Here is a 67,984-nt window from a genome sequence, read left to right on the forward strand (position 1 = left end):
GAATCTTTGCTTGTACTTCACTTACTGAACAAGTTCAAGCAACCTACTTTCTGACATAAAGCAGTAACATGAAATACAACCTATTTTATTTCAGTTAACAAACTATACAGAAGATACTGACTCTTGTGTCCTGCAGCAATGGGAAATGAATTTCTCAAGGCATAGGAATTAGTAGAAAGTTCTATATGCAATGAATGTAAATTTCAAATTACAGCTGGTAGACACAAAGCAGCATTGACATTTATCTCTTTAGCTTCCAGCTAAATTTACTACAATGACTTCAGGTGGACCTTTGGCTTTAGTGACAATAATAGCCCACAAAAAATAGATGAACCAAAATACAACATTTCACTTTTTTCTTCTGAGGGTTTAGTCAAATAAAGGGAAAATAACCAAACTACACGACAACTAAAAATAACTGCATTGCTACAACGATTTTGCATTTAGTATTTGCAGAAAAAAACCCTTAAATTTAAGATAAGGAAAATGGTATTTATTAAAGTTGTATCAACAAGTAAGAATGGTCGAGCGTAAAGAACCTTCAGGTCAGGCTGGTTGTCTGTGGCGATTCACCATTCAGCACAAACCAAAACGCGTCTGCCCATCTTTTGAGACAACAGTGCTTCCTTGCCGGCTCACAGATCTTCGTACCAGTTTTAGGAATTCTTTCTTCCAAAATGAGCTGAAAATTAGAAAATAAACACAGAAATGTTTTGATCCCAGGAACTGTCAATAATTTGATTATCTCCTCATTGATTAAAACAGTCCTTCTCTGTTCTTTCCTGCTGACCCCAGATACTAACTTACAGATTAGCCAGCCTTATTTGATGTCAATTAACCCAACAAGAGGAGATACTACGTTGAGTTTCCTCATAGGATGCCAACGGTCTGACAGGAGGCCGCATCCACTTTTTAATACATCGTTCACATTTTGTATGTCTGCTGTAAGACCTATTCTTTTTCCAAACAAATAGTTTCAGCCTGTCTCTCCCCTGGTGGGGACTGCTTTTTCATGCTGAAATCCTGGCTTGCTTAAAATTAGTAGAAGCTTTGCCGCTGACTTTAAGCAGGGTCAAGATTTTACTGTCCTTTTTTTTTTATCATGTTAGTTACTTATTTCACTTGATCTCTCCGTCCTGGATTATGCAGACCACTCAGATGAATAGTTATCATTCCTTTAAGTGAAGTAGTTAACTGTGTTCTTATTTTTTCTCCTTTCTTTTTTTTTTCTCCTAAATCAAAGTGTTTGATTTGCTCTCTGCCAACAGAGCTACAAACAGTGTAACCTCAGTCTCTCTGTGCCCTGATTTTCAGTATATTGTTATGTTACAAAGGTGTGGAATTGGATTAAAAGCTACAGCATAGTAGCTCTGCAGATAAACCCACTGCAGGTGTGCAGTTTAATAGGGTTTTAATTTAGTAACAAGTGAACAAAGAGAGGAAGCCTGGAATGGGATTTTCTAGATGGGAAAAAAAGGCTGTTCGTGATGAGAGAAAGCTACTGCAAACTCTGTGATAAGGAATAAAGATTGGGCCAATGCTCTCTGAGCTGCACTTCTATAGATTACAGCTCACTCAGAGCATCTTCATTGCTGCCACCAGTTTTGACCATTCTTCACATGGCATGCATCTGTCTGTGTGGCATTTCAGCTGCCATGATGCCCATCAAGCCAGTGTCTTCACACCCTGCATTGCCTTACTCTCCGCCTGCTACATTTTGTCATACAAAAACAATGTTTTCCTCAAGAGAGATCACCAACTCGGCATGTATGCTGTTTTCAAGATTATTAACAATTATTTACATGCTTCAAATTATATGCATATAAAAAGGATACAGGAATGTGCTGTGCTGTTCAAAACAAATGAAAAAAAAATGGACTCTGCCGAGGAGCGTAATTTATATTCAGCATGAACTGGGAATCAAGGACTGAAAACAGATGGGGAAGGAAGAAGAAGAATGAAGGTGATAACTAAAAGATCATGAGGGGATCTGCTAAGCTACAGACACATATTGATGCTGCTGATATCAGGGCAAGGTTGGGAGATTCTTTTCTGATTTCTGTTACCAGCCCTCCCTCTTGTTTCTCCAGGGTTTTGTAGCAAAAGGGAGGTTTTAGTACTAATTTCAATGAGATGAGGGTGGAGGTGCGATGAACAGATTTTTTTTCTTAAGCGTAGCAGGCTGTAGAGAAGAATTAGAAATGCCTTGTGGGACAAGATGAAAAAGATACGGAGGTTGGTGTTGTTGGCAGAGGATGGAGTGAAGGCTGGAAACTGACGAAAGACACTGGGTCGCAGAACGCTGCAGAGGCTGCATGAGGTAAAGGAGTTAAAAGGAAGTAAACCACTGATGCTGGAGCAATATGTCAGGCAGCAGAAATGCATCCAAGAAACAGCAGTGTGGCTGGGGAATGCTGTGCTGCTAAGGATGCTGAGGGCTTAGATACTTGTGACTGAAGGGGGATTAGTCAGGAGCACAGACAGATGGTTGGCTGGGGGAATGATCATGATTTTTTGGTGATCAGAAGTTACAGATCACAAATCCTCATGCAATGGGAATCTATTCAGAGGATCTACAGAGATGGTGATACAAGTAAAGTGGTGGGTCATGGAGGTGCTTTTGACAGGTGTTTTTTAGCAACCTGTGGAATTAGTTTTGACGCTTCAGAGGAGCCTGCAATGGTTGAGGTGGGAGCTCCCACCCCTTTAAGAGATACAAGTAGGCTGAAGTGCTCACTCCCTCTGTCATAGCTCATGAAACAATTTTTAAGTTTTTCAGCTCCCTTGCAAACAGCAAACACTTGAAACACAGCATGGGCAGGCTCTTACTAGAATCTCTTTTTCATCCCACTGTTATCATCACGTTGTACACTGACTAGTAGAATCCATCAGGTATAGCAATCTTTAAGCTCTTTCTATACTGTCTCCTTCCCTCTCCCATAATTTACCTCAAGTTATCATATTCCCCATTCATGTTTTATACCCTTCTTCTCTTACTCTGACACCCCTCATCCCTCACTCTAATCAGCCTTGCTCTCTTCTTGAGATCATGTCCAAAACAGGGAAAACTGGTAGACATATTTATAGGCATATCTCTCAGACAACACCTGGGTCAAACCCTTCGCTGCTGATATCCAATATAAAAGCATTGCAGTGGGCATAGTGGGCCATACAAAAGCCCAGTGAAAGAGCATGGGAAGAAGGGCAAATACTGAATAAGATTTATACTGGTTTATTTCCCAATTTCTGACCACTGGTTTTTTAGAGATTCCTTGTTTGTAGTCTGCACCCAGTTCAGTTTGGGTTTTGACATCAGGTAGTATGCCAGGATAGGTCCTTATATTATATTTGAGGTGGTGGAGTCACCATCCCTGGAGGTGTTCAAGAGGATATTGGATGTGGCACTTGGTGCCATGGTCTAGTCATGAGGTCTGTGGAGACAGATTGGACTTGATGATCCTCGAGGTCTCTTCCAACCTTAGTTATACTGTGTGTGTGATTTGAAAAATAACAAAGGCTGTCCATTACATGTATACATCATTCTTGGTTTGCCCCCTTTGCACCTCCTTTCTCCACTCCAATTTTCATTCCTGTGCTAGTTTTAGCATATCTTCTATTTAAAAAATAAAGGTCCATCAAGGGTCTTTATAACTAATAAAGATGTTCATAAAATAGGCAATTTCTAGTCCTGGCCCTAATTTGTGGAAGTTTGATACATCTTCAGAGTAAAATAACTATAGCATTAAGGATCACCTCAAAACCTTTGGGGTTTTTTTTTGCATGACACTTGGTGCCATTAACATTTGCCCAGCACTATTTTCTGGAAAACACAGTGTTCTCTGTGATTTAAGACAAAGGCATGCAAGGGAAATCTGAAAACAGTTGAACGTCTAATTCGTCACATTTATTAAGCACAGAGGCTTGATCCATGTTCCTTTATGTCCTTATATTTATCCTCATATCCTAGTTAGAGTCCTTCATGTCTTCTACCTGTATGTCATCCCTTTAAGCTAGCAGGTTTGTGGACTGTGGACACTATGCAAGCAGTAGTGGACTGACTGCAAGAAAGTCTGGTGGAGCAAGAAGGTCTCAAGGACTTCATACCTCTGCATCTGTTGATAAAACTAACAGATAGGTAGAGGAAAGAGAGCCTCTCACTACTTCCAGCAGTGAGAAAAGACTACTCTTTAGATCAATAAATACGTACAGCCTGTTTGTCAGCTAGACAACAAACTCATCCTAACTCACCAGAACAGCACTGCTCTTGCTTAGACAACACTTGAGGAATCTGAAGGAGCGATGAAGGTCTGCTGAAAAGTTAAGGAACGGATCAGGGAGCTGCAGTAATAGGATTGTGAGGTGGGATGTGGAGGATGCTTTGTGGCGTGAGGTTTAGGTGACATTAGACAGTTCCGTGCAAACCTGAATTTCATTAGTTCCACTTTATACATAACAAAACACCCTAAACAACCACACCCTTCCCAATCCTTCCTGATTTACATAATTTCTAACTTTTGGTTGTTGCTGCTCATTAAAGTTAACATTTATTTCACCTTGCTGCCTGTGGCTGTGTGCGGTGAACAACTCAGAACTCTGGAAAAATGTTGCTTAATCCAAAGTTACTCTGGCTCTGCATCAAAGATATGACAGCTGTCTGTGAAGTATTGGTTTGAGAGTGCCCCTCAACAAAATAGTGCCAGATATGTCTGGGCTCATAAACCCACAGAACAGGGGACTCGTTTTGCTTTGTGATCTGGAAATTTTCGTCTTCCTCCTCCTCTATATAGGACAGGAATATGTGGGCCACGAAATCCACGAGTAGCAAATTAAGCACATGCCAGCATCCTAGGTTTAAAGAAAGAAAGAAAGAAAAAGTTAACCACCTCTTCATTTGCTAATCTTCACGATGTGTTCTTTTTTGAAGGGCTTCACTACAGTTATGGGTGAGACTAGCACTTGTCAAAATTATATACTTCCAAATATTACAGTCAAATAGACACCAATTGCAGATTTTAAATGTAAGCAAGAGCCTTTCCCCTTTATTAAGCTAGAGAGGAAAGGGTACTTGTGTTTTTTCATTTTCCTGTTCAAGTTCTTCCCTCACATATTCATTGCTACCACAAGGCTTATCAACAACCACATATCATCCCCATTTCTCCCATCAGACTGATATATCATTCCACCTCTTCCCAAGCAAACTCTCCTACAGATGTCTGCCTGTCTTGTATCTATAACATTAAATAGCCCACCCTGCAGCTTGGAGCATAACCACTAGAAGTCAAGAGAGACACGGAGGCCACTGACTTTTGAATCGCACCCTGGCTGAAAGCCCTTACAGTAACAGGTAGGTCTTCTTTCATGCCATAAATCTGTGCAGGAATTTATCAAGCTATTCATAATCTCTGCATCCCACAAACATCTTTACATGGACATCAACAAGGTGATACCACAATTTATATGAACAACCAAGGTTTACAGAGCTTTAAAAATGAAAAGTGCTGCCTTTTTGGATGCTCTATGGTCTGAGAAGCTGCTGCTTCTGCTCTTTGTCCTTTCATGCATCTTTAAATGACAGCAATGTAAGTGGAAGGACTTATTTATCTATGGGACAAGGAAAGGGATTTCTGTGCTTGGAGCTGAAACTATACAGCTGTGACACTAGTAATCCACGAGTGTTTCTAACAATCTTATTATTATTGATGCGTGGTTTATTTTGTGAGGAGGCAGCTCGTGTGACACTCATGGATTTGCCTAAGTAATTGCATTTCCTCAGTGTGGATACTACACCTTTTGACCTGCAGGCTGCCCTCTATTCCTACAAGAAATGCTGAGATTTAAGAAATTTCTGAAAAGCAAAGAGCCTGGGTACAGAACTTTTGCACCAGATGGTTTGGTAACATAATGGCTTCCTTAGCCTTGTCCACTAAAACTTGAAACCCTACCAGAATAGAAACATGAGGAAGAAGGGACATTGTTAGGCCATATAGCCTACCAGCTTAAAGAACCAGAGGTATCGAGAGAGAAGATAATGCCATTCAAATTAATTGGATCATCACAGAGAAAGATTAACATGTTTTTTTAACTCTCTCATATGCAAGAATAAATTAAATCTTAGGGCTACTGAAGTGTAACATAAAGACTGTCATGAGTGGAATGAAAATAGAATTTCTAACTACATTAAGGCAGGCTCAGCAGAGGAAGGGTGTGTCCCCAGCCACTGCCAACTGCAGAACAGGGAGGCAATTCATTAAACTCTTTATGTCCTGGGAAGAGGATCTCATAATTGTAAGGAATTTCAATAAATATTATGCTTCCATTGGTGTTCTTGGAATTTATTCCTAATTTCCTCATTGCCCAAAATATTGCATGTAACATTGGAGAGTTTTGTGCGGAACTCCCCTGGAGAAAGAGAGAAAGGAATGATTATTTTATTATCACTGTAATAGTGCAGCTGATGGACAAGGGATCTTACTGTGATGTGTTCCCTGCCGATACAGAACAAACTTGTGATCCTTCTCTAGAGAGTTTGCAATCTAAATACAAGGTAAAAGGTAGCAGCTACATGCAGAAAATGGGTGCATGCATAACTGCACAAACATCAGCATTAGTGGTGGAAGAATACAGAAGATTACAAAAGGCAACAACCTTAATGAACCTATTTGTTATGTCTTTGTAGGAAGCACATGAAAGCATGGTTTTGAAGGGGCATTTCAAAGAGAGTAATAAGATTTTCTTTGGCTATTTGTGTGAAGCCCCATCCAACAGAAGAGGAGAAAATATGGAGGTGCTCATTTGAAAATCTAAAAAGCCATTCATACCGTTTGGGATCAGTTGCTGCTCACAGGAGATGGTGCATCTCTGCAGAATAGAGAGAAAAGCTTCTGACAGGCTTTGCAAATTAAAGAAAGGCAGATAGAGATGGTGTAATATAGAAATGGAAGAGACTGAACTGATTCAAGATACGATGATGTATCACTTCAAACCACTTCAAGTGAACATGACTGCACAGTCCTCCTGCTTCTTCCGCCTTGCACTGGTGTGGGATGTGTTTGATGCTTGACAGCTCAGAGCCCTAAAACAGAGAGAACACTAACCCAGCTAAAGGCGTGATGAGCTTTCCATCAGTTTAACACCTTCAGCAGGCATGCTGCTGGCTAGGCAAGCACTTATGTCATTGTAAGGCATAAGGAAAAGAAGCATGTAGCTGTTGTCAGAGGAACTAACTGCCTTTTTGGCGAGTAGTTATCTCAGTGCCTGCTCTGACTATCTTACACAGAAAGAACCTGAAATACTAGGAGCTGTCACTTGAGAGATCTGGAGTTTCCATGGTTAAGCATACTGGTGGATCCAGCTCTCCATCACACACTTCTGCTGGGATTTGCAACTCTTGTAGGAAGGGAGTGCAGAGGCTCACACTTCAGGCTGCTGTTCACCGTATTTCCACAGACATGGTTTCTGCAGAAAGAGGGAGTGCCCTTCCCACCGTCTCCAGCTGTATGCTCATACTTTCCTCCATTCTGCTCATCTTAAATTTTGGCTCAGAAAACAAATCTAGATGAAAACTAACCATTTAATTTTCCTGATCTGGATAGTTACATCACCAGGCAAATGGTGCTGCTTGGTCCAAGGAAGGCAGTAAGAACTGATATCTCTACTGATTGCAGCATGAATTTATGTCTGTGTCTCAGGGCACAGAGGAGTGTATCCAGATGAGAGTCATAAAGATCCTACTTACCAAAACCATCTGCACAGTTGAGGGTCATAGCCTTGCTTACTGCACTCAGTAGGAAGTTCCATCGTAGCTGGAAATTCGATGCCAGTTTTCTAAACTCCTCTTTACTCCTGCTTGGCTGCAGGTAGAGGGAAAAAAGGCTTTATGATGAAGTTGGTTGAAATCATACATTATTGCATTGCAGACTATTTCCCTGTACAAAGTGCACACAAAGGTGGAGCAAGCAGGTTTTTTGTTAGAATCCTAAAATAACTTAGGTTGAAAACGACCTTTGGACATCATTTAATCCAACCTCCTGTCCAAAGCATGGCCAACTTAGTTCAGCCTTGTCCAGCCAAGTTCTGAATACCTCCAGGATGGAGATCCCATGGCATTTCTGGGTAACCTCTTCCTATGGTTACCTACTCTCATGGCATTTATTTCTTTATGTATTGGAAATTTTCTTTGCTGCAACTTTTGTCTACCACCTTATGCCCTGTAAGTGTGAACCCCCAGGCAAAGTCCTGCTCCATTGCCTCTACTATGCCATGAGTTAGCTGAAGGTTGTGAGATGAAGGCACCACAGAACTGCAACGTACTATTCTTAGTTGTTTGGGGGTTTTTGTTGGTTTTGGTTTGGTTTGTGTTGTTTTGGTTTGGTTTGTTTTTAAAGAAGAAGGAAATAATGAAGCTAAAGAAGTACAGTTTAGCTGACTTCTTCAGAAAGAGAAAACCAAACCCACCAGATCCAAGTTGGTCTGGCAATCAACCAAATCCAGCAGTACCATCAAGCTACAACTAATTTTGAATCAGTGATGGCAGAGGGGTGGTAGAATAAACCTCTGTACAGGTGTATGTGCAAGGATGATCATATTGGAACTTTTTTACAAGAGCTAGAGAAATTGTAACAGAAATCATAACTCTCATACCACCTGCTAGAAGTCAAGAGTTTCTTAAATAAACAATTGCAGGAATTGTGGTCTCTTCATTTTTTACTAACATTTTTCTTCTCCGTTTTTCTTGGGGATTGTTATAATATGCGTCTATGAAAGCAGAGCAGCTACTGAAACCACAAAAGTGGATATATGCACAGAACTACGTCTGTAGTTGCTTGCACAGATGGAATTCTTGTATGCCAATTAATCCCCCCCTTTTCTGCAGCACGCATAAATTGCATTTATGCAAATCTGCAGTCTGGTCAGGTTACTTATGTACAATGTAGCTCTCACAGCCTCCTTACAGCAAGCATTTAGCAGGACAAATGATGTGATCACCCTTTCTTGTCTGAAAGTATCCAATTAATTATGTACCTGAATGACAAAAGCCTGAAGATTTGAAGACAAACAGTTCAGGATAACACGAATATCTGTGGAAGGTGCCAGCAAAGGCATTAAGTCATTGAAACCTATGAAATATAGAAGGGAGATCATTACTTGAAGTGATTGGCTTGCTTTTTGGTTTGTTTATGCAACTTTTAGTTTTTGTTGGGTTTTTTTGGTTTGGTTTTTCTTTTTTTTTTAAAATCTTCATCTTAAAATAAGACATCTATTTATAGCATTTTGATTAATACAATTCTACTATTCCTTTAGTGAGGAACAGTACCCTACTTTGAAATCAGTCAGAATTCACCATATCTGAATGGACGTAGCCATCACAGCAAAGGGGGCAAGAATAAACACGTCCAATGTGAAAGCTGGGATTTAATTCTGTGCAATGCAAACTTACTTATCTGAGATTTTGTGTGGTTGAGAAACAAAAAAATCAATCTTGGTTTATCTGTTGGGAATGACAAAAGAGTTTTGAAACAGTAACAGAGAATATTCTGTAGACCAGTAGAAACTGCCTCGTATCAGTGCAGCTGTTCCCCCAAAAGAGTGGAACCTACCAACCAGTGCCAGAAGGTACATCACTATGGCACCTCTCTGAATTTATACCCTCCTAACTGAGACATCTTCTCTCAAGAAGGCCTATGGATAGGGGTTTTCTAAATAATGCTTATTATAAATAACATTTTGGGAAAGCAATGAAAGCAGATAATGCAATAAATTCATCTTGGAAAGAGTAAGCCCATCATTAACATAATGGGCAAATGTAACAAGAGCACTCTGTGCAGTGGTTTTGATTTTAAAATGTATACAAATATTATTTAAATTGTGCTCCTCATGGTTCTATAAAGAAGCCAAATGATTATTCCTGTGGTCATGGAAAGGATGTGGCACATCCTGTGTTGGTGTCTGAATTGGTGGTGGGCCAGGAACAAAGCACAGAATTTTTTTCCCTGTCAGATCTGTGCACATCATAGTCCAACTTGCCCATCTTTTGCTAATAAATTAAATGGCAGACCATTAATCTAAAAATTATCTTGCTATCACTTTCCACTAAGCTGGCAAATGCATGATGACATGGCTGCATACAAACTGTGTATTTTATTGCTTAAAGAGGCACATTGATTCCACAAGGCCACAAGGCCACAAAAGCTGAAAGGCAAATAGTCCTCTCTCCAGTCCAGCGCACAACATTTCAAACTCTGGACACAGTAAGTGTTGTTGTGTACTTGATTAACAACAGAGGACAATGAAAAAATGCAGCTCTTGGAAACTTCTTTTTTTGTTGAAGAAACAGCTAAAAAAATTATGTTGCTGTTTGTCGGTCTTCTAGAAGATACATTATTTAGTAATACAACCCCCCCCTCCTGCTGCCACAGAAAGCTTTAAGAGAAAGTCAGAATGGAAAGCTTTTCATTCTTAACCTTTAAAGTTAAAAGGATAATTTTACATCCTCCAGTCTTAGTTTTACTGGCTCTTTTTCAGTACTTCAGCTTATGGCAAGACTAATTCTCATTAAAGCAGATGCCATGAATAAACAAGAGGAAATGCTGGACTTCTAACAATGGCAAGCAAAGGCTTAAGTGGATAGACAAAATACAGAAAAAAAAATACATTACATTTCAGTTCTATATAACTCTGCAGCTCCTCCGGATTCCTAAACATCGTTTGAAAGAAGTATCCAGGCAGATCCAGAAATCCCTCACTGATGACAGCATGCAAGCTGGATCGCAAAACAAAGACATTGCTGTTGCTCTTCAAGATTGTTCTCATTGCCTATAAAGAAAATGGTTAATGACTTTCATTTTCTCAAACCCTTAACTCAGTCAAAAAGCTTCCCTTATTCAATACCAGACTTTACATAACCAGTCTCCAAAGTGGGAAAAGAAAACCATAAATCAAAGAGATGAAACTTAAATTGTCTTCAAGGTGCCCAGTCACCAGTGGCATCCCCCAGGGATCAGTGCTGGGCCCCATCCTCTTTAACATCTTCATTGATGATCTGGATGAGGGGGTTGAGTCAGTCATCAGCAAGTTTGCAGATGACACCAAGTTGGGAATGGATGTTGGTCACTTACAGGGTAGAAAGGCTCTGCAGAGGGACCTCAACCGACTGGACAGATGGGCAGAGTCCAATGGCATGGCATTTAACAAGTCCAAGTGCCAGGTGCTGCACTTTGGCCACAGCAACCCCATGCAGAGCTACAGGCTGGGGTCAGAGTGGCTGGAGAGCTGCCAAACAGAGAGGGACCTGGGGGTGCTGATTGACACCCGCCTAAACATGAGCCAGCAGTGTGCCCAGGTGGCCAAGAGGGCCAGTGGCATCCTGGCCTGTATTAGGAATAGTGTGGCCAGCAGGAGCAGGGAGGTCATTGTGCCCCTGGACTCTGCATTGGTTAGGCCACACCTTAAGTACTGTGTCCAGTTCTGGGCCCCTCAGTTTAGGAAGGACATCGAGACACTTGAATGTGTCCAGAGAAGGGCAACAAGGCTGGGGAGAGGCCTTGAGCACAGCCCTATGAGGAGAGGCTGAGGGAGCTGGGATTGTTTAGCCTGGAGAAGAGAAGGATCAGGGGTGACCTCATTGCCCCCTACAACTACCTAAAAGGTGGTTGTAGACAGGAAGGGGTTGGTCTCTTCTTCCAGGCAACCAGCACCAGAACAAGAGGACACAGTCTCAAGCTGTGCCAGGGGAGGTTTAGACTCGAGGTGAGGAGAAAGTTCTTCACTGAGCGAGTCATTCGTCATTGGAATGTGCTGCCCAGGGAGGTGGTGGAGTCACCATCCCTGGAGGTGTTCAAGGGGAGATTGGACGTGGCACTTGGTGCCATGGTCTAGTCGTGAGGTCTGTTGGGACAGGTTGGACTTGATGATCCTTGGGGTCTCTTCCAACCTTGGTTATACTGTGATACTGTGATACTGTTATTTTTTTTAGTTCTGGCAGACTTTCTTCTCAATGACACTCTGTGTAGCTGTCTGTAATGGAGCAGACAGGGCTAACATGCTTGAACAATCTGGGCAATCACGTGGGCAGCTGGTTTTGCCTAGAGTTATTTATTATAGCCACACCAAATAATGATATTTTGTCTACAAGTTAGAATGGTGCGTCAAGGCTGACTTGATGTTATGTATCCTTAGTACATGTTCCAATTAAATTCTAAGTCAAATCTTCTCTGGTTTCCCAAACCTTGAAGAATATACATAACAGAAAAAAAAGATGTGTTATTTAAAATCATATTCATTCAGATTTTACCCCATTTATCTGCTTATGAATAATTTGTAAATATATGTAGCTTCACATTTGTCCCAAAAAATATTACTAACATAGGTATCACAAACAGTTTTCAGTCTAACATTCAATCCTAATCTCTTCACTTAAAAATAATTAACAAAATAGTTGCTAATAGCAAACAGTATTCCTTCAGATTTGTGATTAAATCATGAAAACAGTGAAGAAAATTGAGCCTGAATCCATTGAATTTTGTTAATCCATATATTTAAACTTTCACTTCCTTACTGAAATCAGTAAGATCCTAAAGCCTTTGTTGATTTTTTTGCTTTTATGTGAATAAACCAGGTCCAGTTTGGCCTTTTCTTAATTCAGAAATACTTCAGGAGTCATAAACAGTTTAACCAATCCCATTCATCAGGTACTTACCACGACCATATAAACAGCAGCAAACGCAGCTGCCCATTTACCTGCAAACTACAGGCCTGTCAGCCTGACCTCAGTGCCAGGAAAAATTATAGAGCAGATCATCTTGGGGGCAGTCACTGCACACCTGAAGGATGGCCAAGGCATCAGGCCCAGCCAGCATGGATTTAGGAAGGGCAGGTCCTGCCTCTCCAACCTGATCTCCTTCTATGATCAGGTGACTGCCTGGTGGATGTGGGGAGGCCTGTGGATGTAGTCTACCAGGATTTCAGCAAGGCCTTTGACACCATCCCCCACAGCAAACTGCTGGCCAAACTGTCAGCTCATGGCTTGGACAGCAGCACTCTGCTGGGTTAGGAACTGGCTGGAGGGCCAAGGCCAGAGAGTGGTGGTGAATGGTGCCACATCCAGCTGGCAGCCAGTCACCAGTGGTGTCCCCCAGGGATCAGTGTTGGGCCCCATGCTCTTTAATATCTTTATTGATGATCTGGATGAAGGGATTGAATCCATCATCAGTAAGTTTGCAGATGACAACAAGCTGGGGGCAGGTCTTGATCTGTTAGAGGGTAGAAGGGCTCTCAAAGCGATCTTGACAGGCTGGACAGATGGGCAGAGTCCAACAGCATGAGATTTAACACATCCAAGTGCCGGGTGCTGCACTTTGGCCACAACAACCCCATGCAGAGCTACAGGCTGGGGTCAGAGTGGCTGGAGAGCAGTCAAGCAGAAAGGGACCCGGGGGTAGTGGTTGACAGCCAGCTGAACATGAGCCAGCAGTGTGCCCAGGTGCCCAAGAAGGCCAATGGCATCCTGGCCTGCATCAGGAACAATGTGGCCAGCAGGAGCAGGGAAGTCATTGTGCCCCTGTACTCAGCACTGGCTAGGCCACACCTTGAGTACTGTGTCCAGTTCTGGGCCCCTCAATTTAAGAAGGACATTGAGACTCTTGAACGTGTCCAGAGAAGGGCAACAAGGCTGGGGAGAGGCCTCAAGCACAAGCCCTGTGAGGGGAGGCTGAGGGAGCTGGGGTTGTTTAGCCTGGAGAAGAGGAGGCTCAGGGGAGACCTTTTTGCTCTCTACAACTACCTGAAAGGGAGGTTGTAGCCAGGTGGGGGTTGGTCTCTTCTCCCAGGCAACCACTAACAGAACAAGGGGACACAGTCTCAAGCTGTGCCAGTGGAAGTTTAGGCTTGAGGTGAGGAGAAAGTTCTTCACAGAAACTGTTGTTGGCCATTGGAATGTGCTGCCCAGGGAGGTGGTGGAGTCATCATCCCTGGAGGTGTTCAAGAGGGAATTGGACATGGCACTTGAAGCCATGGCTTAGTTAGTCATGAGGTGTTGGGTGATAGGTTGGACTCGATGATCTCTGGGGTCTTTTCCAACCTTATTGGTTCTATGATTCTATGATTTGTTTGCAAACATAATTCCCAATCTGGTAATTTCTCTTTTTCATCATTCTGCTAGCTTTACAGAGATACCAAAAGCACTCTGATTCTCATCCAATATTCCACTCCAGCTGAGTTAAAGACAAAGTCTTTTTCTGTGCTTTACTTGAAGTTTCTGGTGTCAGAAGAGCTGCTGCTTGCAACACGACACATGACTTGAATGCTGGGAACTACCAGGGGCAGTATTTTCAACATGCTGATAGCACCCAACTCCATGCCCCAGTGTTTTTGACTGATCCCTTTAGTTGTTGCACTTCACTGTACTAAATAAAATTCTCTAAATGACTGAGAGCCAGCTATGACAACACCTAAACACAGTTTACCAGTGTCAAGAATCAGCCCCAGAGAATGACAAGCATCATATTCACATTCCTTTCTTGTAGGGAATTCACACCCTTTTATGCTCTAATTACTTCTGCATGCCCAGGTAGTAGCAGCTGTCAGCTTGCTTTATCTACACATGATGGGAAAGTTACTTTTCTTTTATGTGAATCCTGACCCTGCCAAAAATTTTCCTATTTTCTCACCAGGTGGCTAAATTATTGCAAAGTACTCCATAAGGGGCAGTGTGGTTCCACCACTTAGAAGCTACAGCTGCACAGCTCCTCCACATTGCACTTCTCCTTAGGAGCACTCTCACCTGCTTTCACCCTCCCCATCTCACCTGCTTTCAGCCTCCAGTTGAAATTTCAGGTGTGTTTTAGACAGAGAAATATGAGAAGAATTATTAGCAATATAAAATTACTCCTGCATGAGAAGATGATATAAACTTCAGCTTTGCACAGAAATAACTGAGCAAGGATGTAATGGAGGTTTGCAGGGAGAATCGCATGAAGAATGACAGACATTTTAAAGCTAATAAAAGAAGGTACTTTTTCACACAGCAAATAGCCAAACCCTGGAACTCAATACCCCAAGATGCTGTGGATGCCAAAACCAAGCTATTAAATATGAAAATGTGGATACACTTTCATCTCAGATTACTAGAAGCCAGGAGAGTACAGTGGAGGAAGAGCAAGGTATCATTTGATCATATGAGCATCTAATGAAGGCCACCAGAGGAAAGTGAATCCACACAAGCCTAGGATTGGCTGCGTCTCTCTAAAACACTCAATGGTACTTTCTGAGAGACATCCCCATGAAACATTTGGATGTTTCTCATGAGCTGAAAATTTGAAATACCTGTGGTGTTCAGCTAACCATCATCTGAAGTGCTATGAACAGGGGGATGCACTTGCAGGACAATGTTTAGCTGGTACTTGTTTCCTACCCTGGAGCCTAGTATCCATGGTTTTGGCAGGATCTCTAACAGAAATTGTAATCAAGGCTATATGACCGCTGAAAGATGGTCATTTACAAGGTTTACATAACTTCACTTACTGAAACTTCTTCCTTTTTTTAATTGCCAGTGGGACTAATCATTAGGTACACTGGAACTCCTTTGCCCTTCCATTGTATTTTAAAGAGGCTCTGGAGAAGATGCAAACATCACTTACTTGTGAGAACAGTGCCAAGAGCTTGTTAACACAAACAAGAACCAGGCACAGAATGTGCTCAGCTGTAAGTGTAGATCTGGCCTCAATTCTCAGGTCTGCAAGGTTCACTTTGTGCTAGTTAAACAATGCAAAAGGGGTGCAGAGCAGCCAGAGGCTGCTGCTAGGGAATTCTCCCCAGCTAGGCTGCAGACCTCTTTCCTTAAGTTTTGAGGATGTAAATTCAGTGCAGACAGCTTTTACACACATTAGGAATAGGCAGAGAAGAATCAAAAAGCTACAACCAGCCTTTTGACATTATGACTCAAGCACAAGAAGGGTGATGTAAATTTGGGTATGCAAATCAGGTGTAAACAACTGAGATACAGTTGGTACTTGCACTCTTGCTGGACCATATTCTTCAATGCTTAAGAAGCATTCATCAGAAGCACGTGAAGCTCAGCTTCCCAAGTATTTAGTATCTCCAAGGGACACCCAGCCTTTTGTTGCAGAGATTCTGGAACATACCTTGGCCACATTAGAAAGGTCTGTCTTTCTCCTGAGTCTTTTTATAAACACTGTAACTTCTGTTAAAGAAGAAGAGGCAGATGTTTCATAGCATTAATATTTTACAGTCTAAAAGACATTAATGAAGACAGATCTTTTAAGTTAGAAAGTAGGTCCCTATGGGAGCTACAGAGGGCAACAGAAGAGAGCACAGTGGGAGCACTAAGCCAACATTATGGGCTGGGGACCCTTGCAGTTTAAAGCTTGCAAGCAGAAGCAGCCCAGATCACCACTCTTTCTTCACTGCAAATGTCTTAACCTATGACACACAGAAATAGTACTTCCAACATCTTTTTACATTAAATACTTCTTAATCAAGACTAATATTCTTTCACATGTATGGTTTAAATTGAATGACAACAATGTTAATTCTAAACCTCCTATATGTTGTTTAAAGGGTTTAAATTTCTACTTTTATCTATAATTCTGCAGCACTGCAGAGTTGTTTTCTTTGGTTCTATTGTCTCCTCTTATAATGTGTTGCAATTATGGCAAGTGTGGTAAAAAACACCCTTTTAAACACCAAAATATAAAATAACCAATTCTTAGTTACCAGAAAAGCAAACATAAAGCAACTTACAAACTTCTGTAGAGAGGCAGTATGGTTCTCAAGGGAGAATTTCTGTTTCTCTGAAGTTTGTACAAACCAGAAGGACTGGGATGCATACCCAAGGGGTTGCAGGTATTATGTATATTTTCATGCACACACATTAGATTGCTCTGTCAAGCATTCAAATGTATGAAATGCCAGAATTAAGACCGTGTGCAAGTCTTTTGTGAGCATATGAATGCAAATACAGTTTTTGCTATTAGCCCTGCTTTGCTCCTGAGAGGTTGCTCTTCACGCAATGAGCAACTGAGTAACAGTATGTTTTAAGCAGAATCTTCAGCAACATGCATAAATACGTGTGTGTGTGTGTACACACATATTCACAAACATGGATACACACACCTTTGTACAGTACAGATTTTTATAACCCCCTCCCCTAATGACAGACTGGTAGTTTCCCTGTGGGACTGTGGATTTTTGAACTGTGCTACAGCCATTAATTAATTTATCTGCAGTAAGCCACTTGCAAGGTGAAGAGACAGACAATACCTAAATTTCACAAGGCAGACTGCATGATATTCAGTCACAGCCAAAGTGATCATGGGAAGAAACAGATTTTTCACAATATTCAAGTACACTTTAATTTGCCATGATTTGGGAATAATTTTGGCTTAAACTTCTACTCACATGTTATCTGAGACTATTTATTTTTAACTGTATCCCAACTCACTACTATCAAAGTTACATCAGCTAAAAAAGCTTTAAAAATCATTGCTGTAAAAGTCTTGTAACACAACCTTCACTGCAGTTTAAGCACAGATTATTTCATGAAATTCTCTCTATTGCCTAAACATACCTTCAGATTTAGATGTTTGAACCAGTAATGGAAATCCTGCCAAAGCATTGTGAAGCCAATCTTCTACGTTTTCACTGAACAATTTGACTGACATGATGTGTTGCATAGGCACCTCCTCCATGAAATCGTGAAGTAGGATGTTCTCCATTTCCTAGAATATCAGTTCATGGAGCTGTACATTATTGGTGTGCTATAAATATTTACAGCAGCATGAAACAAAATGTTACTGATAGTGTAGGTGGAAGTCTAAAAGAGACTTGTTTTTTCCCTTCCAATTAAGCAAGAGCTAAGCTCCATTTACTAGCAGAAGGAAAAATATCCTAATGATAAACCTCATTTCTAGAATTAATTAATAGACAGTACTTAACAACATACTGTAAATAAGAAGCAAAATATTTTGATCAGAAAAATTGCAAATTTCTCTATGGAATGTCGCAGGAAATGCAGCAGTCCTCCCAAAGGAACAATAACTTGTAATTTGGACAACAGTTGTCAGTCAGACTTTCAGTTACATAGCCTCATGTCAGAATTGCAGACCACATTTATAATCATAGAGTCATAGAATTAGTAAGGCTGGAAAAGACCTTTAAGATCACTGAGTCCAACCATAACCCAATTACCATGACCGCTAAGCCATGTCCTGAAGTGCCACATCTACACGCTTCTTGAACACCTCCAGGGATGCTGGCTCCACCATCTCCCGGGGCAGCGTGTTCCAATGCCTCACCACTCTTTCAGTAAAGAATTTTTTCCTAATGTCCAATCTAAACCTCCCCTGGCATGACTGTAACAGCATACTCTATTAATATTAGAGATTTTCAAAGGAATGTATAACATGAAAATGGCAATTATCTCGAATTCCTTTCAAAATCCATACTGTGCTCTCTCAGAAGAAGCCAAAGAAATTCCCCTTGTACAGCTGGCCCTTCCCCTCAGGAGGAACTGCCAAAATGGCACAAACACATAATAACATAATTACAACACACAAGTGTGTCTATGGTACCTTGAATAGCTGCCTATCATAGCTTTTGAACAGCTGGCACACATCTGGTGAGGACATCAGTGCTATGCTTTCAGGCTGCAGAGACCTCCAGAAAGACATGATACAGTCTTCCACCTGTCACACAAAGTCTTTTATAAATTTTCACTGATTTTACACTTATGAAATGTGAAGTGTGATTCATTAAAGCAACACACACAAGAACAGAAGCAAAAGAATGACTGTGGAGCTGGGCTTTTTGCCTGGCCTCATCCTGGCTGGGATCCAGCCTAAGTGGAAGAATCCTGGGACAAGCTGAATCTTGCAAGGCAGGATAAGAAAGAAGAGAGAAACAAAGAAACGTGCCACAGATACGTGGATATAATGAAATATATGCATCTGTGGCTTGCTTTGTGTTTTGTGCTGGACTCAGACTCATTGATGGGCCAGGAGTGCTCATGATATGCCTACAAACTCAGATTCTTGGAACATGTTGTGTTGATTAAGAATTCCCAAATAATTTGACTGAATGTTTCATTTGTTTATAAATGACCATCTACCTTAGATCAAGTAAATAAGTTACATAGAAGCAATTTTATTGTTAGAATTGTATGCTGTAGTCAGAATGAGGGTGTGGTAGGTTGAAGTTTCCCCCCAGCATTAACTTTTTGCCAGACCAACTCAGTTAGAAGCAAATGAAGCTGTATTTACAAGCAAAAACTACACTCAACCATTAACGTGTACAAAATATACAGTATTTACAATTTTATACAGCTATTTACAATTAGCAAACAACATGAAAACCCCCCAGGTCAAAAAGACCAGGGAGAGCTGTTCCACTCCCCCCCAAAGCCCCCTGTCCCAGAGAGACAGAGTGGAGAGATAAATCAGTGGGTCAGACTTATCCAAGGCCAGCCAGAAGCACGTTATCTCTCCTGAGCGAAGCAGAAACAGCCAAGATCAGAAAGAAGAGAAAAGGAATCGGAATAATTGTTATGGTACAGAGGAGGAGGACATGTAAATGTCCTCTTATCCCAGACATCTACCCAATGAATTTGTTTAGAATAATCTTTTGCTTTCCTTTTTATACCTAATAGTGATTTATTTATAATTTTCTACTGAATTTTTAAAGGCATAGCCTAAAACCACCACAGAGTGTTATTAAAGCAAAGTCATACCTTGTCAAGCTCACCCTTCCTCACTGTGTGTAAAATATCTTGACAGTGGCTGTGATACTCATTGGCAAGCAGTACAACCTGGAGAAGGTAACCAAAAAGAGAGTACAAAACCATCACACAGGCAAAGAGCTAACTGGCTTGCTGACTGAATTTGAACGTACCATTTCGCAGGGGTATTTCCTCCTTAGCTCTTGCTCCCAAAGAAAGAATCTGCTGAATTCAGACCGAGGGTCCTGAAATCTCTCTTGTTCATTCTTCAGATAAATGACAGGTGGAGAACAGTGCAAATTCTTGCTCTCAATGCATCAGAATTTATTTTGAACAATAAATAAAAAACAAAAATCATAAGAGTTTACAATTATCTTGTCAGCTCTGTTAAAGGTATTAAGCACCTTGTGGAATTTCTATAACATGATCTTTTTATAAGATGTATTTCTTAAAAGGAATGTTTGCCCTTCTTTTTCTGGAAAGCAGGAGTGGATGAAAGAAGGGAGCATGGGTGACTAAACATTTAAATCCTAAATGTACATGAATTTCATTTCAAAACCAGTGAATATTTAATGCTATACATATCTTCCACATTTATTTTCTGTATCACTCATGTCATAGTTGTAACCTTCTAAATAAGGCTGCAGATAGTTGGCTCTGCTATCAGGGTGACAGCACATTTCTCATCAGCTGTCATTACATCCCCTTCAGAGCACTCATTACTGCACTCGAGTGCTCCATAAAAATAAGACAGACATCCAGACTCTCCTTTTTTCCTCGCTGTGGTCCACGTAAGTTTGTTGCTCATACACAGGTGGCTGACTTCCAACAACCCCAGTGTCGAATCATCCCACGACAGAACACTTATGGGAGAACTGCCATAGGTTAGCCTCATGTCTGCCCTTGCCGGTGAGCAGGAGTTGTGCTCTTTTTTTCTTAATCATTTCCTAGTATTTGATTACTTATTGTGACAGTAAACTCTGAGTGCACTGAAACGACATTGGCTCAGCAGTATGAGGGGGTGTTACTGTGGGCCTCAGGCAAGGAAGGTTGTGCCCCACTAACTCCCCTAATATTCAAAACCCGGGCTGTCAGCCACAATTTCTGCTCTCAGAATAGATAAAATTATTGGAGTTGACATTAAGATAACAACAATATTTAGCTACCAGGTGAAACAGGAATGGGGGAAGTAAGCATTCAGTGGTATTAAGCAAAGATTACTTTGGAGAGGATGATGGGTTAACTGTATTTCATCAGAACATATTATATAGCAGTTACAATTAAACAGACATTTTGTTATAATGTATCTGAAACTCACTGTTCTTTTTTCTTGGCTCTTGCTCCTGTAACCAGCTGTATCTCCAGAACTGCAGGCGTTTCCACTGTGATAAAAAAATACAACAGAAAAACCCCTTCAAAATCCCACCAATTTATTCTGTATTTAGTAAAAAAATATGAGCTCAAACTGAATAGAGTGCGCTAGGCTGGAGCATTGTGTTTGAGAAACAAACTCCACTCTTCTTCCTGTCATTCGTTGGCCCCAGGATTTTCTAACAAGTCTGAGGCCAATTTTATTAATTTCATGATAAGACTGAACCATTCATTATAAAGATGGCAAGGTGCTAGGCATTTAACAGCACAGTGTTTTCCAGCTCCTTGTGCCAAGATCATGGGTTTGTATTTGTAGTTGCAGTTCATTTGAAATTGTTAATAATGAAATAATGAAAGCACAATCATCCATGTGCTTTGATTTCACAGTAATTCCAGTTTCTGCACCCTGTATCACTTTAGACAGCATTTTCCCCTCCTTGTTCCCCATTTACTTTGCAAGCCTGCCATGATGCTCCATACCGTCAGAATTCAACCAGACATGCAGAAGCTTGACCACTGGCTTTTGGTTGAAAAGGAAGGGGTACAAGCACAACAGGCTGCTTTCTTGCTTTACCATGCCCTACCTGTTTTGCTGAGGCTAATCCTAGAGGAGGGAGAGACAATATTGCTAGTAACAGAGACATAGTGTGAGAGCTGCATTCCTCCAATCAAGCCACCATCTGCTGCTGACACCTGCTTGCTGTCTGTGAAGGCATTTAAAACTCCAGAGTCCTTTTGGACTTAGCTATTTTGAAGGGTGACAGGCAGGGGCTTTGTAGAAAATGTGCTTCCACTGATAACTGCTAACACTCTGGCTATCTATTCAGATTCTGGCTTCTGGGTTTCACTGCTGTGATGTATTATAAACCAGAGTACCATTTTATGTCCCAAAGAGACAGAGGACAATGCATTAAGAGCTTATCTGCTTGGAAATTCAACCCACTGAAAATGCCTTCTCTCACATCTCTGATGTCCCTAGGATTGACCCTTGCCACCTGAAAAATTACCTTTCCCTCTTCCACCACTCTCTGCCATGAAGGGGATGCTCCAATGAAATTACCAAACTGGCTGCCCAAGAGGGTAGTTGGATAGTTTGGTAATGCTATTAGCATTTCAGAGTTGGTGGCTGAACAAAGGGAAGAATGTGTAAGCAGAGATGTTTCATAACGCTTCTTTCAAATGGGTCCTTCCTGCAGATTTCTAAAGCCTGTGAAACAAAATTAATGAGTATTTTCCAGCTCCTGCTCTCCCTGAGAAGGCGGCCAGCTGTATCTTCTGCTGCTGCTACTATGGCAACACATATCAGCACCACTCTCCTCCAGTGGGCTGGCTCCCCTGGTAGGCTGGCTCCCCCTCTCCCCCAGTCATGGGGATGGTGAGGTGTGAGAAGGGGTACTGCATGGGTCCTCCTGCGCCCCAGCAGCCAGCTGGGAGCTCAGTGATGATTAAGTGTAAATCACTATGAACAGCTAACATCTGTGTCCTCCCATGGTTAATAAAGGGGGTTTGGACTCACCTAGTGCCTGCAGAAGTGCTTGGCTGCCAAGCAGAGCTGCTTGCTTCCTCTGAAAAGCTGTGCCTAGGTTAAGACAAGACACACAAAAGAGGAGGTGGGTGAGAGAAGTGGGTGACAGCAAAATCACAAGGACTTTCACCGTATCTTTTGCAGAGTTTGGATGATGCTGTAGCGTGGGAACTAGAGCTAAAATGGGAAATAGAATGGTGGGGATAACAAAAAGACTAACAGAAGAGGTGAAAGGGAAGGACAAAGGAAAAATGAAAGGAGAGAGGGTGGTGAATGTGCATGCAATTGACTGTCAGATTAGAAAAACAAATTTGTTATATCAGATTTTTTGTTTAAAATTTGTTGATTTGCATCACTAAAAAGAACCTCAAACTTTTATCTATTATTAGAATCAAAAATTAACTCTTATGAAACCAAAATTAACTGGCATTTTTTTAACACTATTCTAAGCCAGAGCCCATTTTTAGGGAGAGCTTGTCCTCAAAGCTCTTACAGAAGCCCTCCCCTCCTAACGGGCATGTTATCGTAATGCAAATCAGTAAAACCCACATTCCATTGAATTTCTGGGGACCCCATTGATTACAGTTGTGCTTATTTACACAACTTTCATGACATCATCATCAGAACTGTGGTACACATATCTTCAAAAACCCCAAGATTTCTAAATGAACCAGTTCACAGGTGCTGTATAAGAGTATTCTTATCACTTCTCATGGAAACACATTCCAGTCCAGACAACCAATATGTTCAAGGTCCCACTAACTGTGAAAAGACAAATGCATCTTTGTAGTCAAAGGCACACCGTTATAATCTTACTACCATTTCTATGACACCAATGAGCATAGTTCCCAACCTGCCAGATCTCTTACTGGCCTAGTTCCTCACTACCACAACTGTGTCATTGTTGGTCTCTTCTCCCAGGCAGCCAGTATCAGAACAAGAGGACACAGTCTCAGGCTGCACCAGGGGAGGTTCAGGCTAGATGTTAGGAAGAAGTTCTATACAGAAAGAGTGATTGCACATTGGAATGGGCTGCCTGGGGAGGTGGTGGAGTCGCCATCACTGGAGGTTTTCAGGAGGAGACTTGATGGGGTGCTTGGTGCCGTGGGTTAGTTGTTTGGGCGGTGTTGGATTGGCTGATGGGTTGGACGCGATGATCTTGAAGGTCTCTTCCAACCTGGTTTATTCTATGTATTCTATGTATCTCAATAGGGTCAAGAAATATTCTTTTCTGCAATCAGACAGATTGGATCAGAGTTTTGAAACTGTTCCTCTCTTCATCAGCCCACAGGCTGGGTAGATGCCCAGCTGAGGCTGGATTGTGTGTTCTGCTTTCCCTTCAGGTAGGTACAACAGAAAAAACATCTGCATATTGCACTCTATTCAGACATGAGAGGGAGTAATAGTTATTTAGGACACGTTCACTACTCAGACAGACATCCCCTGTATCTGCCAGAAGGAAATGGCAACACGACAGAGAACTATTTTTCTTTAGTAGGAACTGGTCCACGGACCAGCATTTGGACTGCACTGAAATAGTGTATTAAAAATCTTCTTCATTGTAATTTGGAATTTTCCACACCAACACACTCTCAAGAACTGAGAAGTTATGGATGAAACATCCATGCTGCAATTATATGATTACCTCTGCAAGAGCAAAATTTGTTCTTGCAGGTAGAAAACCCTTATGTTTTCATTATTCTTTTTCTAATAGAAAAAAATCTGGAATTTATTATTACTGGCTTTAATCAATGTCATTAGGTCATGAAAAAATAATTCTGATTTCAAAAAGTACTGAACTCTTCTGAGAGGACAGTAAAGATGAGGTATTTCCTGATGTTCTCCTATTTTTTACAAAGAATCTACCAAACTCAATACAGATGGGAAAAACCCCTCTAACTTATTTGGTTGAAGCTGCTGCTTATTCTGCATGTGACCTAATTATTTCTTTCAGAGTTGCACTATTCATACTTCTCTGTTTTCTCATCTTTTTCCTGTTTTCCTTTTTTTTTTTGTTCCCCTGCAGTCCCTAATCAGACAAATAATTCTGACACTCAGCTGCCCAGGTGTTACAGGCATGCATTCAAATAGAATCAAATAATCAAATAGAATCAAATAGAATAAACCAGGTTGGAAGAGACCTTCAAGATCATCGCGTCCAACCTATCATCCAACACCACCTAATCAACTAAAACATGCAACCAAGCACCCCCTCAAGTCTCCTCCTCAACACCTCCAGTGATGGTGACTCCACCACCTCCCCGGGCAGCCCATTCCAATAGACAATCACAGTATCACAGTATCCGCTCAGTGAAGAACTTTTTCCTCACCTCGAGTCTAAACCTTCCCTGGCACAGCTTGAGACTGTGTCCCCTTGTTCTGGTGCTGGTTGCCTGGGAGAAGAGACCAACCCCTTCCTGGCTACAACCACCTTTCAGGTAGTTGTAGAGGGCAATGAGGTTACCTCTGATCCTTCTCTTCTCCAGGCTAAACAATCCCAGCTCCCTCAGCCTCTCCTCATAGGGCTGTGCTCAAGGCCTCTCCCCAGCCTTGTTGCCCTTCTCTGGACACGTTCAAGTGTCTCGATGTCCTTCCTAAACTGAGGGGCCCAGAACTGGACACAGGACTCAAGGTGTGGCCTAACCAATGCAGAGTCCAGGGGCACAATGACCTCCCTGCTCCTGCTGGCCACACTATTCCTAATACAGGCCAGGATGCCATTGGCCTTCTTGGCCACCTGGGCACACTGCTGGCTCATGTTTAGGTGGGTGTCAATCAGCACCCCCAGGTCCCTCTCTGTTTGGCAGCTCTCAGCCACTCTGACCCCAGCCTGTAGCTCTGCATGGGGTTGCCGTGGCCAAAGTGCAGCACCTGGCACTTGGACTTATTATATGCCATGCCATTGGACTCTGCCCATCTGTCCAGTCGGTCAAGGTCCCTCTGCAGAGCCTTTCTACCCTCTAACTGACCAACATCTGTTCCCAACTTGGTGTCATCTGCAAACTTGCTGATGACTGACTCAACCCCCTCATCCAGATCATCAATAAAGATGTTAAAGCGGATGGGGCCCAGCACTGATCCCTGGGGGATGCCACTGGTGCCTGGCCGCCAGCTGGATGTGGCACCATTCACCACCACTCTCTGGGCTCGGCCCTCCAGCCAGTTCCTAACCCAGCACAGAGTGCTGCTGTCCAAGCCACGAGCTGACAGCTTAGCCAGCAGTTTGCTGTGGGGGACGGTGTCAAAGGCCTTGCTGAAGTCCAGGTAGACTACATCCACAGCCTCCCCACATCCACCAGACGGGTCACCTGATCATAGAAGGAGATCAGGTTGGAGAGGCAGGACCTGCCCTTCCTAAATCCATGTTGGCTGGGCCTGAGCCCTTGGCCATCCTTCAGGTGTGCAGTGATTGCCTCCAGGATAATCTGTTCCCTGGCATAGGGACTTTTGGCTGAGAAGTACTCTGGTTGAGAGTGGGAATTTCTAGTTTCATCTATCTAGCTTTGCACAACTTAGTGACTTCTTATAACTGTCTTAGATGAAGGAAGCGTCAGACAATATAATTTTGTAGATAAAACATTTTCATTGCAACTAGAAATATGATCTTTGTCTGAATGCAATCTCATATTTAATTTGATTTTTGTTGGATGTTTTTTATTGTGTTGTTTGGTTGTTTTTTTAATCTGAAAAGTTATCTCAAGAAACCAGACCAAGATCACTAGATGACTGTTTGATGTCAGTCTGTTCCTTTGAATACACCTCCAAATTAAATATTAAATCTCCTCTGGAGATACTCAAAACCTCCCTGGATGCCTTCCTGTGTGATCTGGTATAGGTGATCCTGCTCTGGCAGCGGGGTTAGACTAGATGATCTTTTGAGGCCCCTTCCAGCCCCTAACATTCTGTGATTCTGTGAAATAGAGTTTTTCAGAAGTAGGTGTCTGGGTAGGCTCCTCTGGCAGCTGCTGGAGAAGCACAGGGAGGCCTGCAGCCAGTGCAGTGACTCCCTCACAGTTAAACATGGCCTGTAGTGTGTTCCCCACCCCATCAACAAACAGGCTTTCACAGTATCACAGCATCACAGTATAACTAAGGTTGGAAGAGACCCCAAGGATCATCAAGTCCAACCTGTCCCAACAGACCTCACGACTAGACCATGGCACCAAGTGCCACGTCCAATCTCCCCTTGAACACCTCCAGGGACGGCGACTCCACCACCTCCCTGGGCAGCACATTCCAATGACGAATGACTCGCTCAGTGAAGAACTTTCTCCTCACTTCAAGTCTAAACCTCCCCTGGCACAGCTTGAGACTGTGTCCCCTTGTTCTGGTGCTGGTTGCCTGGGAGAAGACACCAACCCCTTCCTGTCTACAACCCCCTTTCAGGTAGTTGTAGAGGGCAATGAGGTCACCCCTGAGCCTTCTCTTCTCCAGGCTTTGTTTCTGTGACGAGGGCCAAGGCCACAAGCTCTGCTCCAGGCTCCCAGCAGTGGCTGTACATCTTGTTTCTACGCTGGCTCTGCAGCTAGTCAACATTGCTTCTTTGGTTCCTCTTACTTTTTGTAATTTTTCCTCATGTTTCTACTCTGGGAGGAAAATGAGCAACAAGCCAAATTGTTCTGTTCTCTTTCAGCTCTTCTATGACCGGAACTAGCAGCTCTCCTACTATGTCCGTCAAGATTACTGTTTTCAAGGGACACTGGCAGAGAAACTCCCTTCTTTCCCTGACAAAGAAAGACCAGCAAAGAAAGCCAGACACACGCGATGTTACTTCAGCAGAGGCCAAGGCCCTTCCTTGTTACAGATGTCAAATCTTAGGCCTGTTCTGGTTATGCTGGGTGCATGGGTAGTAAGGTTTATCACTTCTGTCATAAACCTTAAGATCTCATGGGATAAACCTTAAGATCTCATGGGAAATGAGCCTTAAGTGACCTATGAAAAATTTGTTTGGTCTCACAACAACCAACTGCCACTTGAACCTGATCCTCTGCCCTGTCCCATCCATTACTCTGTTCACTCTATGAACTTCTGCAACTCTACTGCTATAAAGCCTGTGAAGAAAGGCAATAAAACTATGGGTATAATTTTTCCATGGTCTTGCAGAGCATAAGCTTCAGTAACTATAATAGAAAATATCACACACACCGAAACACACTTAGCATCACTAGAATATCTGGATACCTGGAAGGATGACTTTTATCCCTCTAACATTCATGCTATAGAAAAATACTGTATCTGCATATAAGAGAAGGGAAACCAAAGTACAGAATTTATTCATATGCACATTAAAGTCTGTAAGAGTGTGATGCTATGAGCATAGGCTCCCAAATCTAAGGCATAGGCTGCACCTATTTTTCTTCCCCTGTGCATTTAAAAGGAGTGTAAAACTGTGTGGTAGTTTTAGGCTATGCCTTTAGACGTTTTTCACAGATCTTGAACAGAAAGTATGAAAATGTAAATAAATCAATGTTGGGTGTAAAAAGGAAAATAATGGTAATTCTAAAAAATCCCATTGGAAAGATAACATGCTTAAGCTAGTGATGTAAACAATCTCTCTCTTCTCGCTTCCTCAGGCTAGGAGATACTAACTCTGTGATTCTGCTGGCTTCTGCTTGACCTTGGCTGCATTGTTTTGGCTAAGTCTAACATCCCTCTCCTTTCTCTTGTCCCTTTTGTACAGGGGTGTAAAGGGGCTGTTGCAGCTCCCCTGCTCTTTGGCCATGGGGGTCCTTGGGCTGTTTATGATTGTAAATATCTGTAAATATTGTATATTTGTACATATTGGGGTGCTGATTGACACCCACCTAAACATGAGCCAGCAGTGTGCCCAGGTGGCCAAGAAGGCCAATGGCATCCTGGCCTATATTAGAAATAGTGTGGCCAGCAGGAGCAGGGAGGTCATTGTGCCCCTGGACTCTGCATTGGTTAGGCCACACCTTGAGTCCTGTGTCCAGTTCTGGGCCCCTCAGTTTAAGAAGAACATCGAGACACTTGAACGTGTCCAGAGAAGGGCAACGAGGCTGGGGAGAGGCCTTGAGCACAGCCCTATGAGGAGAGGCTGAGGGAGCTGGGATTGTTTAGCCTGGAGAAGAGGAGGCTCAGGGGTGACCTCATTGCCCTCTACAACTACCTGAAAGGTGGTTGTAGACAGGAGGGGGTTGGTCTCTTCTCCCAGGAAACCAGCACCAGAACAAGGGGACACAGTCTCAAGCTGTGCCAGGGGAGGTTTAGACTCGAGGTGAGGAGAAAGTTCTTCACTGAGCGAGTCATTCGTCATTGGAATGTGCTGCCCAGGGAGGTGGTGGAGTCACCGTCCCTGGAGGTGTTCAAGGGGAGATTGGACGTGGCACTTGGTGCCATGGTCTAGTTGTGGGGTCTGTTTGGACAGGTTGGACTTGATGATCCTTGGGGTCTCTTCCAACCTTAGTTATACTGTGATACTGTGATATTCATTGCGTTTCATTGTAGATAGTAGTTTTGCTTGTAAATACAGCTTTCATTTGCTTCCAACTGAGTTGGTCTGGCAAATTTATTATTTGGGGGGGAATTTTCAACCCACCACAAACTGTTACAGAGTGGCAGCATTTTCCTTCTTCTTCTTCTTCTTTTTTTTTTTTTTTTTAAATTTCTTTTCCCCTCTGTGGAGAAGTGCAAATCTGTTGTTTACTTCAACCATGAGCTTAACCTTAAGAACTCATCTTGCCTGCCCACAACCATACCATGCTTATGTCTACAATTTAGTCTGCCAAAGTACTTTACATTAATCAATTGTTTTCAGATATTGTAATATTTGCAATCAGCTTATACTTATCATATACCTCTTTTTGTTACCTTACAAGAAGTGATTTTAGAATCTGAAATTTTAAAACAAAGGGAAGGAAGCATTTTTAAGTAATATGCCTCATTGTTTCAAGTAGTTCAAAACCCCAGGTAATGCAACTGTGTGTAGGACTCTTCAAAACAGTGCAGTCGTTTATACTTTAATACACGTCTCTTCAGCCTACTATTTAATATGGAAGGTGCTACAATATCATGAAATTAATTAAATATGTTTATTTGAGGTCCTATTTAGAGTCTCACTATATTAAGCTCTTCTTTTAGGCTTGGCATGAGTTCTTGCTCTTTAGATTGACATGGCTAAAATACATAGAATAAACCAGGCTGGAAGAGACCTTCAAGATCATCGCGTCCAACCCATCAACCAATCCAACACCACCCAAACAACTAACCCATGGCACCAAGCACCCCATCAAGTCTTCTCCTGAAATTCTCCAATGATGGCAACTCCACCACCTCCCCAGGCAGCCCATTCCAATGGGCAGTCACTCTCTGTATAGAACTTCTTCCTCACATCCAACCTGAACCTTCCCTGGTGCAGCCTGAGACTGTGTCCTCTTGTTCTGGTACTGGCTGCCTGGGAGAAGAGACCAACATCCGTCTGTCTACAACCTCCCTTCAGGTAGTTGTAGAGAGTAATAAGGTCACCCCTGAGTCTCCTCCAGGCTAAGCAACCCCAGCTCCCTCAGCCTCTCCTCATAGGGCTGTGTTCCAAACCCCTCACCAACTTTGTTGCTCTTCTCTGGACTCGTTCCAGCAAGTCAACCTCCTTCCTAAACTGAGGGGCCCAGAACTGGACACAGGACTCGAGGTGCGGCCTAACCAGTGCAGTGTACAGGGGCAGAATGACCTCCCTGCTCCTGCTGGCCACACTGTTCCTGATGCAGGCCAGGATGCCATTGGCCCTCTTAGCTGCCTGGGCACACTGCAGGCTCATGTTCAGCCTACTGTCGACCAGCACCCCCAGGTCCCTCTCTGTTTGGCAGCTCTCCAGCCACTCTGACCCCAGCCTGTAGCTCTGCATGGGGTTGTTGTGGCCAATGTGCAGAACCCGGCACTTGGATGTGTTCAATCTCATGCCGTTGGACTCTGCCCATCTGCCCAGCCTGTCGAGGTCCCTCTGCATGTCCAATTCAAGAAAGCTGGATTAGGCAGTGCACATTTCCAAAATGGAGCTTCTCTATGACAGTGCAGCACTTAATGGCACTTTTATCGTATACATAATAATAACAAAAATATAATGCTGTTGTCAACGTTCAACAAATTATTTACAGGCAACACACAGACTGTCATGTGGCATTTTGTGATTAAAACACTGTAAAAAACAAACCTGTGATAATCTTTTTCAGACAGAAGAAAGCAATAACGTGCGTAAATGGCAGAATTCTCCCTGACAGCTATTCCAGCGTAGTGATACCTAGAAAATAAGTTTAAAAAAAGAAAGTAAAATTAACTTCTAACCATATGATTTTCAACAAGTCAGCAAATAATTCACAATCCTCCTTCAAAAGCAGATGATTATTCTAGTTAAACAAAAAAAAAAGATCAAATTCTGTTGAGATTTTTTTTTTCCCCTTGTCATGGGTTAAGTGGAATATTTGCTGCTGTTACTCAAAACCATCCTGCCTCACGTCAGTTTCAAAACAAAAGTGCTGGCAGAGGCAAAGTATTATGAACAGTGTGGCCAGCAGGAGCAGGGAGGTCATTCTGCCCCTGTACACTGCACCTTGAGTCCTGTGTCCAGTTCTGGGCCCCTCAGTTTAGGAAGGAGGTTGACTTGCTGGAGCATGTCCAGAAAAGGGCAACAAGGTTGGTGAGGGGCTTGGAGCACAAGCCCTATGAGGAGAGACTGAGGGAGCTGGGGTTGCTTAGTCTGGAGAGGACGAGACACTCAGGGGTGACCTTATTGCTCTCTACAACTACCTGAAGGGGGCTTGTAGTGAGGCGGAGGTTGGTCTCTTCTCCCAGGCAACCAGTACCAGAACAAGAGGACACAGTCTCAGGCTGCGTCAGGGGAGGTTTAGGCTGGAGGTTAGGAGGAAGTTTTACACAGAGAGAGTGATTGCCCATTGGAATGGGCTGCCTGAGGAGGTGGTGGGGTCGCCATCGCTGGGGGTGTTCAGGGCGAGGCTTGACAGGATGCTTGGTTGTATGGTTTAGTTGATTGGGTAGTTGGATGATAGGTTGGACATGATGATGTAGAAGGTCTCTTCCAACCTGGTCTATTCTATTCTATTCTATTCTATTCTATTCTATTCTATTCTATTCTATTCTATGGCTTCAAGTTCAGATTGTAACATGAGAGGCTTCCTGTTCTAGTTGCTGCTTTTGGGTTCCAGGTTTCAGGCATTGGGAACAGTGGCGAGAAGGGTGGGAATTGGCTAGTTCCCTGGTTTTCTGATTTATGCTACTGCTTTTCTGTTCATGCTGCAGTTTTGTTTCTCCAAATAGGCTAAACTAAGGTAATTGCACATTGTATTATTATTATCTGGTTTGCTCAGCAAAAGTTTTAATCTCATCTCTTTTTATCTCAACCCAGAGCTTTTTGTGTGTTATTTTCCCTCACTTCTGTGTTGCAGGGAAACAGGCAGGCTCGCTTTAACCTGTTACACTCCTACAGAAGATAATTGCACATGCTCTTTACAAACAAATTTTCACATTTTTTGCCCTGGAATAACACCACCTTCCAAACAAAAAATCAGTGAATGGCATGCAACAGATTTGTAAAGCACAATTAGTGAAGTCAAGGACCAGAGTCAGCTGACAGAGGTCCCTGTATCCCTATGGAAGTTTAATTATTTAGCACAATGTTTCTGCAGCCATTCACAATAGCTTAGGGACTGGATGGCTCATAGTATCATAGAAGCACAGAATGGTTTGGGTTAGAAAGCACATCAAAGATCATCTAGTTCCAGCCACCCTTCCATGGGCAGGGACATCTTTAACTAGACCATGCTGCTTGAAGTACCATCCAGCGTGGCCTTGAACGCTTCCAGGCAATGGACATCCATAACTTCTGTGGGTGGCCTGTTTCAATGCCTCAACACCACACAGTAAAGAACTTCTTCCTTATGTTGAGCTTAAACTTACCCTCTTTCATTTTAAAGCCATTAATTCCTGTCCTATCACTGCATGCCCTTGTGAAAAATCCCTCTCTGGCTTTCTTGTAGACCCACGTCATATCAAGCTAAAGAGAGACCTGTCACACCTTCTCTAAGGTTTATCCCGACCTCAGTCAGCAGCAGTCAGAATCGCCGTCCCTGCTACCCAGCTGGCTTTTCCCGGGCTGAGTCACTGGGAAGCCAGGGGAGCAGTGCAGCGGTCTGAGGCCGCCAGCAGAGGGTAACCTTCTGCTGATGGAAAGTGAGAGCCTGGAGGCTGGGGGCTGTCACGCCCAGTCCCAAATCCTGTCAGCTACAAGAAGCCTAGGAGTGTCTGTGGTGAGGCACTCCCAAAATAAAATATCTCACTGGATCAAACTGAAAGCAGGTTCAGACTAGTGGAGAAAAGCTGCAAATCAAGTAAGGGCATGTCAGTCTCAAAGCCAGTACTTGACAGCTTGTAAAATTACTGTGTCTCAATGCCCTTAAAACATCCTTTTTTTCCCCAGTAAGGATATTTAGAGTGTGATTATAAGTTTGGACATTGAATCACAGTATCACAGTATCACAGTAACTAAGGTTGGAAGAGACCCCAAGGATCATCAAGTCCAACCTGTCCCAACAGACCTCACGACTAGACCATGGCACCAAGTGCCACGTCCAATCACCCCTTGAACACCTCCAGGGACGGTGACTCCACCACCTCCCTGGGCAGCCCATTCCAATGACGAATGACTCGCTCAGTGAAGAACTTTTTCCTCACTTCGAGTCTAAACCTCCCCTGGCACAGCTTGAGACTGTGTCCCCTTGTTCTGGTGCTGGTTGCCTGGGAGAAGAGACCAACCCCCTCCTGTCTACAACCCCCTTTCAGGTAGTTGTAGAGGGCAATGAGGTCACCCCTGAGCCTTCTCTTCTCCAGGCTAAACAACCCCAGCTCCCTCAGCCTCTCCTCACAGGGCTGTGCTCAAGGCCTCTCCCCAGCCTTGTTGCCCTTCTCTGGACACGTTCAAGTGTCTCGATGTCCTTCCTAAATCAATGAATCAATGAAAAAGTATCAAACTCTGTGCTCTAAGAGAGAAGAGGGAAACTAAAGTAATGCAGGGGGAAGGTCTGAGATGGTCGGATTTAAATAGTTGTAAACGGTTTACGACATTTCTGTTGACCACCATTGCACATTGTGTCACTGCACAGATATGTGCAAAGATGAAAAGCACAACACAGACATTCATCACAGCTGGCACCCCCACGCATCCCGGAGCTAGGCTTTCCTGACCTTGTGTCTCAAGCTCTGAGTAAGATTGTGCTGTCTGGCAGATGCCTCATGCAAACCATGCTATAATAGCCAGTACAAATTGGAGCACTCATTTTAATTTATTTATTTTTAAAATCAGTCTGATCTGGAATTCATGCCCTACAACAGCAGCTCTGATGTGGTGATTTTCATGGAATTAACGGTGTTTTAACATACTTCATGACATCACAGATCACTCTGGGTATTGCAATGCATTGCAGATTCGCAGCCAACAATTCAGCTGCTGTATTGCACTGCTGAGGCTGAACATTTCTCCATTTTTAAATTTTATTAGAACAGTTATAAATAACTTATTTAAACAAAGGAAGCAAAACAAATACCTGGCATTTCTTCTTTTGCCCAGTCTTCTTGTCCTTAGACCTGGGAAAACTAATCTAATAAGCTGAAAAAAACCAAACAGAATATTAGAGAGATTTGGCAAATTAAAACACAAAACCGTATCTGCTATGTTTTGTTCTCATTAATTGCTTCTTTTGCTTTCCATCATTTGCAGGCTAATAGCTGTTCTTGCCTCCCAAATGGTAGCTGTTGCATTGAACTCAAACATGCCTTTTTTCTTTTTTTGATCCAAAGCTCAGCAATTTAAGGGATTACCTTCCTCAGGTAGGAAATTTTTTAGACTAGTCTGTGTTATCTTGCACTGAAACACAGTGCACACACCAGGAGACCACCCACAGTTGGGTGGATATATCATATTGGGAACTTGGAGGTGCCAGGATTCCCTAGTACTCTGCTAGTCCTGCGAGCCTTGCTTATTTGAGTAGAACTTGCACAAGGGACTTTGCCTACCTGCTCACTTGTGTAAGGAGTACTTGCAGAATAGGGCCTGATTTATTTCTTTTAAAAGGACCTGAATCATCAAGCTGCAAAACGTTTTTGACTACCACAGTGGTGAATGTGAACTGAGGTCATGCAGCATTTGTTGAGGTTAGGCCCTGCAGAGTAGTAAAATACTGTCAGGGTAATAATCCACTTCACTGTGATTATTCTGCATGAACTGTCCTGAGAAGACAGAGACTAACCCAGGACAGCTGGAGCTAACATTTCTTATGCAGCAGGAACCAAGGACATAGTATGCAGCTTTGGCAAGGAGTGAGGAGAGTCTCTGCTCAGGAAGCACAAAGCTTGAACTCTGTGCAAAGTGCACTCTGCTGGCCCAAAGGCCTGCTAAAGGGCAAATTTCCCCAGCTCGGACTAATGTGCACCTCCAGTTTTAATGGTGCTGGAGTGGTTCTATTCTTCACGGTTCTGCACTCACCCTCACCAGCTGTCCCCTTTCTCAAACTGGTGTTTAAGCATAATGCCAAATAAGGCATCCTATGAAACCAGGGCTTCTGTGGCACAGTGGGCAGTGGGATAGGTCAGATGAGATTAGCAGTGTCTTAAATCACCACAGTTTGATTCACACAGGGCTTGACTACAAAAGTCCTTACAGTCCACACTCATGTTATGTGGTCAGGTTACTACAGCTTGATGAATTATTAATAGCTCAGCCCATTAGCTAGGCTGTGGTAATTGATTACATGTACACCTTTAGTTCAAACCAGGGTTACTGCAGTTCCTGCCCTCCTAAGCCTCTTGCTTCACAGTCCCATCTCCTGCTATAGAAGGACAGACCATTTCAAACCACTGGGGATCTGTATGCCAGCTTGCTCACTTGGGATGTGTTAACTTGCACTGCAAGACACTGGGTCAGTTAAGGCTGTTAGCAAACATTTGCAAGCACCAGCCTATAGCAGCTATGGCTCATCAGCTAAGCTCTTCTGCATGACCAGACTCACGCTTCACCCATGCCTGTCCCAATTTAAAAGTAAAACGTATTAACTTCAACCACAAAAAGGCCTTGCTTACAGATGGCAACTCAATCATGCCAGAGCACCTGAAAGCATGCAGACGGGATGGGATTAATCTTACCTATGTGGCTACAAGGTATAGCTGTCTGAGCTAGTCCCTGCAGACTCAGTAGTCAATGGAGACACAAAAAAACAACAGGCAGTTCCAAAGCACTGTCTGAGATGACTCATTTAGGGTGAGAGGAATCGTTTAAGAAGGGCATTGAGACACTTGAACGTGTCCAGAGAAGGGCAACAAGGCTGGGGAGAGGCCTTGAGCACAAGCCCTATGAGGAGAGGCTGAGGGAGCTGGGATTGTTTAGCCTGGAGAAGAGAAGGATCGGGGTGACCTCATTGCCCTCTACAACTACCTGAAAGGTGGTTGTAGACAGGAAGGGGTTGGTCTCTTCTCCCAGGCAACCAGCACCAGAACAAGGGGACACAGTCTCAAGCTGTGCCAGGGGAGGTTTAGACTCGAAGTGAGGAGAAAGTTCTTCACTGAGCGAGTCATTCGTCACTGGAATGGGCTCCCCGGGGAGGTGGTGGAGTCACCGTCCCTGGAGGTGTTCAAGGGGAGATTGGATGTGGCACTTGGTGCCATGGTCTAGTTGTGAGGTCTGTTGGGACAGGTTGGACTTGATGATCCTTGGGGTCTCTTCCAACCTTGGTTATACTGTGATACTGTGATACTGTGATACTGTATGTACTCCATTGGCTACCGAGAGATTACCAGGCAAATTCTACACATGGGTTTAGCTGATGATCCATTAAGCTATGGTAATAAATCACACTGGATCACTCCATCAAATCTTAAGTAAAGATGATACAATTTATCCAGTTTAAAAAAAAAAAATTAGATTCAGCTGAATTGAGATAAATGATTTCTAGAATGGGGTTATCTGCATAAATGGAATTGATTTCAGGTACAGCTTTTACTTAAACTACGTTGTGTTAAAACAACGTGTGGTATCTCCTAACATGGGCACTAATTGAACAAAATTATCAGTAAAAATAGGAAATTCTGAACAAAAAGGTTGGACCAATTAATAACCACAAGGCATTCTGCCGACCTTGATTTGTTAAATAATACTGAATAGCTTTGAGTGTTTGTTGCAGCTGGGATTTCTAAGTGGCAGTTGCTCTGTGAGTTCTATCCACTTCTATGCAGTGGAAAAGTGGAACAGGTTGAAGGAGATTGGGTTTTACATCTGCATTTGTTTTGCTTGGATGATTCTACAACAACTTTTTTAATGTGTTTGGAGAAAAAAATCTTTGTAAGTATATTTAAAAAGGGACGTATAAGATTATGTAACAATCATTGGGGTGGGTCTTCTAAGGATAGAAGAGTCAGCTCCTCAGGATGAGTTTATTAACCTTCTGCTGTTTACCCTGGTAAGCTTTTAAAAATATATTGTCAAAATAAATCTTTTCTAGTACAACATACACCAGGTCCTTGAAGAAAGTAAACTTCCACCACAAAGAATATTCTTTTCTCTTGGATAACATTGCATACATTAGATCTTACCAGAAATACATTAGAAAAGATTCATTCTTCTTTGTTACTTAATCTCTTTTGACATATATATCTGATTATCAGATTTTCTGTTCTGGTATCTCTGCTTCTTATCTTATATGTCCTATCGCTTCTGTACCTTTCCAAAAGTGGCTGAATTTACTCGATACTTGGGCTCTGGACTGCAGCTTTCCATATACAATTCATATAGTAGCCAACGGGGTATAGTGCATCCTTCACACAAACAGAAATTGTCAGCTATCCTTTAAAACAAAAACATCAATCAATTTATGTCAGAATTAAAAGAATTGTTAGCTTGTGATTGCAAAAAGCTCACCAGTTTTACAGTGCACCCTATGAGAGTTGCTCTGATTTTATGGAATGTAGACTAAAATAAATCAAAACAAACAAAGACTCCAAACCAAAACCAAACCAAACCAAACCAAACAACCCCACCTGCTTTTATGTTAATATGCATTCTGGGGGGAAAAAAACAACACATCTTATATAGCTATGTATATTCTATGTGTGGGTTTATGTTCTACTTTCCTGGTTTCCAGAGTGTAAGAGAGGTCATGTGAGACTGCTAAGAAATTAATTATATTTCATACTTTTTAATAAAACCATACAACTTAGTAGTATCATTATTGTAACAGTAACATAAATAGACAAAATATTAGCATCTCATTAATAGGGTATAACTTTGAACTCCTAATTACAGAGATGTTCACTACATCAAAGATAAGGATAGGAGCATTTTTCCATCTAAAATGATGTTTTGGGATGGTGAGTGCCCAAACTATGAAAGACCAAGCTCTGTTTTCATACAGCCTCACTGATTTTAGCTCAAGTAAATAAGAGAACAGATTTTAATGTACAGTTACTGTGTAACAGAACTGCCAGGACTGTAACAGGTTTAGATGTTTAAATGCTCATTCTCTGGCCAAATCCCTTATTCATCCCACTTATCACAATTTCATTGCCAAGTAAATACAGCTACTTGTGCATATAAGGTGAGGAGGGTGTAAACTTAGTTATCTATTAGCCTAAGGTATCACCCTCACCACAAAATCCTCCCAAAAAACAACAACAAAAACCACCCACAAACAAACAAAAAAAGCCCCCAACACTTTAATTATGATATAATGCCAGTGGTGTCAATATCAGAATTACTTTCTGCAGCACAAATACACAAGCAAAGCTGGAGCAAAGAAGCAAGAGATTAATCTGGAAAGCATGACACACTTGATCTTATGAAGGTGTTTTCTTACTGTGACTCTGCTTCCGTTATACCAAATGATTTGTGCATATTTAGTTAATTTATCAGCTGAATGCTACTGCAGCACAGTGCCATTTACTCACTGTGTCTTTACTGATAATCGAGCTAGTTGGGAAAGCAGACTTTTCATAATCATGAAGTGAGATAAGCCAGTTGGATTTTAAATCATCATCCCCTCTCTTATTAGTAGCCTGATTTCTGGGAGCCCAGCATTTGTCTTTCTGTATTACCTGTATTCAGTGTAGTAGAGAGTGCATAAGGTCTTTGGTGAGCTGGCTTGCTAGAAATGACTGAGCAAGAACATGATAACTGTGCAGCCTGAGGATGTCTGCCTCACCTTTTATTCATGCCCTTTCTCCAAGCAAGAAGGCTGACTGCATCCCCCAGGTTTTCCTCTCCCTAACAAAAGGCTCCAAAATGCTTCACTTTTACCTCCTAGGAGACCATCTTCTTAACAATTCAAGAGGGTGGTGCTGCCAAGCACTGGGGCTGAGCTGTTCTGGGCTCTCAGCCAGCTTCTCACCACTTCCAGCTCCACCACCCAACAGCAAAAGCTTCATGGTTAGACATGAGTGGGGACAACCTGCACCAAAAGCAGGGGATCTGACGCACTAATGGGGTCCCTTCCAACAGGATGCATTCTATGATTCCCATCAGGGGGATGAAAAGTAAGTAAAATTTATTTTAGATGAGAGCCCTGTCTGAGCCCTGCCTCCCAGCAGGAAGAAATGCTTGTTTCTTCTAGAGCAACTATCTCAAGCCCCTTTGTAATTGAGTAGTCCCAGAGGAGATTAAACCAAAGACCAAATTCATCCTTAATATAACATCACAAGAGTCACTGGAAGTGCAGCAGAAATTAATTCCTGCCTCAGTACCTACTTTCTGCCAGTAGTTTTTTCCTCAGCATTTAACTATTTAATGACAAAATATATGGGAATTAAATTTCATGAATTTGTCATCTGTCAGACTGCAATCCTTTTTCAAGTAACAAGTCAAACACATTCTTAGTGCTGACACATAATGTAAAAACGTTGTCTATTGAGAAAGAAAATCCACACAGAAGAGAGCACAGTGCTCATCCTCTTGCCCATTAGCCCCAAGGTTCCCAAAACCTGAGTGTTTATGGCACACATCAAACCAAAAGTCGTAATAAAGACAATAAAATCAAAGAGAAAAGGTGACAAGGGAGGAAGATGGAGCTTAAAGAAAAATCACCCAGGGAAAGACCTCCTCCAGTTATCTGCTACTTATTCATGCTTTCTATGTGGTTTGTTGTCTGATTAGTTCTAGGACCTCACACAGACTTCAGGTTTTGGGGTTTGCCACCTGCTATACATGAACCGTTGGCACTATACAGGTTTGCATGTATGCTGTTAAACCATTAAAGTCTAGTTTGATATCAATGCACCAACTGTAACATGAAGCTGCATATTTAAGAACTGTTAAAACACAAAACAGTGATTTGGAAGATTGTTGTGACGAAAAGAATCATCAGATCACCCTGTCAGGGATTGGTTATGGTTCAGTTTTACAGACTGTCTTAAGCACGTTGGATGACCTTGAATGAATCTCTTCCTTCAGTCCTTTTAAAATGGAACTAGCATCTGTGTCACAGCAAAAGCACAGACTAACTCCCACTGTGCAGATGTTACTGAGAGGGGGGAATAGGAAAGATTTAAGACTACTTGCTGTCACATTAAAAGTTAGCTTGCATGTACTTTGGCACTATTTACTAGTTTGACTCATCTGTGTTTTGGGATGCAAGAGAAACCATGGTTGGCTGTTACACAGCAGATCAAACCCTTCTCAAAGCCCAAGAAAATGATGGTGACAACCTTATTCTACCATAGGAAATAGCTCACTGAGGAGTTCAACTGCTACCATCACCTCAAGGAAGCATAACCTGGGAGAAAGTCAATCGCTCAGCATCATTCTGAATGCCAACATGCCACCAACTGTGCAGCCTTGCAGCCACCTGAGGTGTGCTGTAAAAGCATGCCAACTGTGTGTAGTCCAGCCAGGGATGCTCCTCACCAGCTGCTCTGCAGCATCACCTCAAGTGAACGCAACTCAGCGGCCAGATTGCAGTGAGTGAGTAGGCTGAGACAAATCACCCTTTCCTCCACATCAGTAAGATTTGTGGTGGGAGGTGGAGTTTGAAGGAAACTTCCCTGCTTTCATGGCATCGTTTATGCACCACTGTGATGAAGGGGCATTTGCAGCAAACCAGACTTTGCCCAACGCAACTGAGGTGTCACAGGTCAGATTCCTACCCTCCCCGCAGCGAGGCCGCCCAGCAGTTCCTGCGAGCCCCACGGCGAGGAGGGGAGAGCAGCCGCCCTCGCCCCTTCCACCCTCAGCCAGGGCCTGCCCAGCTGCTCGGTCCCAGCTGCGGGGAAGGAAGGGGGCAGCACGCACCAGCAGATGATGGAGAAGTGCAGGACAGTGCGGTTGTCCCTGGCCATCTCGGACGGTGCCATGCCGGGCCAGGCCGTGCTGTGCTATGCGTGTGCCGGGTGGTGCCAGGCCGTTGGGTACCGGCCGTTGTCGGGTACCGGCCGTTGGGTACCGGCTGGCGAAGCCCGGTCCCGGTCGCGGGACGGCGGCGCACCCAGCCCGGCTCCCACCAGCCGCCTGGCGCAGCCAAGGGCGACCTGCGTCTCGGGGGACAACGCCAGCCGCGGTGCAGCCGTTGTGGCCAAATACGCCTCTTTCTTTAAATTTTATTTTCAGGAACAGCAGTTGAGAAAATTACTTGCCTGGACATCAGGAGGTACAAAGACGCCGGAAGGAGGTGTAAGTGAACAATTGTGCGGCAGTAAGTTTGAATGTCACAAGTGCCATCTTAATAATGAATTTAAAACATTATTTTCAGCGTTTTCTACAAGAATGCTGTAAACTCCCATAATTGTTTAATTTATCTTTGATATAGACAGATGAAAGGGCTGTCTGCTCCACTGAAACCCTGTAAGCACTTTTCCACTGTGAGTATCCATTATGCAAAATGAGCTTTACGGCCATGTGACGGGGGAACATAAATTATGTATGGCTGGAGCGTCTAAAAGCTTCCTAGTGGATGGCATTGGGTTACATCAGAGCTCAGCTTCTCGGCAACTCCCATGGCTTCTTTATGATAATTAGCTGCTGAAAGCCCACGTATGAAGCAGACTGGCTTGCTTGCTTTGTTATGGCAAGATTACCGAAGCTAATGTGTCACTAGACAGCAATATTAAAAGTGGAGGGGAACAGGAGACCAGGAAAGGGGACTTTATGGTGGAAGGTTGCTGGTTTTCTTGTATCTCCATGCAACTTGCTTTTGAGGAGCAGTGCACACAGATGCCATGTATAATACATGCTGCTTTTAATCTGTAGTGCCTCGTGCTGTGTTGAGAACCCCATGGGAAGATGTTATTCACTCACAGGCCTCCAAGCCAAAACCTTGAAAACAGTATCTGCCCAAAATACAGTTTAGGATACACATTGCATTGAGTAGAATCTGTCATCAATAATTCTACTTAACTGTGGAAGCTTCCCTCGATAATTAACAGTTCTTGGACTTGATTTTGTATCTCCACAGTCTACTGGCCTTCTCCATGGGACATTTAGCTTGCACTGCAAATACTCTTGCAAATACTGTGGAGTGAAAGCTTTCTCAAATGACCTTAAACTAGCTGTCATAAGAACCAGTAATAGTGATACTGCAGCAACTGTAAGACTTGTGTGGTTTTGCCTTGTATGTACTCAGAGCTTCTGAGGTGGACTTCACAGTAGATGCTGCCTGGCACACTCACTGCTGATTCAGGTTTGCCAGTCCATACTGCAGCTGTAGCAGTGCCTTCCACTTGCATGTGCTTCATCTCCGGTTTCAGCAACTGGCTTACTTACGTGTTTGCATGTGCTTCTGAGTCCTGGTCATAGTTCTCAAAGTTCATGACCAACAACTGACTTTTTGGCACTATTTGGAACTCCACAAATTTTGTGAGGCTCCCTGGGCCAAAAGATGTCTCAGCAGGAAAAAATGCATTTACAACTTATTGGGAACTGGGAAATCATAAATGGACTATTTCTGTGATGATAGATTGAAGAGAGTCACACAGATCAGAAAGTCCCTGGACAACACCTAATACTCAGGAAAGAAGTCTGATGAAAGGAAGCAAATGCTACACAGAACCCCCTATCGAGTTACTGTCCATAGCTTTGGGAGAGACAAAGTAGGTTAAGGAATTTCTCTTGGCCAATTTCTGCAGATTGTTGGAGCTGTGTACTGTTCAAATACTGGCTCTACTGTTATTTGATTGGGGGTTTTATGGTTTTTCAGAAAATGTCTCTTTAACCTTTCAAATAAAGGTAATACTTTTTGAGGGGTGGGAGGGAAGGGGATTCTGGTTTTAAATACCAGGTAGAATTTGATCAAAAACCTGCAATAGGGTTCTTCAGTTTAATCCAGAAAGATAGGACTGGGTGGGTGTACACTAGGTCAAGCTGTAGTAAGTCTTTATTCTTGCATAAACTGAAAGTTGCAAAGCTCTTCATTACTGTTGTGGACATAGTCCTTGTGTAAAATGAAAGAGTATTTGATGAACATGCACTTTGACTAAACAAAATCTTCATCTTAAATTAGGAGTATGGGTGAACTGATTAAAAGGCATGCTAAAGAAGCTCCTTTCCTACTACTTTCACCATAATTAGGACAAATTTAGAGCAAACTTTAAGGAAACATGCATTTCCACAATGTTGCAATGAGTGTTTTCAGGACAGAATTACCTCTTCAGATTACTGCCTTCCACCGCCCCCCACCATCTATTCAAGGGGAAAGTGGGTACCTTGTGAGGTAAACAGGCCATGTAAGAGCTCTTGCTGATGATACCTGTCTTGTAAAGGAACAGTAAAGTGCTAACATCTCTGAAATACTTAAGGTATTTTAAATAAGTGCTTTAAGCACTTAAGCTAAAGTACAGTCGTGAAAGCAAGTGAATCCGTGGTTTCCACCACTACCAGAAGCAACGAAAATATGTGACTGTAATAAACTCTGTGTTCCCCTAGAGCTGAAAAGGCCTCCATGGTATTATTTAATTAATTCTCCTGCAGAAAGAAATGGATAAAAGAGGTTGCAAAGTGAAAACTGAAAATCAAATCCCTTCTCTGTCAGCCACCAAACCATGGCTCTGGAGCACCATACTGTCAAATTTTCCATGTGAAAAGTTAAAAGAATTTGGTCAGTGCTGGAATAGGAGTCCTGGTGCATATTGTGCTTTGAGAAATCAGTCACTACATTTTGGTTGGTTGGTTGGATAGTTGGGTTTTTTTATCTTTACTATTTGAACTGCCAGCGACAAAATTACATCTGTGCAAAGGTTTTTGCTTCCTTTGAGATCTGAATAATGCCAACAATCAGGCATTACCTTGATCTGATCAATTTACTGTGAATAGAGATCTTCAGAGTCATAGCTATATTTCAAACTTTAGTTTGAAATAAATCATTTGTCACAATTCAGAAAATACAGAAGATTATTCCCTGTTGTCATATTTAGAGCAGCAACAAAACCAGCTCAGAACTGCAAGCACCTTCCTAAATATGATGACTTGACATTACAGAAAACTCCACGTCCTTCACAAGCCACGTGTTTTACTATTATAGTCCACATGTGGAGGTGGACGGCTCCTCTCTTAAGTGCCTATGGCAAGTGAACTCTTGTACATGAAAACCCAGTTCAGCAAAGCATGTCAGCAAATGTGTAAGACTGCTTCATTTCAGCAAATCATTTAAGAACGTGCTTAACTTTAATATATACTTAGCTGAATCGTCTTGCGGAGTGGGGATTGATGGCTGAATTAAGGCATTAAACATTAATGACAGAGCTGAGAACACAAAATAGTATGTAAATTGGGATGTGTCAGGACTAGAATGAACTGGTTCAAGCAGTGCAATCGTTGCATGATTAAGATCTCTGGAAAGAGTTGAAGCCTTTAGAAAGGCTTAGGGTCTGTTGATTTGAGATAGGGGACAATCACTGACAGTCTCTCCAGTCCTTACACTGTGGCAAATAATTCAGTTTTGAACCATCTGGTGGGAAGACTGGATGGATGTCTCTTCCACACAGAAACTGAAACACTTAAGTCTGTCTTGGAAAAACATTAATCCTAGATGATGCCCAGGGCAGTGTTGGCTGCTGATGTCACTTCGACTAGGATGGACAATGAAGACACACAGCATGTTCTTTGACTGCTTTTGGTCCTGCTACAAGGGGTAGTAGAGTCTATGGGAACAAGTCCATGTCCCTTTTGTCCTGAGGCACTCTGATCTGAGTGCATCCCACAGGGCTCTGCTTTTCACCCTTTGTGGTCCCTTGTGTCCACAGTACCTCTAGGAGGGTGACTATGGAGTTGAGGGCTGTGGTTTACACCATGCACTGGTGACACCTGTGCTTTATATTTTTCCCTCTTTAGACCTACTGAAGACAGCCAAACAACTTATACAGTGACTCATGAAGATGGAGATAATGGATAAAAGCCTATCTGTCCAGAAATGGCTGAGGTAATGCTTGTAGGAGAAAGCAAGTCCTTCATTTATGCTTGGCAGAAGATGCTATGTTTGCTCCTCCAAGTCTAAGTAGCATTTTATTGTGCTTCCTACATTTATTCTTTTTTTGTGTTTTCTTTTGGTTTGGTTTTTTATATCCTGCATGTCTACTTGAGTTAATTTCTGTTTAATAGTACAGTCTGTTATTAATGGCTATGCTATAAACTCTGAAATAGTGATACTGGTTTGCATATTACAGTAATTTGAACTGAAAAAAAAGTATTTTTTTCTTTACAATAGAGTAGCAAATCTGACAGAAAACTTCACCAATCTCAGAGGCTGGTAGATCAAACAGTAGCTCTGATGTTAGCTCATCTGCCTGATTTGCAGACCACATGCAAATGACCCTGGACTATATTTGTGCATAAGAAATGTTTACACAATGAATCAATCAATTTTGAAGGAAGGAATGACATTAAGGGTCGCTTTGAAATATGCTCAAGGTAAAGCCCAGCTACAAAAATGTTGAAAAGAGAGGAAACATCTCCCTTCTCCACCAGAATAAGTACAGACTTTACTGTGAAAAGAGATGCTTTCTTTTCTTTCTTTTCTCTTTTCTTTCTTTCTTTCTTCCTTCCTTTCTTTCTTTCTTCCTTTCTTTCTTCCTTCCTTTCTTTCTTTCTTCCTTTCTTCCTTCCTTCCTTTCTTTCTTTCTTTCCTTCTTCCTTTCTTTCTTTCTTCCTTTCTTCCTTCCTTTCTTTCTTCCTTCCTTTCTTCCTTCCTTTCTTCTTTTCTTTCTTTCTTTCTTCTTTTCTTTCTTCCTTTCTTTCTTCCTTTCTTCCTTTCTTTCTTTCTTTCTTTCTTTCTTTCTTTCTTTCTTTCTTTCTTTCTTTCTTTCTTTCTTTCTTTCTTTCTTTCTTTCTTTCTTTCTTTCTTTCTTTCTTTCTTTCTTTCTTTCTTCCTTTCTTTCTTTCTTTTTCTTTCTTTCTTCCTTTTCTTCCTTCCTTTCTTTCTTCCTTTCTTTCTTTCTTCCTTTCTTTCTTCCTTCCTTCCTTTCTTTCTTTCTTCCTTTCTTTTTTTCTTTCTTTCTTTCTTTCTTCCTTTTCTTCCTTCCTTTCTTTCTTCCTTTCTTTCTTCCTTTCTTTCTTCCTTCCTTTCTTTCTTCCTTCCTTTCTTTCTTTCTTCCTTTCTTTCTTCCTTTCTTTCTTTCTTCCTTCCTTTCTTCCTTTCTTTCTTCCTTTCTTTCTTTCTTCCTTTCTTTCTTTCTTCCTTTTTCTTTCTTTCTTTCTTTCTTTCTTTCTTTCTTTCTTTCTTTCTTTCTTTCTTTCTTTCTTTCTTTCTTTCTTTCTTTCTTTCTTTCTTTCTTTCCTTCTTTCCTTCTTTCTTTCTTTCCTTCTTTCTTTCTTTCCTTCTTTCTTTCTTTCCTTTCTTTCCTTTCTTTCTTTCTTTCTTCCTTCCTTTCTTTCTTCCTTTCTTTCCTTTCTTACTTTCTTTTTCTTTCCTTTTTTTTTTTTTAAAGTAAAAGTGACAGGTAAAAGTGTGTCACTTAACTAGCCAGATTAAGCAGTAATTTTCTTGAAAGTGTGTGTTGAAAGATTCAGCATAATAAGTTTGGCATAATTAAATCATGAGGCAGTTAAGAGTTAATCTACTCTGAGAATGACTTCTATTATAAAAAGTAAAAATCCTGCCTCAGTAGTGCTTTGAAGGTAAAGCATGTATTATCTGAGTGATGTGGTTTTATCTTCTCACCTTTTGAATGTCTTAGGCCAAAGTGGCATATCAAAGAAATATTGTACACATGTAGTGTCAGCAGTGACATGATTAAAACTATATGTAGTTGTGTAAGTGTTCTCCAAATTTCATATTTGCAAGCCCTATATTCCTATTATTTTACAAATCTTACTTTATCCTTCAGACTAGAAAATGTAGCAGGAGATAGCATGATTTATGCCTTGCTTCTAGTTATATAAAAAATATTTTCATTTAATAGATGTATCTGAGATTACAAGTAAATTTGAGAGAGAGAGAAAACACTCTGACAGACTCAACAAGAATCACCCCATTACCACTACAGGAATAATGAAACGTGAAAGTCCCTGCCCCCATCTGAGTTGTGCAGATCCACCAGGACCTTGCTTTAAGCAGGGAGGTGGACTAGACAACCTCCAGACACCCCAGGAAACCTAATTTATTCCATGAATGCTGCACAGTCTCTTTCTTAATTGCAGCTGAAGCATTTGTGACTTGTCTATGTTTGACTTTTGTTCCAATAAGTACGATGTTAATTTACACTGCTAGCAGTAACGTTGCTGTAGCTGCTGCAGTTTAAAGATAGAGCCAAGAAAAACATTATTAAAAAAATAGTATCTTTTTCTTAGGCTGGCTGATGCACCTAGAATAGATATAGATATAGGTATAGATATAGATATAGGTATAGATATATAGATGTAGATATAGATAGATATATAGTTATAGATATAGATATAGATAGATATATAGTTATAGATTATAGATATAGATATAGATATAGATATAGATATAGATATAGATATAGATATAGATATAGATATAGATATAGATATAGATATAGTGAGCCCACAAACACTGTGTTGGATCTGAAACAATCAGCAAATGCAAAGTTGAATGAAGATTCGGAACAATTGCTGTGGTCAAATGAGAGCGTGTTTTCTTTCCCAGTTAAACAAAGTAGATTACACTGATATGGTTTAGAAGGAGATGTCTTTCATATTAATTTATGTTCTGTTTCCATTGCAATAGATTACAAAACAACCTTTGTGAAACATGTGATATGAAATTCCCTTTTGAGCAGTTTGCACATTTATATACTCTGACCCCATAGCTTTGCACTGATGTGAAGGACCTCTGTGGGGTTTGGAGTATGAGCAGCCCTGGTGGGTCTCTGGACCAGACAATATTCTGATTTCTGATCCTGATCTTGAGCTACCCTCCATCCTTCTTGACACTTGTGAATACATTCCTTGCTGCTAAACGAACATTTACACCATTGCAAACTTCTTGTTTCTTTCAGCCGTGTGGTATTTGTAACATGGGACTGGCCATAAGGTTGATACTGCTGCAGTTTTGCATGAGCAAGGACTAGAACTGACTGTGTAGGCCGAATGCTCATTTGCATTCGAAAGGGAGCTCCTATTTAGCTGTGGTTGTAATCCTTTCATATTTATTTTCTACGAATATGTGATCAGGCTAGCTTTACTCGCACAACACTTGTCTGTGAGAATTCCCATGTGACTTGCCCATGGGAAGCAAACATTTAATTCAGATGTTGGGTCACCAAAAGGCAGTTCAGAATTTTCTATCAACTTTGTTTTGAATAACTATTCAGATGAAATAGTACATTCCTTGTGGATAAAGCCAAAAAACCCTTGGCAATATCACAGTCAGCAGAACAATTAGCACTCACACGCTACTTTAACATCTTTATTGATGATCTGGATGAGGGCATTGAGTCCATCATCAGTAAATTTGCTGATGATACCAAGCTGGGGGCAGGAGTTGATCTGCTGGAGGGTAGAGAGGCTCTGCAGAGGGACCTCGACAGGCTGGACAGATGGGCAGAGTCCAACGGCATGAGATTGAACACATCCAAGTGCCGGGTTCTGCACATTGGCCACAACAACCCCATGCAGAGCTACAGGCTGGGGTCAGAGTGGCTGGAGAGCAGCCAGGCTGAGAGGGACCTGGGGTGCTGGTCGACCGTAGACTGAACATGAGCCTGCAGTGTGCCCAGGCAGCCAAGAGGGCCAATGGCATCCTGGCCTGCATCAGGAACAGTGTGGCCAGCAGGAGCAGGGAGGTCATTCTGCCCCTGTACACTGCACTGATTAGGCCGCACCTCGAGTCCTGTGTCCAGTTCTGGGCCCTTCAGTTTAGGAAGGAGGTTGACTTGCTGGAACGAGTCCAGAGAAGGGCAACAAAGTTGGTGAGGGGCTTGGAACACAAGCCCTATGAGGAGAGGCTGAGGGAGCTGAGGTTGCTTAGCCTGGAGGAGACTCAGGGGTGACCTTATTACTCTCTACAACTACCTGAAGGGAGGTTGTAGACAGACGGATGTTGGTCTCTTCTCCCAGGCAGCCAGCACCAGAACAAGAGGACACAGTCTCAGGCTGCGCCAGGGGAGGTTTAGGTTGGATGTTAGGAAGAAGTTCTATACAGAGAGAGTGATTGCACATTGGAATGGGCTGCCTGGGGAGGTGGTGGAGTCGCCATAACTGGAGGTTTTCAGGAGAAGACTTGATGGGGTGCTTGGTGCCGTGGGTTAGTTGTTTAGGTGGTGTTGGATTGGTTGATGGGTTGGACGCGGTGATCTTGAAGGTCTCTTCCAACCTGGTTTATTCTATGTATTCTATGTATTCTGTATTCTGAAACAATGAAACATATTCACAAGATACTGGCTTCTATACCTTAAAAGTGAAAAAATCTTGAAGTGTTGACTAAGTTTTCTTTTTCATACAACATGTTTGAAAAGAATAAGTATCTTTTATACAGTGGGTTAGAATGCCCCATTTGCAATTTTAATCTTGTTGAAGTTGACACATATGAGGATGATAAAGAAGAATTATTATGATCTGTGATGACTTGCACTGTATCCTAGAAGTTTTCTCCAATCAGTTCTAAAAGTTCCACAACTTTAAAAGTTTCAAATTAAGAATCAAATTATTTTGTATAGTTGGACATTTACAGCATTTCTTTATTCATGAAAAGGTAAATTATGACAAGTAATGAGAGAAATTGTTTGGTCCTAAGCATTGTTTGGCATAGCAGAGAAAACAAAAAAGAATCAGTGGTACATGTTTGCTCTTCAATATCTATCTACACGTTTTTATTTTGGCAGACACCATTCGATTGTTTTCTCAGAAGAAAAAAAGCTAACTTTGGGAGAAACATTAAGCATCGCTGCAGGTTTGAAATATGCTGCCAGGCTGAACCTCTGTTGCTTGCATGAGAAATACTGTACACTGAGAAATTCTGAAGAATTAAGTGTTGTCTATTAGTACTCCTGTGGTTCTGTCTTCTGTGATGGAAAGACGGTCACACTACCACTGGCTGCAGTTGCACTGAGGCTGCCAGAACAGAGTAGCTGTTTGTAAAAGTTGCCTTGGTTTAGATTTTAACATTCAGCAGTAATGTAATTCAAAAGTAAAATGCAAAACCCATCCCCATATGGGAAGCTCCAGGTGTAGTCCTGCTTAGTAACTAAGCAACCACATCCTGCATCTCTAACTCACATGTGATGAACTTAACAGAGGAATTGTATTATTTTTTTAATAACTTTTACCTTGAATCACCTGTAGATCCACAGTTCATGTCTGAAATGTGCTTGTTTCAGAAGTGTGAATTAATTACTGCAGTGAATAATTGCAGCTCTGCAGATCATCTTGTCTATGAATTTTATAATCTAGATTGAAATTTTCAACCAGGAACGTATCTTCTGCAGTAAATCAAGTGACATTAATTTATGCCCCACACATCCTTTGATCTATATTGATACAGTTTTCTAAATTAACAAGTAGAATACATAGAATACATAGAATACATAGAATAAACCAGGTTGGAAGAGACCTTCAAGATCATCGCGTCCAACCCATCAACCAATCCAACACCACCTAAACAACTAACCCATGGCACCAAGCACCCCATCAAGTCTTCTCCTGAAAACCTCCAGTGATGGCGACTCCACCACCTCCCCAGGCAGCCCATTCCAATGGGCAATCACTCTCTGTATAGAACTTCTTCCTAACATCCAACCCAAACCTCCCCTGGTGCAGCCTGAGACTGTGTCTTCTTATTCTGGTACTGGCTGCCTGGGAGAAGAGACCAACATCTGTCTGTCTACAACCTCCCTTCAGGTAGTTGTAGAGAGTAATAAGGTCACCCCTGAGTCTCCTCCTCTCCAGGCTAAGCAACCCCAGCTCCCTCAGCCTCTCCTCATAGGGCTTGTGTTCCAAGCCCCTCACCAACTTTGTTGCCCTTCTCTGGACTCGTTCCAGCAAGTCAACCTCCTTCCTAAACTGAAGGGCCCAGAACTGGACACAGGACTCGAGGTGTGGCCTAACCAGTGCAGTGTACAGGGGGAGAATGACCTCCCTGCTCCTGCTGGCCACACTGTTCCTGATGCAGGCCAGGATGCCATTGGCCCTCCTGGCTGCCTGGGCACACTGCAGGCTCATGTTCAGTCTACCGTCAACCAGCACCCCCAGGTCCCTCTCAGCCTGACTGCTCTCCAGCCACTCTGACCCCAGCCTGTAGCTCTGCATGGGGTTGTTGTGGCCAATGTGCAGAACCCGGCACTTGGATGAGTTCAATCTCATGCCGTTGGACTCTGCCCATCTGTCCAGCCTGTCGAGGTCCCTCTGCAATACAGAATTAACCAGGTTGGAAAAGACCTTCGATATCATCAAGTCCAACCTGTCACCCAACACCATCTGATCAACTAAACCATGGCACTAAGTACCTCATCCAGTCTCTTCTTAAACACTTCCAGTGATGGTGACTCCACCACCTCCCTGGCCAGCCCATTCCAATGGCCAATCACTCTTTCTGTGAACTGCACTCTTTCAGTGCACTCCAATATGTCAAAGTAAAATCTCTCCTGTAATTCTCAGATGTTTCTGACAGATGACAAAAATCAGTTGAGAAACTTCAGCTACAGAACTTTCAGATGAAATAATATCTTATCTATTAAACTCTTTTATGTCATGCAGTAAGATGGGTAATTATCCATTAGAGTTTCCTATTATTGTATAGCATAACCTCCAAATTACAACTCAGAAACTATGGTGTATTTTTGAAAAGCAAATGTCCAATTTTAGTACATTTTTTGAATTTTCAAATATTGATACTGTGGTTTTGCTGCTATCTTGAAAATAATCAAGAAGACAGTGGATTAATCCCCTTTCAACTGTGTAGCAATGTTAGAATCTGAAGTATTTTCCATATTTGAAGTCTTAGGGGCCACAGAGACATTTTTAATTGATTTCTTAATTGAAAGAGATGCTAACATATTGTTGGGAATGCACAAAGCTTTTGTTTTGGAAGATACACCATTTTAACCATGGAAGACAGCATGATTTAATTTGCCATCACAGCCAAGTGATCTATATGAATGATTTTGGATAATCTTACAGCATACCTTCCCCCCCCACACCTTTTTGTATTTCTTAACTGCAAAACATGTTTCAAACACTTAGTTTGCAGAAGTTACCCAGAAACTAATTTATCACTCATAGCATTTAAGGATTCAAGTAGTTAAGAAACCTCTGTATAAACTGCACTCTGCACTGCATTGATCTATGCACAGTCATTTCTTAAAGCATTTCAAAAAGTACAGAGCATCCTCTTTTCAGAGGCTGCATGCTAAAGGCAGGTTATCATCACAGTTATGGCCACAATCTGTGTGACTGACCAAGTGAAAATACATAATACATAGAGTCAATCCTACTGTGGTATTACTGCCTATGCAACGTTCATTTTGTACCTAACACTCAGATGATGTTTTCCATACAGCTAATATTTACCAGTGTGAAATGCAAAGGAAGGACGTCCAGTCATAATCTGACTTCCTACTGGAACAAGACCTGGAGTGATGCATCAGCATCCCCTTGTTTTCCTCTGTGTGGGAAAGAGCAGCAAGCAGAGACTGGCCAGGAGTGCTGTACTCCATCAGCGGAATGATTAAGAGACCACGAAGGCCTCAGCAGTTCCACAGGAGCGATTTTTTTCCTCTCTGATCTTTGGCTCATTCTCATGACAGAGGCCATGGTAAAGGGAGATACCCATGTCTCTTTTTCTGAAGGAATCTTCCCTCTCTGAAATCATTAGCCCCTCCATGCCATTCAAATTACTTCTCTCCCCCTGCCCTCTTTTTGCATTCCGTCTTGGGGCTTCCTTCAGCTTCCATCCTTTGTTAGCAGTTCTCAAAAACATATCGATAGCTTCTTTTCCACAGGTTGCTGAAGCCTGGCTGGGAGTAACCAAGAACCTCCAGTAAAGGTTCTCCTGAGCAACTCCTGTAAATGGTGGGCTGCCCTGAAACATCACAGTAAAACACAGCAGAAGCCACTGGCACAGTTTTGGTAGAGTTATTCCTTGTACATCATCTCCTTAGCCGGGTTAAAAGAGTGCAAGTGATGGCCAGAGTAGTGTCATATTTTACCAGGCAAAACCCAAAGATACATCTGCTGCAATTTAATGTAGTCTTAGAACTACATAAAAAGCCATTTTTTTTAATGCTGTGATTAATTATTATTGAAATGCTAGCTTTCTTTGGGCCAAATTCTAGTTGGAAAATGAAATTTAATCTAGAGTTACTGTCCTTAGTGTTGCTCTGCACAGGTTTGATTGATGGATTCTGCTTTCTTCTTGCTCATGTGAAAATGAATGCAATAAGACAGGACTCTTAAAGAGTGGATTATCACCTTCAGGGAGAAATCAAAGGTATTGGGAAGAACATCAAATAAGGGATGGCTGAACACATTAATGACAGAAGAGTTAGTATTCACTGTCTGCTAGTTAGAAAGAAAGGAAGATTGTTGGAGCTTGCATATGACAAAGCTTTTTCAGTCTTCCAAAGCCCAGTTTGTTAACTATTAGTGCATGCTAAAAATCCTCAGCCCTTTGATAAAAGGTTGGGAAATAAGAGGTGTATGGTTAAATCCAAAGTAATTTTTCACTAGTAGCAATATTATTAAGTGCGGTATTTTGCCCTGTCTGTTTTTGTTGGGTAGATAGCTGCTCATATTCTGCCAGTTAATCCTGTTCTTTTGTGTATTTTAATCACAAAACATCTAATAGACTGGGTTTAGCCAGCATTTCTGGGTGAGGTCTCATCAAAATTTGGACTGTTTCATGTATGAAACCATATGGAAACTGAGCTCTTTGACAAGTCCCATCATCTTTATCTAGAGCGTGGTTTTATCATTCTGCATCAGCCTAACCTCATCATCGGTGAAAGTACTGAGCTGAGGAGAAAAAAGGGTCAGGAGAAAATGTACTACAATAACCCCTTAGTAGTGAATGAATGCATACTCATGCATACTTCAGCTATCTGCTTTGATATCCAAATACAATAGAGCTATAGACAGGCTCAGAATGTGACCTTCAGTATCTTACCACCAGGGCATTTGTTCCTCAACTGGTTTCTTTAGCCTTAAGTTGTTATCCTAGTCTGTGTGAAGTAGTCAAGAAGCCTGGTAACCCCTGCTGTGCCAGAGAAGACTGTCTCTGGCTAGTGATGGTGGTGTAAGACTAAGAAGAGTTGGGGTTGTTCAGTTTAGAGAAGAGAAAGCTTCGAGGAGACCTTATCGTGGCCCTACAATATCTGAAGGGGGCCTACAAGAAAGCTGGGGAGGGATGCTTTAGGGTGACAGGTAATGATAGGACTAGGTGGAATGGATCCAAGCTAGAGGAGGGGAGATTTAGATTAGCTGTTAGGAAGAAGAAGTTCTTCACTGTAATGGTGGTGAGACACTGGAACAGGTTGCCCAGGGAGGTGGTAGAAGCCCCATCCCTGGAAGTTTTTAAGGCCAGGCTGGATGTGGCTCTGGGCAACCTGATCTAGTGGAAGGTGTCCCTGTCTAGTGGAGGGTGTCCCTGTCCATGGCAGCGGGGTTGGAACTAGGTAATACTTGAGGTCCCTTCCAACCCTGACAATTCTATGATTCTGTGACAAACCTGAGCCTGACACATAACGGCATTTCCCAGCAATCCTCCTTTATCAACAGAATGCAAGCTTTACTAAAAAAGCTTTTGTGATTAGATAATGTTTACTGTCTGTCAAATAATTGTATTATGTGGCAAAGCACAGCTTGTGCAGCTGAAAGCATAACAATTTGTGGACAGAAATACCCTGGGAAAAGCCATTTCTGCTGCTTTTCTGCATGCACCTATCAGCCCTTTATATTATGAGATATATTTTTCTGCATGGTGGTGATAGTTCAAAGATTATTTGAACTGAATGACACTTGACTGCGATTTTCCTCGCTCAAGCCTTTGGAATTCTTGAAATACAAAGATTTATGTGGGTTTTTGCTCTATTTGTCATATATCTATATCTATATCTATATCTCTATATCTATATCTATATATATATAAGCTGGCTGATTAAAGTAACTGTTATGGAGGTATCCCCATCCTAAGAACAGCTACACTCACAGCTTCAGTCTAAATTTGTCTTTTGAGAATGTGGAGGAAAAATACAAAATCTAAACATGTGTTGGAGACTATACTGAACAATAATTGGACATTGGAGCAGAAAGTATTCTTTTTTTTCTTTGATCGAAAATTATGCTGACATGTATTCCTTTTCTACATATTTAGAATAGAATAGAATAGAATAGAATAGAACAGAATAGAATAGAATAGAATAGAATAGAATAGAATAGAATAGAATTAACCAGGTTGGAAGAGACCTTCGAGATCATCATGTCCAACCTATCATCCAACACCACCCAATCAGCTAAACCATGGAACCAAGCATCCTGTCAAGCCTCGCCCTGAACACCCCCAGCGACGGCGACCCCACCACCTCCTCAGGCAGCCCATTCCAGTGGGCAATCACTCTCTCTGTGTAAAACTTCCTCCTAACCTCCAGCCTAAACCTCCCCTGATGCAGCCTGAGACTGTGTCCTCTTGTTCTGGTACTGGTTGCCTGGGAGAAGAGACCAACCTCTGCCTCACTACAACCCCCCTTCAGGTAGTTGTAGAGAGCAATAAGGTCACCCCTGAGTCTCCTCCTCTCCAGACTAAGCAACCCCAGCTCCCTCAATCTCTCCTCACAGGGCTTGTGCTCCAAGCCCCTCACCAACCTTGTTGCCCTTCTCTGGACACACTCCAGCAAGTCAACCTCCTTCCTAAACTGAGGGGCCCAGAACTGGACACAGTACTCGAGGTGTGGCCTAACCAGTGCAGTGTACAGGGGCAGAATGACCTCCCTGCTCCTGCTGGCCACACTGTTCCTGATGCAGGCCAGGATGCCATTGGCCCTCTTAGCTGCCTGGGCACACTGCAGGCTCATGTTCAGCCTACCATCAACCAGCACCCCCAGGTCCCTCTCAGCCTGGCTGCTCTCCAGCCACTCTGACCCCAGCCTGTAGCTCTGCATGGGGTTGCTGTGGCCAATGTGCAGAACCCAGCACTTGGATGTGTTCAATCTCATACCGTTGGACTCTGCCCATCTGACCAGCCTGTCGAGATCCCTCTGCAGAGCCTCTCTACCCTCCAGCAGATCAACTCCTGCCCCCAGCTTGGTGTCATCAGCAAATTTACTGAAGATGGACTCGATGCCCTCATCCAGATCATCAATAAAGATGTTAAAGAGCATGGGGCCCAGCACTGATCCTTGGGGCACACCACTAGTGACTTTTGAAGTCCATCCACCTATAGAACGATACTACAGCTTTGAGTACAAGAGATTAATTTAGCAAACATGAGGGCCTCATGACTCCATGATTAATTTTCCTTAAATAGTAGGGATAATATGAAGATGTATTTTGGGAGTGTTCGTAGGACTGGGCCAGATACCTAGGGGTTTAGATAGGGAAAAGGGTAGTTCCTTTTTAGATAATGATCTAAAACTGTTTTAATGTGCTTGAATTGGTTCTCCTTCCTCCTGCAGCAAACAATTTTCAGACGGTAAGTATTTACCTTTGCTTGTGCCTTTTGTTCACAGCTACATTGACGTATGCAGGAGCCATGTGAAAAAAGCTTTGACACTGTATTTTAACATGACAAGTATTTGAACATGGATCAGAGAAACTGCTGGATGTTGGAGGTCTGCTGACTTGTGATTGCCTGAGCTCTGCTTGGAACAACACCAGCTGCTGCTAAGGTTAGCATTCCATGTGCATAGGGCTGCTGTGCATTTACCTACATCAGATAAGGGATAAGAAGACCTACTTTGCTTACCAAAATAATTGTTTGACCTTTAAGTATTCTCATACCAAGCTCATGAGAGACAATGTGATAACAGCAAATGGTTATAAACAACAAAATCTAGGCTCTTATAAACAGCAAAGCACAGGCTGCATGGGAACCTGCTCTCTCTCTAGTGTGTTTCAGTGAGAGGGCTACTTGGTTGTTACGGGCTTTCCAGTTACATGCTGAACAACGTAACAATTGTACCCTGAGTAATATGCTTTCTCTCCTGTCCCTTCCCCAAGGTGAAAGTCACACATGCAGTGCACTGCTTTGTTATGGCAAAAAGTTTTGTTTTAAACACTCGTGCTGCTATTTGTGTACATTAGAAAAAGTGAGATTAAAGCAGAGGTCTTGCACTTGGCACAAAAAATGCAGGCTTGTACTGTTCAATTTCTGAGGGAGTTCATTCCCTGTAAGTCTGCCATTATGGGAAGTTCTCTTTCAAATGAGGAGCAAAGCTGCTTGTTGCAGTCTTCACACAGAAACTTTAAGTGAATTTGGGACCCAGACCACTAAGTGTGTTAGACACCAGAAACTTGGGCTGGACTCAGTGTTGTATGAATACACTACAAGAGGGTTAGCTGTCCTAGTCCGTGCTGATGAGACAGCATCACAGCCTTTGGTACTTGCTGTAATTTCCTAAGGACTCATGGCTTGTTGCTCGTATACATGTGTGGTGGTTTTAGGCTATGCCTTTAAAATTTAACTGCAGATTTTGAACAGAAAAGTAGAAAAATATAAATAAATCACTATTGAGTGTAAAAAGGAAAACAAAATATTTTTCTAAACAAATTGATTGGATAAATCTCTGGGATAAGAGGAGCTGTACCATATCAATTCATCACATTTCCCTTTTCCCATTCCTTTTCTCTTCTGATCTCAGCTGCTTTGCTTGGGAAAGAGATAACATGCTATCTGGCTGGATAAGTCTAACCCACTGCTTTCTCTCAACTCCTTTCTCTCTCTGGGACAGGGAGGTTTGGGGGGGCAGTGGAACGACTTCTTGGATCTTTCAACCAGGGGATTTTTGTGTTGTTTGCCGATTGTAAATATCTGTATAATATTGTAAATACTGTATGTTTTGTACATATTCATGACATTCCATTGTAGAGTGCAGTTTATGCTTGTAAATACATCTTCATATGCTTCTAACTGAGTTGGTCTGGCTAAAAGTTAATGCTGGGGGAAACTTCAACCCACCACAACATGGTATTGCTTTAATCTAGACAAGAGTTGACAAAAACTTGTATAATGAGGATCAAGTGATCATCTGTCAGAATATGAAGGAAGTATTCTGGAAGTGGTGTGGGGTGGTGGCAAGTAAGAGCTTGGCATCTATCAGAAGCCCCTGGAGCTCTTGCAAGCAGCTGATCCAGTGTGTCGCTTGTGAGTTTATAACTTCAACCAAAGTCTACAGGAAAGTCCCTGGAGTTGTCTTTATGCAATAGCATAGTGTCTTCCTATTGTAGGACTTACTTGTAACTATCTCCATCTGCTCTTCTCAAGACTTGGGAATAGGCTGATGGCAAAGATATTGTTGTAGAGAGTTAGAATTATTTTATGTACATGTGCTGCTGACATCCAAATCCAACTTGGTAGCATCCACACAGGGAGCTGGGTGAAGCGGTGAAGGAGCTGGCTTTTGAGGAAAAGCAAAAAACGTATCAAAAGTATCAAATGAAAGAAATGTGGGTTTATGGCAATACATCAGTTAATGCATCTCACAGGGAAACAGCTTCCAGTATTTTGGTGCAACTCTTGCTGTTTCCTTAAGTTAGAGAAACAGCATCTCATTGCTAACAGCATCAGCACAGATTTACAGAGGAGGGGGATGGATGCCTACTCAAAAGACACTGATGGAAACTGATTTATCTACACTAGGGTGGCCAGCCCATGACTCTTGTGAATAGACCGACACTGTTCCCATGCTGTACTATATCATATGACAGACTTCAAGGCTGTATCAACATAAGGCTGCTGAGTAACAGACTCCTCAGCTGCAAGAAGAATGCTGCTAGCTGGGGCTTTTTAAGTTATGCTGACTTAAACTCTGATCTGTTTCTATCCTATGTCTTGTCCTGAATGCAGACTGGGACATGATTAGAATCCAGCTTCTGTTAGATAAGCCTGTAGATGTCTTTTGACTAACATCTTCAGTTTGTTCAGGTGTGAGAATCTTGATACTCTGCATTAGTTGGAAAGAAAGGAAGTTCTCAGAACTGGCTATGCTGCTATGTATATAAGGGGCAAAGGCAAGATTTCTTCGCCAATAAATCACTGCCAGATCAAAACTCGTGGCATACAGAAAAATGCATTAGTTAAGCTGTTCTGAAGGAATCAAATGATCATGAGGTTACAATGTGAGGGTGTAATCAAAGGGGTGCAGTGGCAATACTGTTACAGAGCCATCTTCAAAGAGAGTGGTTTTGTCTGGGATTTCAACCTCAGTCTGCACTTGTTACTCCTTCCCAAAAGGTATGACAATTAGTAGCAGCACTGAGTGACCTCCTGTGACCAATCGATGACATTATTTTTTCTGCTGGTTATCATAAATAACATTTACTATTAAAACATGGTATAAACCCTCTATTTTTTATTTTGTTTTTTAAATTAGGTTTTGTTTTGGATGAAATACATTTCTGTGATTCATGAGCAAATCTGGCTAAAAGATTCTGGGGTGGAGCTTTTCTGAGCAGACTGTTTTGCTGGAAAAGAAAAAGAAAAGAAGCGTCTTCTTTGTCAAGGGGGTTTAAAGCTGCCAGGAGCAAAAGTCAGAACTTCCAACTTATCTGAAAGGATCAAGAATATTTTTACAATGTAATGTCTGGTGACAAAAGCACTTCAGAAAAGTCATGTAACCAGACAAAATTAATTCAAAAGTGATCACATCATAGTTTTTCTTTTATTCTAGATGTCAGCCTCTCTCATAAACAAACAAATGTGTAATTTACTAGATTAATAGACCAAATCCTGCAAGGCCTAAAAACAGGCAGTAATTCATTAAAGGGTTTTCTTTAAAAAAAAACCAACCAACCAACAGCACATTTGGCTGACACCATGAAATGTTTTCCTCCACTTCAGCCCTCACCTGCACCACCACACTTCAGGTCACTGAAGAATGCTCACTGCTCTCTCAAGTGTGCCATCGAATATGCTTATTGTGATCAGCACTGGTCAGTGAAATGATCTGATTTAGGTCCCAAAATGCTGTAAGCTACTGAGCTGGTGCAGGGGAGGTGTTAGCCTGTACAGAAAGGATGAGAACAAGCCCTGTGCTTGTATATAATGTTGCGTAAAACCCTAGTCCAATGCACAATTGAGGCTGGTGTTTTGTGGAATTGCTCCCTTCTCCTGTATTAATTAATTAGGAGGTGACAAGGACACTCTAGCCATTGGCCTCTGGTCATCAGCTCTGCTCATTCGTTAAATGGTGCCTGGCCCAAGGGTTTGACCCAGGATGATCAATGATCTTCCAAGGGGTTTAGGAGCTTAGGCAGTTGAGATTTGCTTCCCAGGAGATACTCTGCTTTAGAAGTTAGGAGGGTTGAATATAATGGGCATGGGCTACTTCATCTCAGCTGTCCTTACTGACTGAGAATGGTCATGGCTGTTCCTCATTTATGAAGTTGTCTGCCTACCTACTCCTTCATCCATCTGTTGCTCATATCACATGATTTATAAAGGCAAAATTATTATCTGCTGTCCTTCTGCAAGATGTCACTGGAGACTGATCACCTCTGGAGGGGACATGGAGGTCCTTGCAGCCCTACTTGGCTTACATTTGTTCACTCTTCAGTGTCAGGCTGAGTGTGGCTCTCTGCCCTTGAATGCAATTGAATGGAAACTACAAAATAATCAGTTCTGGGGCTGGAAAAAGATATTCCAGGCAATGTTTTTGAATCATTTTGATGCAGAACTGCCATCTTTGTTAGTTAACACTGCTTTTAGCAATGAAGCTGCACTGCTTTGGGTAGAACGCAGAACTTCTCTGCTTCCTTAGGAAAAAAGAATTGCGCTGATTTGTGGGGGTTTTTCTTATACAGACTGCATTTGTTTGCACACAAGATACGAGTAATGAAGCAGCTTACAAAATTCAGTTGGTGAAATCCTATCAGAGTTTGCAAGAAACTAAACAAACAGAAAGACAGCCCATCAAGTGAAAATGGCTGATTGATGCAAAAGGGAACACAGATGGAGATAATGGGGTTTCAAAAGAGGAATTAGAGAAGATGTGAACGGAGGCTCATAAAGCTGCAGCGATTCAGCTTTGCCAAGAATTGCAGTGGGAAATCCTCATTAGGGAAGATATTTCTGTGCTGTACTCACCCATGAGAGCTTTGCTAGGGCAACCACAGGGAAAGCATGATCTAGTGGTGGCTGCAAGATGCAGCAATCAGCATTCCTGAGCCCTGCCAGGCTGTGCTGCTGACTCATGTAGCAGCCCTGACTTAGTCATTCATTGCCAGATTCTTCGACCTGACCTTGTCAAGGTGCTGCAAACGAGGAAGCAAAAACCTTTGGCAACTCTGGCAAACAAGTTTTATCATGTCATACTTCAGCTTCCTCTGTGCCACTAGATAAGCATCATGGCCAGACAGGGCCATGCCAGGCCATTTTTGGGGCTGGGGGCTCTTGCCCTGGAATGGCAGAGCCATGAAAGAGTTGTTTGTAGCAGAGGAGGATGAGGTAAGCTTGACTGTTGTAAAGGAAACATGAGGACTGATGGAAAGCTATTTGAACACAGGTAGTGGAGAAGTTGATGGATCAGCGTATCTTGTGGGAAAGACCAGTGAGAAAGCAGGATGTAGAGCCCTAGGGAGGGGGTGAAATGAATGTACAAATTCATGCCACATCAGTTCAGCTGAAAAACTCATCTCCCTCTAGATAGTGGCTGGCCTGAAGTCTTCCATCAAATGGGAAAAAGATCATTCACTGTTCCTAACAGTGGACTGATGAATCTGGGAGGGCTGCAAAATATGGTGATTTTTCTGTATTTTATTCCACTGGTTTCTCACCAGAGGGTATGTTGCATTGATAGTTTGGGTAAGCCTGTCCTTGGCATTTGCTGTGACACCCACCTTCTTTGTTATGGCATCAGATGCAAGGAACCTCATCTGTCTCAGAAAAAGATCACCACTTCACTTGGGGCTGTGTTTTTCCTGAAGGTTTCTCTCTGTAGTGCCTCTTTGTAAGGTCTCTTGCACCTCTCTGTAGCATCTCTTGTATCGTCACCTCTGACCACTAATGCTGGGTTGGACTAACAGAGATTTGACTTAAATCTGACTGGAAAAGCATAAAAAAATGAGCTGACACCTGAGTGGTACTTGGTTAGACCTGTAAGCTCAGAGAAGGATCTGTAATTGTCCTTCTCCCTGCCAGAGCTTTAGCTCCCCTTACCTCTCAATGATGGCTCTGGAGCAAGCTTTCCTATTTCGTCATGGGAGATATCTTTGTCATCAACCATGCTGTAGTATCCAGTACTTACACATAGAGAATTCAACCTGTATTCCAGATTACTGAAAATCCCTCCTAAGTGCCAGCAGTGTTCATTTTTGGCTATAGCTGCTCAGGTCCCATTACCAGTAACAATGAAATAACCATAGAATGATCTGGGTTGGAAACAACCTCTGAAAGTCATCTAGTCCAACTCCTGCTACATCTGGTTTCCCAGAGCTCTGTCGAGTCTCTCTTTGGATGGGGCTCCAACCACCTCCCTGGGCAACCTGTTCCAGGGTTCCACCACCCTCATAGTAAAGAACTTCCTCCTAACATCCAATCTAAATCTCCTCTTCTTTAGTTTGAAGCCATTTCTCCTCATCCATCGCCACAGGCCTTTGTAAACAGTCTCTCCCCATTCTCTCTGTAGGCCCCCTTCAGATACTGGAAGGCTGCTATTAGGTCTCTCCGGAGCCTCCACTATTCCAGGCTGAACAACCCCAGCTCCCTCTGCCTGTTCTCATAGCAGAGAACAGGGCCATTTTCATGGCCCTCTTCTGGACCCGCTCCATCAGCTCTGTGTCCTTCCTGTATTGAGAGTTCCAGACTTGGATGCAGTACTCCAGGTGAGGTCTCACCAGAGCAGAGTCAAGTGGCAGAATCACCTCTCTGGATCTGCTGGCAATGCATCTTTTGATGCAGCCCAGGATGTGATTTGCCTTCTGGGCTGCAAGTGCATACTGCCTGCTCACATCCAGCTTCTCATCCATCAGCAACCCCAAGTCCTTCTCTACAGGGCTGCTTTCTATCACCTCATCCTCCAGTCTGTATTGATAATGAGTACTGGTCCAGCCCAGTTGCAGAACCCTGCACTTGCTCTTGTTGAACCTCATGAGGTTCACTTGGGCCCACCTCTCCAGCTTGTCCAGGTCCCTCTGGATGGCAGAGATCCCATCCCTCTGGCATATCTACAGCACCACTCAGCTTGGTGTCGTCTGCAAACTTGCTGATGGTGCATTCAATCTCACTGTCTGTATCATTGATTAAAAATATTAAACAGTACAGGTCCCAGTACAGACCCCTGAGGGACACCACTTGTCACTGCTTTCCACCTGGACTTCGAGCCATTGAGCACCACCCTCTGGATGCAACCATCCAGCCAATTCCTTATCCACTGAACAGTCCACCCATCAAATCCATATCTCTCCAACTTGGTGACTAGGATGTTATGGGAGACCATGTCAGAAGCCTTGCAGAAGTACTTGTCTATCAGCTGTGGGGAAAGATTTTGAAGGAGAGGCAAATGAAAGGCAATGCTGCAGAGTTTGGAATCAGCCCATGTCTCATACAGAGCTATATGTAAGCGTCATTAAAGTCAGTCCAGACTCCTGCTGCAGTAGGCAGCTGAGACACAAGGATGGGTGACAAACTGTGTCCTGAGTCCCCTGCCCTGTTTCTTGGTTTGTGATGGGTCTCAGCTCTGCTCTTCTGTGCTGATGAGGGTAAGGCATGAGAGTAAGCCATATGATCCCTATTTTTGTTACTGTGACCCTTCAGTGTTATCCGAAAACCTTCAGGGAGTGATTCACAAAACTGCATTTAGAGCACACAAGCTGCACTAAGGGCCTGTAAGAAGAGGTAAGTGACTAGAAACCTTCACAGGTGCAGGCTAAGCCTGGCTACATACCATGGACAATGCCAAAAGCTGTCTCGAACTGTTTGTACTAACCCACCAGTCAGGTTTTATTTTAAGAGGTAGGTCTCTATCAACTATAGAGCCTCCTCAGCACTCCAGCACTCACCCAGGGAGCTGGTGGATATCCCTTTATGTGAAGGTTCACCCTGACACCACAAAGTGCTCTGTAAGGAGGGGGATACCTCAATGCAGAAAGTGCCTCTTTTGTTTCTGCTCTGTGACTCTGTCAGAAAACCAGGCTAGTGAAACATCTTTGCCAACTTCAATCCCCAGATAGCATAGCAGAGCCTTTTGTGCTGCTTCCAGCTACAGCATTGCTTTGCTAAACATATTAAGTGTTATAATTTTTGTACTCTCTTGGTATAGACAGATAAAAATAATACTTATGCTGGAGCTGGCCCATTTGAGCTAGTGGAATGTTGACAACTCCCAGTTATCTTCCAATAGATACATTTCAAAGTATTGCCCACATACTTTGGAACAATATTCAAACTATGTTTTGGTAGGGTTTTTAAAATATTTTATGTGATGTTTGCAAAATATTTGGATATCTGCAAGCTATTGGATTTGACCCTCAGCTTGTGCTGAGCGCTAAACAGCATGCTTCACAACTGCAGGACTGCAGCTTCCTTCCTGACAACTGGTGACTTGCACACTGCTGTTCTTCTTTTGACTTTTCTGCAGGTAATTCACAGTTTCACAGTATCACAGTATCACAGTATAACCAAGGTTGGAAGAGACCCCAAGGATCATCGAGTCCAACCTGTCCCAACAGACCTCACAACTAGACCATGGCACCAAGTGCCACGTCCAATCTCCCCTTGAACACCTCCAGGGACGGCGACTCCACCACCTCCCTGGGCAGCACATTCCAATGACGAACGACTCGCTCAGTGAAGAACTTTTTCCTCACTTCGAGTCTAAACCTTCCCTGGCACAGCTTGAGACTGTGTCCCCTTGTTCTGGTGCTGGTTGCCTGGGAGAAGAGACCAACCCCTTCCTGGCTACAACCACCTTTCAGGTAGTTGTAGAGGGCAATGAGGTCACCTCTGATCCTTCTCTTCTCCAGGCTAAACAATCCCAGCTCCCTCAGCCTCTCCTCACAGGGCTGTGCTCAAGGCCTCTCCCCAGCCTTGTTGCCCTTCTCTGGACACGTTCAAGTGTCTCAATGTCCTTCTTAAACTGAGGGGCCCAGAACTGGACACAGTACTCAAGGTGTGGCCTAACCAATGCAGAGTACAGGGGCACAATGACCTCCCTGCTCCTGCTGGCCACACTGTTCCTAATACAGGCCAGGATGCCATTGGCCCTCTTGGCCACCTGGGCACACTGCTGGCTCATGTTTAGGCGGGTGTCAATCAGCAACCCCAGGTCCCTCTCTGTTTGGCAGCTCTCCAGCCACTCTGACCCCAGCCTGTAGCTCTGCATGGGGTTGCTGTGGCCAAAGTGCAGCACCTGGCACTTGGACTTGTTAAATGCCATCCCATTGGACTCTGTCCATCTGTCCAGTCGGTCGAGGTCCCTCTGCAGAGCCTTTCCACCCTCTAAGTGACCAACATCTGTTCCCAACTTGGTGTCATCTGCAAACTTGCTGATGACTGACTCAACCCCCTCATCCAGATCATCCATGAAGATGTTAAAGAGGATGGGGCCCAGCACTGATCCCTGGGGGATGCCACTGGTGACTGGCTGCCAGCAGGATGTGGCACCATTCACCACCACTCTCTGGGCTCGGCCCTCCAGCCAGTTCCTAACCCAGCACAGAGTGTTGCTGTCCAAGCCACGAGCTGACAGCTTAGCCAGCAGTTTGCTGTGGGGGACGGTGTCAAAGGCCTTGCTGAAGTCCAGGTAGACTACATCCACAGGCCTCCCCACATCCACCAGACGGGTCACCTGATCATAGAAGGAGATCAGGTTGGAGAGGCAGGACCTGCCCTTCCTAAATCCATGCTGGCTGGACCTGAGCCCTTGGCCATCCTTCAGGTGCGCAGTTATTGCCTCCAGGATAAACTGTTCCATCACTTTCCCCTGGCACTGAGGTCAGGCTGACTGGTCTGTAGTTTCCAGGTTCCTCCAGCCGACCCTTCTTGTGGATGGGGACCACATTGGCCAGTTTCAGTCATCTGGGACCTCTCCAGTGAGCCAGGACTGGAGGAAAATGATGGAGAGTGGCTTAGCCAGCTCATCTGCCAGCTCTCTCAGCACCCTAGGATGGATCCCATCCGGTCCCATGGACTTGTGGGTGTCCAAGTGGCTCAGCAGGTCCCGAACTAATTCTTCATGGATTTCTGGGGCATTACACTGCTCCCTGACCCTATTACCCAGCTCAGGAGGCCACTCATCCTGGACTCCTACCTTGCTGTTAAACATTGAGGCAAAGAAGGCGTTCAGGACCTCAGCCTTTTCATGCTAAATTTGTGAATCATTTGCAGAATGGCTTCTAATTGCCAAGAGACAAACCATTATGTTATCTCAGAAGCTGCAGTAAATTACATTTATTTGCTGTGCACCTATATGTTTTATTTACTCTTTGAAAAGAACTTGAAACTAAATTCCTCTTTCTGAAACGATTAATTGGCATATTTTCTATCACAGCTGGAGTTGCATATGCATTACTTGACAAGCTGTCTTGTGAAATTCCTTCGAGAAAATATTCATTGAGCATTGCATGTACAAATTCTTCTGGAGCCAGTGGGAACAGTGAGAGGTGGTGGAGTCACCATCACTGGAGGTTTTTAGGAGAAGACTTGACGGGGTACTTGGTGCTGTGGGTTAGTTGCTTGGGCGGAGTTGGATTGGTTGATGGGTTGGACGCGATGATCTTGAAGGTCTCTTCCAACCTGGTTTATTCTATGTATTCTATGTATTCTATCTCATCTGTTGAATCGATTTGCCCAGACCATCAGATGACCAAATAGGATGAGAGGAAAGATGTGAGTGGCAAACTGTGATACCATTAATGTGCTGGTATGCTGGAAGGATACAGAACAACATGTTTTTCTGGACACATAACCAGTTTCCATTGGTGAAGAAAACTGGGGAAAGTGGAAACGTTTGGGAAGCTGGGAAAGAGATGTAGCAACTGAAGCTAGTGGGAGAGCATGACTGTACCCACTGTCAGAGTTTCAGTGCACCAAAGCCCGGGTGCCTCACCCCATAATGACACAGCTAAATGGAAAGATCTTGTTTCTTTTGTGTCTCCACCCAGTTAGATAAAGACATGGCTAACGAAAGCTAGGTCACACCTGTCTACTGGCACCTTTTCCTCTCTCATTAAATGTGTTACCTTCACAGGTAGATTTATCTCGGAACAGAGATAAAGGGAGGTTCTTTTTGTTTGTTTGCTGTATTCTTTTTTATTTTAGAGGAAGTGTTTAATACCTGAAAGATGCAGATTACAGCTGTTCTTACTTTCTCTACACTTAACTCTGGTGGCAGGATAGGAGCTGCTGAATCTGATACGCTTGATCCACTAGAGAATAAGCATGTAAATAAAAAGTTGAGGTTGCACAGATTGTAGTCCTGTGATGGTAGTCCGTTAAAAGCCATGAAGTAAAATCAGGGATCTCTTAAGTAATTTCATGGAATTAAAAGCCTTTCTGGTTTTATTTTAAGTAATTTTACATATCCTTTTACCTTTTTTGCATATTATGACTTGAAGGAATTTACATTCACCTCAAAATACTAGTTAATGGAAGGGAAATACTTCAATGTCTAGTGTAGTCAGTTCTGCTTCTTTCATCAATACTTTGTCTGGGGAAATCCTCCTTATTTCTAACAGCTAATCCAAAACAGGGTAACAAAATTTGACCTATAATGAATTAGAGATGCAGATGAATTAGAGATGTGACTCAGACTCAGGTTTCAGTTAATCATGG

The 67,984-nt window shown here is 42.7% G+C and overlaps 1 protein-coding gene across 1 annotated transcript; it reads right to left on the minus strand.

Moving 5' to 3' along the window:
- Positions 1-4,585: 4,585 nt before the first annotated feature.
- RFX8 (regulatory factor X8) lies at positions 4,586-40,976 on the minus strand. The gene is made up of 16 exons (XM_054163170.1): positions 40,770-40,976; positions 39,376-39,407; positions 37,357-37,480; positions 34,193-34,254; positions 30,790-30,876; positions 22,614-22,676; positions 21,045-21,108; positions 19,900-20,034; positions 19,739-19,816; positions 18,585-18,698; positions 17,582-17,732; positions 16,137-16,195; positions 10,656-10,812; positions 9,022-9,116; positions 7,736-7,850; positions 4,586-4,845 (listed from the first exon to the last, which is right to left on the minus strand). Exons 1-16 carry the CDS (start codon positions 40,974-40,976, stop codon positions 4,586-4,588), a joined length of 1,803 nt encoding a protein of 600 aa, XP_054019145.1.
- Positions 40,977-67,984: the final 27,008 nt, after the last annotated feature.

Source organism: Dryobates pubescens, chromosome 7 (genome assembly GCF_014839835.1).
Source record: "Dryobates pubescens isolate bDryPub1 chromosome 7, bDryPub1.pri, whole genome shotgun sequence".
Lineage (NCBI taxonomy): Eukaryota > Metazoa > Chordata > Aves > Piciformes > Picidae > Dryobates > Dryobates pubescens.

Coding starts and splice junctions, on each gene's coding strand:
- RFX8 (XM_054163170.1), bottom strand. CDS start 40,976: ATGGCACCGTCCGAGATGGCCAGGGACAACCGCACTGTCCTGCACTTC. Junction 39,408..40,769: donor GCGGCCTCGCTGCGGGGAGG/GTAGGAATCTGA, acceptor GTCATTAAATAG/TTAAATGCTGAGGAAAAAAC. Junction 4,846..7,735: donor CAACTGTGCAGATGGTTTTG/GTAAGTAGGATC, acceptor CTTTAAACCTAG/GATGCTGGCATGTGCTTAAT.